Source organism: Lissotriton vulgaris, chromosome 4_1, assembly GCF_964263255.1.
Source record: "Lissotriton vulgaris chromosome 4_1, aLisVul1.2, whole genome shotgun sequence".
NCBI classification, from domain to species: domain Eukaryota; kingdom Metazoa; phylum Chordata; class Amphibia; order Caudata; family Salamandridae; genus Lissotriton; species Lissotriton vulgaris.
The window spans coordinates 1,979,283,880-1,979,355,968 of NC_141691.1; the positions used below are offsets into that span (position 1 = coordinate 1,979,283,880).

The window sequence follows — 72,089 nt, forward strand, 5'->3', positions numbered from 1 at the left end:
TCGTGCTCCTGCTCTGGGAATGCCTGATTACAACTAACTGTTTTCTTTGTTCTGCTGCGAGCGAGAGGGTTGCGCGTTGGCAGTCTTAACGCAAGATCATGGAGGTGTCCGTAGACCAGTTGCTTATTTTTCGCCTACCTTAGACCCAGTAGCCGCAGCGTTGCCCGGATGTCTCAAATCCGTTGCTGCAACAGGTGTCAGCATTGAGAGGTGTGAAGGCATTGTGATGGGACATCCACCAATTGGTACATGTTCCACACTCGGTAGAACTGTTGATGACCAGGACCAAAACGCACCACTTGACCAATAATAGGCTAACACGCTACGAGCAGGTTATACTTGCCGCAGAGAATGTGACCCTTAAGAGGTGCTCGGTTTTGAACCCTGCTACGTTATTGCCATTGCCAAATGTCTTAGATGATGATTGTGAAGACCACGATTGCCTCGAGGTGACTGAACTGTGCACCAAACCTAGACCAGACATTGTCGATGAGCCGTTGGTAGACCCAGACGAAATTTACTTTGTTGATGGCTCATGCATGAGAGACAGTGCTGGACAGTTAAGAGCGGCTTTTGCTGTGTGCACGATTCATGGGATAGTCGAAGCTGCCTACCTGGAAGGAGTACACTCCGCTCAGGTGGCTGAGATAATTGCATTGACGCGTGCCTGTTTGGCAGCCAACAAAATTCGAATCACCATACACACCGACAGCCAATATGGGTTTGGTGTGGTTCATGACTTCGGTCACTTGTGGTCTCAGAGGGGTTACATGACATCGTCAGGTTCCCCTATCAGGAATGGAGAATTTGTCAGATTACTGCTGGAGACTCTACAGGGTCCAGCAGAAATGGCTGTGGTGAAATGTGCAGCACACAGCAAGGGTGCTGATTTTGTGTCCTTGGGTAATTGGTATGCTGATGAAGTTGCACGCTATTGTGCTGAACAGGGTTACTCATTTACTGACCAAGTTATCGAAGGGACGCAGGGAGGGACTGAGCTAAACATGATACTTGAAGTGGCTGATACCTGGGATGAATTGAGAAAGATGCAGGAACAAACGTCAGAGTATGAGAAAAAGGTATGGGTGACATCTGGTTGTGTCAGAGGAGAGTTGGATTTGTGGATTTCGGCAGATGGGAGAGCCGTGTTGCCGAGTGAGCTGGTGAGCCCGATGGCACGACAGATACATGGTCCTGTGCATCTGGGAGGGGATGCAATGATGCGAGTGTTCAGGCAGACATGGTACAATCCCAAGTTTCGGGCTGCGGAAGCAGTATGTCAGAGGTGTGTTACGTGTCAACAAAGGAATGTTGGAAAAAGGACACCAGTCACACTGAGTCATATTGGAAGATCTGGTGGGCCTTTCAACAGGATGCAATTGGATTTCATTGAAATGCTGAGGTGCAATCGCCACAGATATGTCCTGGTGATTGTGTGCGTGTTTTCCAGGTGGGTTGAGGCATACCCAACTCGTAGGTGCGATACACTCACAGTAGCAAAACTATTGTTAAGGGAACTAGTGCCACGGTTCGGGGTCCTGACCTCTTTGGAATCGGACAGAGGTACGCATTTTAACAGTAAAGTTGTGAAAATGCTCTGCTCTGCATTGAACATTGACCAGAGACTGCATTGTAGCTATCGACCAGAGGCTTCTGGCATAGTAGAGCAAATAAATGGAACACTCAAGGCCCGAATGGCGAAAGTGTGCGCATCCACGTCCCTGAAATGGCCAGATGCTTTACCATTGGTGTTAATGAGCCTGCGTAGTACACCAGACAGGAGGACAGGACTCTCATCCCATGAGGTGTTGATGGGGAGGGCTATGAGATTGCCGTCCGTCCCTTCAGCAGCCTTGTTAAATATCACAGATGATCTGATTCTTGACTACTGCAAAGGACTATCTGATGTCATCCATTCTGTGTCTCTTCAGGTGCAGACTGCTGAAATCCCGGCTTTTAGAGACCTTTGTCACGACCTGTGTCCAGGTGACTGGGTCCGGGTGCGGAAGCACGTGAGAAAAAGCTGTCTGGATGTGCGCTGGCGAGGTCCATTTCAGGTTATCCTGGTGACGAACACTGCCGTGAAGTGTGGTGGACTGCCGAACTGGATCCATGCTTCTCACACCCGAAGAGTTCCAGCACCCCTTGAAGAAACAGCTCCTCTCGTTGATGAAAATCCAGCCGTGGAGGAAGATCCACTAGAGGGGACAAGTCAAGCTGTGGGGGTGTCTGAAGAAACTGGTGATTCATCCGACCGAGCTGAAGGAGATCACGACGACAGTGGCACGGAATCTGCCTCTGAATGGGGAAGTTGCTGTGAAGGTGATCTCAATCCAGAGCAAGCTGAAAGCAGTGATGACCAGGGTGTGAAAACGAGAAGCAGAGGAGTGAACAGCACAGAGGCAAGTTGGCCTGAGAGGCGAAGACGACTGAACGTGAGGTTGGCCTCTGAAACAGACCTTGCACCTGTATCTGAAGAATCAGACCAGGAAGTGGGAAATCAAGAGTCAGAGCAAAAAGGTCCGAGGAGATCAAGGAGGGTGAGAGTACCTTGTCGAAGATACGCCACTCCGGAGTGGACCTACCCTTTGACAAATGCCAGGTGTACTGAGGTCCGGGAGGGTGAGGTCGGTGACTGTGACCAGTACGATCCCAAACGTTAAGCTGGAAGTGGTGTTGTTGGTACCTGGACTGGAAATTGAAGGCATACTGACACTCACAATTCCTAATCCCCCTTACCCAAGCAAGATACGTGATTTAATCCTGAATAGACTGATCTTTCCTACATTTGGTCCTGAGATACCTGCTTATGAATCAGTAGTCCTCCGAATGGAACTCTTGGATTATGTGCTATGTGCAGTTGGAGCAAATATCATCATTGATCATTAAAGACTTTGTAAATAGCTGTTGAATATACCTAGGGCCGAGAGGAAGAAGAAGAAATTTAGGGACTTCCCTGAGTGGACGGAGAAGGGTTAGGGTTGTCTGGCGTGGAGGCAATTGGAGAACTAAAAGGAATCCTGCTTTCAGAGGTGGTTCAAGAACTTTAAAAAGCAAAGAAAAGAGACTTTGTGATGTTGCTGAAAACGGACCACACTGTTCTGAGATCATGGAGGCTGGGAACCCGACTCGTAGGGCAAAGTGTATAGGGGTAGTGATATTCTTTATACTTTTAGTAGTTCTAGTTTCTTATTTAGCACCACAAAAGCAGGAAGTGGAGGTTGAGGGAACACCTACACCTACCACTCCTAGCCAGAAAGAGGTCAACATAGGAGCTGAGAAAGCTTTGCTGGTAGAAGAAAGCCGTAGATTACATGCAGATCTGTCTAAAGGAAACTTTGGAAAGAATGCGTATACAAAGTTGTTGTATGAGTACATTGATGCGATGGATGCGAAAGATTGTTATGTGTGTATGCAATTGCCGGCTTCAGTAGACGAGGGTATTAGATACCATCACCTGCCATTGACATATGGAATTTCATGTAGTTTGCTGCTTAGCATATTTTATGGGCGGAACCATTTTGAATATTTATTTTCAAATTATGATGCTGTGCTTCCAGAGGTCCCTGCTTATAAACACTTGAACAAGTGGGATTATTATAAGTCAGAGGATAGACTTAGATACTTTTTCATTCCTCATATGCTCATCGACACAATTTGACCTGCTCATTGGCAGAGGTAGAGAAGAAGTTCATAGAACAGGTAGAGGATAGGTAAAAGCAGTTGCAGGCATCAGGGCAAGGTAAAATAGATTGGACGGATGAGGAGAAGCTGCATAAGGCAAGGGGAAGCTATGGTCCGATAGCATTGGATAGGGTACAGAAAGGGAAGTTGTGCCTTCACAGATCACAGACGTATTATGAAAATGTGTATGTGGGTCATGCAACCTGTGAACACACTTTCACATTGGAGTATTACACCAAGGATTTCCTGAAGAGTGTGGTACAAGTGATCCCTACTGTGTACTTTGTCTGTAGGAAAAATGCATACGTGAGGTTGCCGGATAAGTGGTATGGGACATGTTACCTGGCGATTATTTTTCCTAAGATATACCACACTGAGGACTTTGCTCTCTTGGAGGGTGGACACTTGACAAGGGTGAAGCGGGGAGAGAGTGCTGGTGGGATAGTGGGTGATGTGTTTGGAGCATCAATACCAATGTTGGGAGTGATCTTGAATGACGTGAAGATACGGCGGTTGACAACTGTGGTGGATGAACTGTCAATGAGTACAGCTAAGTCATTGGTGTTGATTGAGGGTGAGATGCTGTTGATAAGGACAATGGTTTTGCAGAACCGTCTTGCTCTAGACGTCCTTCTGGCAAAAGAGGGCGGAGTCTGTAAACTTTTAAAGGTTCAGGAATGTTGCACGTATATTCCAGATAATTCCAAGGATCTGAAGAAATATATACGTAACATTACTGCTATTCATTATGAACTTGAGGATTAGACGCAAGAGAATGTGTGGGAAACAGTCGGCAAAGGATTTGGAAATGTTGGAAACTGGTTTGCAAATCTAGGGAGGAGTTTCCTTGGATACATTTTGAAACCTCTCATCAACATAGTGGCATGTGTGATTGGATTGTGGGGATTGCTGAGACTGTATAAATGGTATAGGTCAAATAGGTTGGCAAGGTCGATGAGAGTACAAGAGCAGAGAATGGAGAACTTACAAGACAATCAATATCGAAGTTTAAGGGCATTCGAGATGCTCAAGCGAGGGAAACTTGCGACAAGTTCTGTGTAGCTCGGTCCCTACCCTGAGAGATGTTGGGTTGGTGCTGATGACACAGGTCATCAAAGGGGGGACTGAGAGAGCGCAAAACTGAGTTAGAAATTGTAGGGGTGCACCATATTCATGAGTAGTCAGCACATATATATATATATATATAAGGACTTTAATCATGTTTAGATGTGATGTAGGACTATGAATTAATGTGCAAGGATTTAAATAGAGTAACGCAAAGTGTTTGAAAGTGTTTGATCTACGTTAATCTAGAAATATTGTTTGCAGTGAAGTATTAATACAATTAAGGGATGGTCAATAAGTTAGTAGTGTTTTAGCTGCTTTATTAGAAATTCATTATTGTATTCATATGATAAGGTAGAAGTGCTTAAGTTGGAAAATGTATATAGAAGATGTAATTTGTTATAACGATGAGGGCTTAAGGAACGAAAATGTATTGTTCATGTTAGGATGTGATGCACAGAAAACGTGCAGAGGCCCAGTTGTGGAAAAACTGTGTATGCCGGATTGAGAATGTTTCACTTGACATTAAATCATGGAAATGTCTTTTCAGAAGGTTGCTTTTAGACAGTTAATTGCAAACAGCATGAAACTGTGATCCGATTTATGTGCGTTCTTTTGCAGGTGCAAGGTTAACTAGAGATTGTAGAAGAAGGGCCCATTGTGTATGAGTGTTAGGATGGTAGTCCCAGACATGGAGGAGTGACTGCGGAATTTAGGGAAGCAACTTCAAGAGAAGAAGGCTCTGGGACCCAAGGACGTTTTCAAAGGACAAAGAAGAAGATCTCGTAATGGAAATATTTGAAAATCAACACCTGCGGGAGGGGCGTACCTGAGGGCGTGTCGTCCATATTGTGGGGTTTTGTATTAGGGACAGCACCCCGAGGGGAAGAGAAGGGTAGATGCGCATGAGGGCGAAGGAAGCTGTTGATCAGGCAGAGAGCTTTGCTATGCGAGAAGGGTTCTTAGGCTAAGTTCTAACAAAGTGAGTGTACTTCTTTGGAAGTCACCACGGCTGACACCTTGGAGAAAAGGGGAACTTTGTTAAGTAGGGATGTCACTTAGTATAGTGAAGGGACAGATTAATCTGGATTTATTCCTTCCTTTATCGATGCCTACTAAAACCCAGGTTATAGCAATACTTGTTAGCCTGATGATTTTGGAGCTGATACTTGTATTGTTTCTTAGTCGATTGAGACTTTTCCGTAAAATTATGTTTGTATTAGTGCCTGTTTATCTTTTAAACCTTTTGCTGAGGTGTTTATACACCCAACTGTTTTTGGCTTTATAATAAATCTTACATTTTGATCTTTAGTCAGTGGTTCTTTGGGGAAAGGAATGGGGATCGTTCAAGTTGATGTTACACTGTTTGGATAGATTGCCTTCTACACTCTATGACAGGTAGAAAGGTCTAGTCGACCTGTGACGGGATTCTAGAAAATGCTATTCTGATTCTAGAGTACAAATCCCGCCTTTCCAGTTGTATGGTTGGAAAATACACTGTTTGGTTACACAACGTCTCCTCTATATTCCTATGTCTTCAATCCTATTTCTCTTTGTTTCCATCAGTTTCTTTCGTAGGTTCCCTTTCAGGTCATCACCAGTGTTGTAATTAAAGGATTCCCTCTTGGTCAGCAGGAATCAAGTAGTCGATTCACATAGAATAACAGGTTGTAGGTTTATTGTAGAAGCTATATCTTAGGTTACAAGTTACGTGGTAAATGACCCCATCAGCGGCAGTATCCTCTCTGCTCAGTCCACTCTCTCTAACTGCCAAGCAGCCTCCAGTCACTCACCAACATTGCATGCCATCACACACTGCTGAGCAGAGCAGGGAACACTGGAGGTGAGCATAGAATGCATCACAAGCATGGCAGATTATAATATTTCCCTATGTGCCAGATGACCAAAGTCCCAGACGCGTCTTTCTGTTCCCAGGCAAGGAGCCAGATGCTATTTCGATTTGTTCTGAGGTAACAAATAATACATACACTGTCCTGGTCCTCAGTAGGTAGGCAGAAGAGATGTGCATCTGTGGCCCAGCAGGAAGCCAGATGCTTTGAGGAGTGAAAATGTATGTGTCTGGAGGAGTTTTTCTTCTCTTTGAAGAAAGTTCTATTGAGTGGGACAACACTGTTCTTGACTGTTTCTTATCAAGTCTGAATTTGAAAGAGGGTTCTGATTCTACCTTTTCAGCTACATTAATACCCTTTTTCTTGCTAAACATCATGGTTGATTTTACCCTTGATCTTAATTTTATTTATTTTATTTTATTTTTTTCCCAGAAATCTGTCACCATGTGGCCTCTTGCCCAGAAATTATTTCTGCTACTTCTATAGGGAAATTCTTTACTTTAATATGAGAGACAATAGGGCAGGGGTGTTTGCTTGGCTTTTAAGTCTCAGCTATTACGTTGAATTTGTCTTAAGATGAGATGTTTGTTGCTCCATGTTCACTATTTGCACTTACCATGCCATGTTTTTACCAGCTGGCCATGGCGGTCTGTAAATTAACACTCCTGCCACAGATGGCTGATGAGACAGATTGAAACAAAGTCCATTGCTTCAGCGCCTACCAGGACATCGATTTCAAAAGTCTGGCAATTTATATCCTCTTTCAGTATCAAAGCTAACCCTCCTCCCTTGCCGGTCTGGCGATCTTTCTTATATAGCCTTATAGCCCGCCATAGCAGGCTATACCGGCTATTAAAGGCCCTCTCCAGCTTTAAAGGCCCGGGCCAAAGGCCAGGGCCTTTAACAAGGGAGAGAGACTTTAATAGCCGGTATAGCCCAGCTATGAAGTGCTATAAGGCTATTAGAACATTCTGCCACTAGAGGGTAGAATGTTCTAATAAATAAAACAAAGCCTTAAGGGAGCGTGAGGGGATTGGAATCCCCTCAGGCTCCCTGAAGCCTTTGTTCACAGCCAGAGCTGTGAACAAAGAAACATTGGAATGTTGGCGCTCCAGGCTTATACCAGCCATTATAATCCCAGAGCACTCCATTGTTTTCAATGGAGCTCCCAACATTCCAATGTTCTAATATATTTTAAAGCCCATAGGACTGGCCATGGCAGTCCTATGGACTAGAGGTTTCAGACAGCCATGTCTCTGCTAAAAATAAAAAATCAAGAATGTGTTCATTCAGAAGATCATAGATATTACCTGCATGCTTAAGCAGCAAACGAACATTGACCAAGGCTGCCTATTACTGAGCCTTGCTTTATATGATAGCCTTAATAGGGAAAAGGACCATGACCTCAACTGAAGGAGTGAGCTGAAAGTCCAAAAATAACTACTATGTTGCGGTAATAGTGTTGGTTGAACATCACATTTTATCAAAGGGACGAAACTCCAAAGGAGGCCTATGCTGTAACAAAGAAGTGAATTAGCTTTTGATGAGCAACAGACAAGCAAGGCTGGCACTGGCTACTTCGGGGACGCTGAAGGGTGCCGTTGTGTTTGCCTTTGGTGCGCCTTTGGCACGCCGGAGGTGTATCTGTGCATCATGCCCTGTTTTATTCATGTGATCAAAGACTAACTAGAGAAAGCACTCACCTAATATGGCGCCTCTAGTTGACCACAAAGCAAAAGTGCTGATTTTCATATCACGTAATTGTAGCTGCTCCCACCTCCCAGCAACTATCTAAAGTGCTGCATGCCGCCCAACATTAAGATTCAACAACAATTAAATTAAAATAGGTAAAATTCAGCTATTAAAACGATCCCCAGGATTTTGGAACAAAAGGACTTAAATGTGACATGGATACCTTATGTGGACAAAGAGTTATAGGGGCCTAAACGCAAACTTCCAAAAATAATTAAAAAAAATAACTTACACAGGGTGAGGAAAAGGCCTAGCAGCGAAAGGGTTAAAGGAGTTAGATGAAAAGGGGTCTTCTTACAAGATTGTACCTTGAAGTTATCCAGCAGTAGACTGCACTTGTTTCTTTTCCAAACATTATGGGAAATAGAATGATTGTTGCATCAGTGGCCTTTCAATACACGGTAAACGCATGTGTCTGGAGCTTTCCTTTCCAAGCTGTCCCTTCAGCAGAGGCAGACTGTGGCAGCCAATCTGAACTGTGCATCCATAATGTAGCATTACCTGCATACCGCCAGCATTGTTGAATAGGAAAACATGGGTTTTCCTTCTGCCCCGCGTACAGCTCTGATGCCACTGCAACTTCTCACCCATCCATGAAATATTCTCAACTCATAGTTTTCACTGTATGAAAATGATTCAGCGCATTTCCGCTGTGCTCCCCCCTCCGCCTCCATTTTGTGTATGTTGTTGTTGTGGTCATCTATAGCCCGCCCCGCCTCCCAGCTGAGACGCCCTCCCACTGACCAGAACAGCGCTCCACCACCGGAAAGCGCCGTGACTCGCTCCTCTCCCTTGGGCTGAGCGGTCGCTCCCCAGTGTCCTCCTGTGGCATTTGGTATCGTTACTGCTCTGCTGTTGCTAGTCTGCCTAATTATTGCTGCCGCTGTGTGCCTGGCTACCGCTCTGACAAGTCTGCATTTCTGTTTAAAAAATTGCCGCTTTTCTGTATGTAGCGCGTTTCCGCTGTGCTTGGTATCGTTACTGCACTGCTGTTGCTAGTCTGCCTAATTATTGCTGCCGCTGTGTGCCTGATTGCCGCTCTGACAAGTCTGCATTTTTGTTTTTAAAATCGCTTCTTTTCTGTATTCAGCGCGTTTCCGCTGTGCTCCCCCCTCCGCCTCCATTTTGTGTATGTTGTTGTTGTGGTCATCCATAGCCCGCCCCGCCTCCCAGCTGAGACGCCCTCGCCCCTCCCCCTCCACTATCCATTTATGACAGTTGTTCCCGCGCGCAGCGTTCACGCGCAGCGACCGCGCCCAATTCGCGCCGAAGGTGCGCCAAAGGTAAGCCCGTCTACGCCCGTCCGCGCCTGGACCGCGCCCAGTGCCAGACCCCCTGCCCCTCGCGCTGCCCAGCCCTCCCGCATTACCTACGATGCCGCCACCCTCCTAGCCCTTAACCCCGGTCGCACCCCCAACTGCGTCCAAGCCGCTCCTGGACACACCCATGGACCTTTCTCTTGCTACTCCTGCAAATACATCGGCACCGACAACTTCTCCGCTACGACCACACCACAGATTCCCGACCTCAACCACCTACAATGCATCCTTCTCAACACCCGATCGGTCCACAGGCACGCCATTGACCTATGGAATCTACTAGACACCATCTTTCCAGACGTCGCCTTCCTAACAGAAACATGGATGAACGCTTCCTCCGCCCCAGACATCACCATTGCCATCCCAGAAGACTATAAGATCACACGCAAGGACCGTACCGGCCACACAGGAGGAGGAATCGCTATCGTCCATAAAAAATCTATCCGCATCTCAACCAGCTCCGACGCCAACCTCGCCAACTCCGAACACCTTCACCTCCAGATTCACATCGACCCCAAGACCACACTCAGAGGCACCCTCCTCTACAGACCACCAGGACCCCGCGCCAAATTTAGTGAAGACATCACGGACTTCATCACTCCACACGCGCTCCCCTCCAAAGAGTACATCCTTCTGGGAGACCTCAACTTTCATCTTGAAAAGAACAACGACCGCAACACCACCACCCTCTTGGACAACCTCGCCAACCTCGGACTTAAACAACTGGTCACTTCCCCCACTCACATCGCAGGCCACACACTCGACCCCATCTTCTCCTCCAGCAAACATGTCTCCTTCAGCCATACTACGGATCTCCTCTGGACTGACCACAGCTGCGTTCACTTCACCTACAACAAGCCGAAACCCATCAACCACCTCCAACCAACTCTGCAAAGAAACTGGAACAAAATCACCATCGACCAGATCTCCTCATCGCTCCTTCTAAACACCCCTGCCCACTCTTCTAACCCAGACCAAGCCGCCGCCAACTTCACCCTATGGCTATCCAACACCGCCGACACCTTAGCACCACTAAAAAAAGTCAAAGCAAACCTGGCAGCAAGAAGGCCTCATGGTTCAACGATGATCTTAAGAAGTCCAAGAAACTCTGCCGCTCCCTTGAAAAGGCCTGGAAAAAAGACCCAACCACCAGCACCAAGGACGCCTTCAAAAACGCCACCCGCATACACCACCAACTAATCCGAAAGGCCAAGAAAACAGCATTCAAGGATCGACTAGACAACAACGCCCACAACAGCAAGGAACTTTTCAACATCGTCAAGGAATTTACCAATCCCTCAGCCAACTCCAACGACATCACCCCCTCTCAAGCCCTCTGCGACTCCCTAGCCTCATTCTTCCACAACAAAATTGCCGACATCCACAACAGCTTCGACAACCAACCCGGAGACTAACCCACCCAACCATATGATGAACATTCTCCCCCCCTGAACACCCTTAACGACTGGAATCCAATCTCCACTGAGGACACCATCCGCCTGATGAACTCCATCCACTCAGGATCCCCCACAGACCCATGTCCTCACCACATCTTCAACAAAGCAGACTCCTTCATAGCACCACACCTCCGAGACGTCATCAACTGCTCCTTCAACTCCGCCACCTTCCCGGAAAGCTGGAAACACGCCGAACTCACCGCCCTTCTGAAAAAACCCACAGCGGACCCCACCGAACTCAAAAATTACCGCCCCATATCACTCCTCCCTTTCCCGGCCAAAGTCATCGAGAAAGCCGTCAACAACCAGCTCGCCGCTTTCCTCGAAGCCAACAAATCCCTCAACTCCTCACAATCTGGCTTCCGAGCAAAACACAGCACTGAGACCGCCCTCATCGCAACAACAGACGACATTCGAACTCTACTGGACAATGGAGACACAGTCGCCCTCATCCTCCTCGACCTCTCCGCAGCCTTCGACACAGTCTGCCATAGCACCCTTCTACAACGCCTCAGAAACATCGGAATACAAGGAAAAGCACTTGAATGGATCACCTCGTTCCTCACCGGAAGAACCCAGAAAGTCCGCCTTCCACCATTCAAGTCCGAGGCCTCTGAAGTCATCTGTGGAGTACCACAAGGATCCTCACTCAGTCCCACCCTCTTCAACATATACATGAGCCCCCTCGCGGCCATCGCACGCCAACACAACCTCAACATCATCTCTTACGCGGATGACACTCAACTGATCCTTTCTCTCACCAATGACCCCAACACCGCCAAAACTAACCTACACGAAGGAATGAAAGAAGTTGCCGAATGGATGAAACACAGCCGTCTGAAACTGAATTCAGATAAAACTGAAGTCCTCATCTTAGGTACATCCCCCTCTGCATGGGACGACTCTTGGTGGCCGGAAGCCCTTGGAAAACCACCCATCCCGACAGACCAAGCACGGAACCTAGGCGTTATCCTGGATTCTTCACTTTCAATGAACAGACAAGTCAGCGCCGTATCCTCATCCTGCTTCAACATTCTTCGCATGCTCAAAAAAACATTTCGTTGGATCCCCACCGAGACCAGAAAAACAGTCACCCATGCTCTGGTCACGAGCCGACTGGACTACGGAAACACCCTCTACGCAGGAACTACCGCTAAACTCCAGAAGAAACTCCAACGAATCCAAAACGCCTCAGCCAGGATCATATTAGACATCCCGCGTAACGAACACATCTCTGGTCACCTGAGAGACCTCCACTGGCTACCCGTCAATAAGAGGATCACTTTCCGACTGCTAACCCACGCACACAAATCACTCTACGACATCGGACCAGAATGCCTCAACTCACGACGGTCCTTCTACACCCCCTCCCGCCAACTGCGTTCTTCCAACCAAGCCCTCGCCACTGTACCTCGCATCAACAAGACAACCATGGGAGGCAGATCCTTCTCATACCTGGCTGCTAAAACATGTAACTCACTCCCCACTTACCTTCGCCTTACCCAGAACCACCTAGCATTCAGAAAGGAACTTAAAACGTGGATATTTGACAAATAATCCTCTTCCCCTCCCTAAGCGCCTTGAGACCCTCTGGGTATGTAGTGCGCTATATAAATTCTCAGACTTGACTTGACATCTGCTGAATCCGGCCTTTTTGCAGAATGGAAAAGACTAGAAGAGCAGTGGTAGTCTTGTTTATCCGAATATTTCCAGGAATCTGATTCAAAGGCGGTTCAGCGGTCCCTTGTTTCTCTAAAAGCACTTCACTTTACAAACAACATGGGGTGAACAGATTGTGCTGAAATGAATGAACAACGTTCACACCCCATTAGGAGACAAGACGAAGAACAGCGCACTACACTGAAAGCAGCAGGGTTACCATTTACTCTCTGTCCATCTGGTTGGTGCTCAGAATGAGCTGCGGGAGAATGCTGCTCTGGTGCACTTCAAGATGGCGGCTCCCATCTCTCAAACCATCGCCATACTAACCTCTCGCCTCAGCTGCAGACTTAAGTGTTGTGAAAATCAGGAACGCTAGATTGGTTGGTATGTTGAGATGCAACCACCATGCCCAGAAGTGTCAACAACAATAATTATCTTGGCCCAAAATCAGAGCAACTAATGCAACCTTTCAGTCGAAGTCCCAACTCACCAAGAGATGTATGTATGTTTGAGGAGATTAGTGGCTCATTGGGTTCAATTAGGATTGCTGCAGACTTTGGTGCAATAATTTGATGTTGATAAGTTGCCGCTCCATTACCAGCACTATTAGGTAAATTTTTCTTGATCCCATGTTTTATATCTAGAGGGATAGATAGCTCAGTAAGTTGAATGTTCTCTGTTGAAACATATTGGAGTTGGCAGGTTACCTGTTCCAAATACAGAGTCAGCTATCTATTCTTCTGAGGGGTGATGCATTGAGTACCGCCATTTCGGTTTTAGTAACCTCTTTTATTTACTGTGCCTAGAAATGGCAGAAGGGTGATATGAAATAATATATAAAAACAAATGCTGTATTAGTGCGTGGCTAGGCCAGCCAAGATGGCGAGCGCACACCATCAGCGCTCTGGCAGCTTGCCCGGCAATTGTCTTCATCCTGACCGGTGGCACAACTGGGGAGCTGCTAAAGTTGACAGAAGACTCCCTGCACCTTCCTGCTGTCTCACAGGTGTGCTGAGGTCGATTTCGCTTTCGGGGGCCTATGGGCCTAATGACGACTAGCAATATGGAGGTGGCCGGCTACCATTAAAATGAGCTGTGGCTGAAAGACTAGTGACCAACGGGGAGTCAGAGGTCATGTCCGGACCCCCGTCTCCAGACACTAGAGCATGCGATTGCTGAAAAGGAGGTGGGAGCGTCAGGGCCTGTGCTGGGTGCTGCAGAGGGGCCCCTCCGCCTTGGTTCTGGGAGAGCTGCCTAGGCGCCTTCATCGAGGCACGCATGGACACACTGACTCTCGGTGGCCATAAGTGACTGCAGGGAGCACTGGGCCCGTCATTAAAATGCACCCTTCCTGGCCTAAAAGCACTGACCCAGGACAGCACCAGAACCTCTGTCGGGATCCTTCAGATTGGCGCCTTAGTTGGGGTGAGCAGAGGCCTGCGAGCCCTGTGGCGGCTGACAACATGGCAGCAGCTGGCTACTGCTAGAGGGAACTGCGGTAGGGTGACGGACTGCTGGCAGCAAGCTGATGGTCATGGCCCCTGGTCCCGACCCTGGTGTTAGGGCAAGCCACAGCAAAGCCAGCAAGAAGGTGGGGGCCCTGAGCTGCGAGGTCATCTTATGCTTATACCTGGACACCAAGGAATGCCACCTCGGCTCCACTATTGAGGCACGTGGGGACGTGGTGACCCTTGGCGGTGAGTCGTGACAGTGGGGTGCACGGATTTCATTACCTGGCTGCATCTTTTGGCCTGCACCTGCTGATCTGGGACCGCACCAGGCTCTCTATTAGGAGGGCAAATGAGAGGCGGCACCAGCAAGCTGGGGAGTCTATCGGCTGGGAGCTACTTGTGCTGCCCCATTTTGGCACCATAATCGGGCACGTGGGTGGGTCTGTGACTGATGTAACTGTGAGCTCCCTTGCAACGCTCTGAGCTTTCCCTCCAGGGTTCAACTCCGCTGTGGGATCTGCTGCACCTGGCGATTTATTGACCTCAGATGGCATGACACACTGTGCTGACACGTGGGATGACCCCTGCCACTGTGTGCAGCTCAGGAAGTGAGCTTGGCTGGGCTGGAGGTGGAGGTCAGCTCAGACGGTAGCAGCAAAGAGGTGTTATTTGGTGCTGAAGGAACAGTTCACAGACCCAGAGATGTGGCGCCTGACTTGAAGGAGGGGGTTTACATACACCAGGGGTTTAGGTTTATGAGGTACCTCCAGTGGTGCCCAGGGTCCTTGAAGTGAATTGGGAACAGGGGATCTTATTCCTAGTGGTGGGAGGGACACTCTACTGACTCTAGACGAGAGATGCAGGGAGAGGGGTACCCCCTTGGTTGACGACCTGGTACGTGAGTGTGGAGGCCGCCCAGAAGAGTGTGGGTTGAGTGACAGGGACAGTCAGACTCTTTCTTGCCAATTTCAGGAGAGTGATATGAGGTACTTGTGCGAGGCACTGGATGGTGAGGCAAAAGGTAGCTTGGTTAACATGTGTGTGGGGCTGTGGATTAAATTTGTGGAGAGCATTTTATATGTTCGTTTTCCAGAGCTATGCCAACACCAGGTGGAGTGCGAGTTCTTTTACCCCAGGGAGCTCACTCTGGAGGCAGACCTTTTAGTGGTTCCAGATTGTCTGAAGAAGTATCTGGGTGTGTGGCTCAGGTTCTTCCCAACCAAGTGAGAAATGGGAAGTTTGTGGTGCCCCGGATAGGTCCCAGAGTAATGGGAGGGGTGTATCTCCCATGTCCTGTCTCAGAGGTGAAGTAGAGGGAGGGGGCTGTGTCCCGAGGTGCCCAAAACCCAGTCTCAAGGCCTGGTTGGTTCCATGCGGGAACACCAGGACGAGGGCCTGGTCTGTACCGGGAGGCCATCCCTGAACTATTTCTACCATTTGAAAGTCATATTTTTATTACTGTATTGTGGGTTTTTGTTACTTTGGTCTTGTTTGGTTTAGATAAAGATTACTTACGTTTCTAAACTGGTGTGGTGTCCATTTGCAGTGTTTTCACTGTATAAATGTATGTGTTCGCAAATGTTTTACACACTGCCTCTGAGATAAGCCTGTCTGCCCATGGCAAACTACCAAGGGGGTGAGCAGAGAATATTTTAGAAGTGTATCCCCATTGCTCTGACTAGAAGCAAGGGTCCCTGTTTGTACAAAGGTACCTCCCTCTGCCAACTAAAGACTCCCATTTCTACTACCTGTCCATGCTGTTCTCGCTTCAGCACAAAGGGACTCCCGCAGATCCCTAGGACCAATAACAATTTGTCTAGACCCTACCTAACATTATTACTTTATTATTGTCAGTCTCCAAATTGTGGTATTAACTGAATATCTAGCACCTTTTCTCACTATGTCATGCCAAGCGATGTATTATCCCAGCATACCTCCAAGAAGCTCTCAGATTTACAGGTGGATCTCAGCCATCCAACACTCTACTCAAGTAACTCGTCTTTGTGTCTCTTAGGCACTCTTATTTTCTAGTCATCAAAAAAATCAAAGTTTCAGTCTCTGAGAAAATTCCACAATCTTCTTTATTATTCATTCACTATAGCCAACACGGTTTACCCATTCTGACTTAATCAGGCTTAGAAAACCAAATAGAATGTCACAAATAATACTTGATAATTAGATTTCATAAACTCCCAAACACCAGGTGACACACTACTTAGTATGCTTTGAGATGAGTTTTCACACTGTTGAGACATGCTGGCTCCAATGTGATAACTATGTTTTAATGAGTGTGTGAAATGGCAAAGTTATCACTCCTTCATCCAAGATGGTGCCTAAGTATAATATCACAGGGACATTGCATTATGGGAAAAATCCTTACATCCGTTTTGTAATCTCAGACAACAACATCTGTTCTAAGATGGCATCCAAGTGGAACAACACATACACATGTATCTACCTGAGGAATCAGACACCTATATTTAGAGGAGCAATGTTCTTTTAATTGCCCCTGACTTAAACCCCTGACCTAAGATGGCGCCGACGAAGAGCATCACATACACGCATCACTATGGGAGGAGTTGGACCTCATTACTGTATCTAGAGGAAAACATTTATTGAGTCTTGAAAATATGGCTCCCTTCTCGATTTGTGTAAGGATATTACTATTTGGGCTGGTTATAAATTGATGAACATCGTATGTGATTTTGTTCGTTTTTTGGTGTTGTCTTATTTGTGCTCCTCTGAACTTTATGGAAAAGAAGTTGATTTGAGATTACACTGATTTTAGATATTGTGTATATACAGGGGGTGTAGACACTGGTTTTGTTTCTGAACTGGGTTGTATTCCACAAAAGAGGTGAATGTGATGTTATGCTGGTGATAATGGTAGTCACATGCATGGTCACTAGGTGCTGCTTGCCTCACATTGTGAGGTTTATGATAATGAGCTCGATTTTGGATATAATTTTGCTTATTGTGATGCATCAGGTCTTTGCTATTATTTAACTTATTAATGTCGACCGGGATGGGTTCACCATTTTTAGAGGTGAGCGTGATGATTGGCTGAGATCAGTGGTATTCACATGCATGGTTGGCCAGTGTCGCTTGCCCCACACTATACGTGAGTTAAAAGTGTTTAATGTAATTAGCTGTTAAGATGTTAATGTCCTGTTAATGTCCCGCGTGTCAGCCCGCACGGGGCATCTCTTAAGATTCTATGTTCGAGGAGAGAATGTATGCTCTCAGATGTCGGCTGTTGCTGCCGAGAGACCTATGCATCTAGGCGAATAAAGAAGAGCTCCTCAATTTACTCTAGTATCTCTTCTTTTCACTAACATATTAGGTTTCTGGTACTAGTGTACCGAGCTATTGTTTCACGGTCCAAGTATTTAAATTGATACATCTTCAACACAATATAATTTGTATGGATTTTTGAAATGGTTTCTGTTTCCTTTCATTAGTGTGGCACCTAGTGTTTGCGAGTTTATGAAATGTAATTTTTGTTCTATATGGTTTGCTAGTCCTGATGAAGTCAGACCTGGCGAAACCCGTGTTGGCTAGAATGGATGTATAATAAACATGATTCTGGAATACCCTAACAGACTGGAACTGTGATTCTTTGGATGACTAGAAAAGAAGAGGTATTGAGGATCACTGTTAAATTATTTGGGGTTTCCCTGCTGAGGCGTAATTGGTAGCCATTCATTACCTCTAGAAGCAGCAATACTCTGTAGCTATCAGGAAGCTGCCGTTAATGGTTAAATCAATCTTTGTGTTGGCTCCTCCCTAATTCACCGGTTTCTTTGTACCATTCTCTTCAGTGATTCTCTGTGGAGAGAGAAAAAAGGTAGTTAATTGTATCAAAATATCATTCCTTCCACATTAGCTCTGTGCTTGGCAGGAAGACATTGCAATGTTATATACTGCATGTGCCTTCTTAACCCCTTAAGTGCTTCGAACGTTCGGCGGCCAACGGCACCACTACCTCAGGAGTGCTGCCGTCGCCTGTTGAACGTTCCAACTGTACCTGCGCAATGGAACGTCCAGCACTGGAGCTGGACGTTCCATAGCTGCTAAGGTGTTAAGCATCAGAATGGAAGATTTACTCTTTGCTGCAGTTCTGTTATTTTTGCTAGCATGATTAATGTTAGACAATTTATAAAATAATATGGCAACATCACACACTCTGTTAGCAGTTACTGCGATTCCAAACATTAGTTTTCAAGGCCCTAAGACTTTCACACACTCACTCTAAATGATTAGTGTGGTCATGCTTATCATGAAATTAGGCCTCATTTATATGTAACATGCACATGCCATTGGAAAAAGCCCGGGCACTCAGGCCAACTCAGAGCGGTTACCTTGTAGTACCGGAGTTGATACAGTATTGTTTTTAACCTATGGCTTAAGAACCAAAACCTTGGTAAAATTCATGGAGTTTGATTCCAGGGCACATGAAAAGCTATCACTGAGGTGTAAATGTTGGAGTGGACAGGGGAGGCAATTTAAATTAGGGAAGATTGCTTTTAAAATAGATGTGGCAAGGAGTAAAACCAAGAAGGTGCACATGGAGGGCCATAAAATCCATGGACACACCTGTAAATTTGTAATCCAAGCACAATAAAGAAATGTTACAACTGGCTCCTAGTTACAACCCACCCAGCATTGCAAGATGTTAAACACTGCACCTGGCCACTCATGGAACCGCGACAAACACACATAGAAATCAACAGAAGATGAGAATAACATCAAGACAAATTAAATAAAAAATGTTATACACTTCAAACTCCCACAGTTGACACCATACCATCAGTCACACAGGAAAGACAGTCAGAATATTTGAAAAAGAAGTATCAAAATACAGAAGTGGATAACACTATCACTGGAAACACATTATATGAAAATGAAAGCAAACTATAGAGACAATAATAATACTGCTAAGTGTCAATACAGTCAACACAAATCTAACAGAACATCCAGTCGCCCAATTTCATTGATTGACTGCACATGCAAATTAATGGGCAGGGTCATACTGGATCTTTGGAAGCTTGGGTAATTGAAAGAGGGGGTACTTTCTGGCATACAGTATGGGGACAGGAGGGGCCTGGGTACTGTTGACTAGTGATTCAACCTTTGCCTGGTCATAAGCAAGTATACATTAGCAAACAATGGCTCCCTTTATTTGGGATTCATGAATATAACATCCGCTTTTGACTGGGTAGTGAGAGGGAAGCTGTGGAAAAAAATGCTGGACATGGGCATAGACATTTCTCTAGTTCACTTTGTAGCACAGATGCACCAGGGTGTGACTGGGAGAGTCATGTATGGGGCAGATGGGGACCTCACCACCCCCATTAAAATGAATCGTCAAGTACACCAAGGGTACATGTTAACCACTTTTTTATTCTGTTTATACATTAATGACCTGGAGAACTACCTCAACCAAGGGCAGGTCGATGTTCCAAGGATAAGGACTGTAAATCTCCTGGCGTTGCTTTATGCTGAAGACTGTGAGCTGATGTCCAGAACTGGTGTGGGTCAGCGAATGCTTTTAACCAGATTTCATGATTATATGTGTGACTTGGGTCTGAAGACCAATACGGCTAAATCCCCATCCCTCTTAAAGTCCTGTTTTATTAATGATGATAGGATGCTCCATGTCCCAAATGTCTCTGACCTAGATCTCCCCTTTGACCAGAAAGGATGTTGGCTGAAACCAGGGTAAGATGTTTCAACCAAAACTTGGAGGCACTATTTGTTTGTGAGGAAACTAGGATCCAGACCAATTAATATTTATAAAGCACGCTCCTGTAATTCTTAATGGGGCAGGAGTTTGGGACGTTTGCAACTCGTAACACCTCCAGGCAGTAGAGAATTCCTTTCTTAGGCAATTATGAACAGTTCCAAGTAGTCTCCTGATCATAATTTGTCATATGGAATTAGGCCTGACTCCTCTAATCCATCGTATACAAATTGAACCAACTTTGTTACGACACTCAGTATGGGCAAAGGATGACCCGCCCCTTAATCGTGCTATAATACTGGACTGTATGAGCCTTGATCATTTGTAGAAAATACTATGGCTAAGCTACCTAAAAAAGCAGCTGGAGCTAGCAACAAGAGTGGATCAGAGATGCTATGTGAATGTGCTTTTTGCAGCCTGGAACCTTTTGCGAGGATTGTCCAATTATCGTGTGCACCAGAATCCAAGTGAGTCTCATTGATGCTGTGTGCGTGTGCTTTGTGCAGCGTGAGACCTTCGTGAGGATTGCCTTGTACCTGGAGTTAAAGAGAGTCTCAGCGACGCTGTGCTTGTTCTTTTTGCAGCCTGAGACCTTTGTGTGGAGTGCCCGGTGATCGTGCACCCCGAAGTTCAAGGAAGTCTTAGCGACGCCTTGTGCGTGTGCTTTGTGGCAGCCTGAAATCTTCAAAGCAGGAGTGGCTCAGACCGGCAGCCCTGGAGGAGCTGACCCGCCTGCCTGAGTCCGCCGTTGCCAATTCATAAAAATTGCATCGAAGGCCCAAGCCCCTGTACGGAGAGAGGAGAGTGAGTTTGCGCCTCCCCCCCAGGTACTGTGTGTCGACTCGAGGGGTGGGGTGCGGGCTCGGAGGGAGATGCTTTCAGCCTCTCTCTCATTCCAGCACCGTGAGCCTCTGCTTCTTATTGCGAAGGGAGTGGCAGTACCGGGGCCGGAGTGCGGAGATGCAATTTTTGTTATACCATACCCGTGTTGGGGGCAACTGTTGACAGAGGAAGGGGCGGAGAGACTGCCTAAGGCACCGTGATCCGTGCTGGAGTGTATTATGCATTATCTTATTTCTGCATAACGGAGTACCTGATTGTTGTATTACACATTATATCATTTCTGCATAACGGAGTACATGATTAGTGTATTATGCATTACATTATACCTGCATAATAAACTGCTTGATTAGTGTATGATGCATGGCATTATTTCTGTATAACGAACTACCTGATTGTCCTATGACGAATTGCATTATTTCTACATAACGAACTACCCGATTAGCGTATTACGCATTGCATTGGAGGGGCATTTTTTTGTTTTGCTAATAACTTGGGCGCTGTTCAACAAATCTGCACAAAACTGTCCCAAAAAGAGCTCACTCTCTTCAGGTCCTTGACAGAATGTTTGAGCTGATCCATCAAACTTGGGCCAGGAACGTTGATTCCACATTTTCATTCCCATTCCCATAGGAAACGTTGCTCCCTGGTGCTGAAAAAATAGGCAGAACCGGATTTCACTCAATTTGGCAGAACGTTAGAATTGTACTCAGAAAGCATACTTTTGTGACTTGGTGTAAGTCTGTTCAGCTGTTTTTGAGAAATTCGTGTTTAAAGAGGGGCTCAAGTTGGACATTAAGTTGTTAACTCTCAGAAACAATTTATGTATTTCTGGATGGCTAAACCCGCAGGGGTTCCACGGTACTCATAGGGTACCAAAATATTATAACATAGGGCCCCCTGATTATCTGAGGGAGCTTATTCTCCCATCTTTAATTTTGATACTGCGATCCAGGCAACAGATTAAATGCCCTGTCTTGCAGGTGCCAGCAGTGTCATTCTTTCACAGTCAAGTGAGCGGGTGGTAGATTTGTTTAGTGTGTCCCTCTGGACGACAGAGCCAGGTCTTGGAAGTTCGTTGTCCTAGTGACCTCTCAGCTTACATACTACTGCCATATGCACAATAATCAAAAAAAAGAAAACAATAACCAGAACCCGATAATAGGGATCTTGGGGCATGGGTGCAGGCAACTTATTCCATCCCAACACCATGCTACCACTGCTCCAACGCAGTGACAGAACTTTTCATTTAACAACTGATGATCAATCTTATCTAAGACAACTGTAAAGTCATATATAATCAGGGAATGTGCAACCATGCTCAGGGATTGAGAATTTCTACCCCGAGTCTTAATAGAGAGGGCTCTGTGCTTTTTCTGCGCACAAGAAGAAAGGATAGAAATAGCTAAATGCAGCTACGTCTGTGACAACCTTCTGGTGGCCAGTCAGTCATTCTTCAGTGCATGATGACTGCATCCACGTGCGTCACCTCATTCACAACACTGCTCATCCATGAGCCTCTTTGCTGCTCAGTTCCATCACCCACCTTGGAGAGATGGCTGTCATCCTTTGGGGTTGTGGATCCACTCTACTGGGAAACAAGGCATGTATTAGTTTGGGAAATGGGAGGTATGTTCAACCCCATCAGCATCGTTTGAACATGTAAACATAAGCCATTCTTGTTCTTCACTGTACCTTGTTATCAACCCTATGCTGTGCTATTTGCAGGGAATTGTTCATCACTGGGTATGCTGGAGACTTCGGCCATTATTAGGAGTGATGACGTAAACAAAGCCTCGATTAGACTCACATCTATAAATGCCCAAACTATGGTTTACTTTTTCCTTGTGATTTGGGCTATGTCTATTATTAGGCGTCCCCCTTCTATGCCTTTTTATCTCCGAATTCATATAACATAGTAATTGCAATTGTTTTTATATAACGCTAATTAAACCTGACAATGTTATTCAACAAAGGAATAAAAACAAAGGGATGTATTTTAAAAACAGGACCGCGCTCGATTACCTGTTTTATTATGTTAAACGTCTTTACCTTGGGAATGGGGCTTGTTTCATAATTTCCTTTACTACCTGGGAGGAGCTGTGACTGGAGTAGCCAACCTTCCAAATGGGGAACCAGGGTGAGACACATCTTTGGGTCAACATCCTGTGATTCTGGGCAAATTGCATTAACACCCCATAGCTAAAACTTTTTAACTTGCTTGGTTTTCTGATAAAGCGTTCTAATGCCCTCGGTCTAATCCCCTCTGTAAATTTGCCCTAAATGCCAGTTTAGCAGCGCTTGCCTTCTCTAATTCCATTTGCAACACTTGTCCACACCATGCCAAGTCTCCGGTATAAAACAAGCACTGGCGTTGCCAATAGGTCTCGCAGTAGGAAAGTTGGAGCTATTGGTTTTGTAAATGACAAAGCCCTTTATGTTTTTAAAATGAAAACAAAAATAAAAGGCATTGTTAATTGCAATTGTAATAGCTCCAACTTTCCTACTGCGAGACCTATTGCAATGCAATAGTTCTCGCATTTGCGAGAACTGGAGCTATTGGCATTGTAAATGAAAATGTGTTTAATGTATGTGTTTTTGTTTGGAGTGGACAAAGTGAGGAGGAAATACAGAGGGGCGGTTGAGAGTTGACAGGTCAGGAACAAAAACATTAATAAAAATAACAATAATTAAAAAAAAACTTTATATGGGGGGTCAGACAATAAAATTGGCCACAGGGGTTACCAGAACAACAAATAGGCTGTACTAAAACTGAAAATATAAAAACAAATTCTGCATTACAGTTTAAAGGATTAAATACAGCATTGTTGGTAAGAGGGCTAAAGACTTTACATCTGGAACACCTGGATTTAAGGTTCACAATAAAACTCTGCCTCAGGGCTATAGGGACTAGGCATTCATCATTGCGAATACACTGCACCACTGGTACCGAGACTGCCAACTCTGCACTAGGGATATCAGGTGTAAACGCAACAAAGCCTCTGCACTTGGGCACACCATAACTAATACGTCTGCTGAAAGAATACAGAGGACTAGAAATTGTGCATTGGAAATACCGTCACTAAACACTAATAAACTGCAATGTTAAGGGCGGCTTGAAAGTTTCAATCAGGAGCTAAAACTGTGGTTTGGAGCATACTGAATAAAATAAAACCTGTTATACAAGGCATAATTAGTCTACGTATATAACCAGCGCTTGAAATGAAAATTTAGAAGTGTTGTTATTCAGTTATCCCGGAACACCTGTTTGCAAGTGAAGAGTTTTAGTTCTCTCTCACTAAAAATACAGCAGCAGTGCAGTCTCTCAAACCGAAGTGGTGCGGGTACTCGGTGCCCACTCATATAAAGCAGGGTATATAACAAAACTATTGTGTATTCCAAAATTAAATCTTGCCACCATTGTGAAATCACGGCTAAAGATTCTGCTTTTTAATTACTGGAGTTAAAAACTTTCAAGATGGGCACAAGGAGCTAAAACAAATAATAACCAATGCTGATTCCAAGGCAAAAAATCTCTCCAATAGTGATTTGTGCATTGGTTATTAAATGAGAAAGGCAATGTTCTTGTTCAGCCCTAAACAGATTGCGTCTTCGCAGCATTACACAAGTCGGGTACGCAAACCCTACAAAGACTGGACATGCCCCAGGCATGACCTCTGGTGGTAGGCCGGACATGCCTTACGTACTCACACATTAACATGGCGGCTTTTACAAAAAATGCAGTCAGCGCAAAGGGAGGGAATTGGACATGGCATCAACTGCTAAATACAGCGTCCAAGCCTGTGTGGAGTGGGGTCGGCATAGATGCATTTTCAAAGCTCTTTGCACCATTCCCCCTGCCCAAGACCGTAGCTCCATGTCACAGCACTTCACTCACCTCACAATCCTACACAGCCGCTGCTAAATGTACACCCTCTCTTAGTGAATGCAGTGTTTTCATGTGGCCTTAGTCAGAGTCGCCATAAAAGCTCACTTTAATTGCCGGCCGAATTGTGCACACAGTACCTCCTCACACAGCTGCCCACGTGGGAGTCAGTGGACCCACACAACACTTTATCCGGTGGGTTACTGCTGAAGAAGGATACACAAAGTAATGAGAGTGAAAGCATAATCACTTTGCGTTCCTGAAGTAATTTAATTATAGCAGTAAAAAGAAAAAGTCTGCAACAAGTGCGCTCAAACTTCCTATCCACTACCCATACTTCCTGTTTAAATGACCCGGTGGTTTGTCACATAGTCCATCTAAAGCTCAAAAAAAAGACTGAAATTCGAAAAAAAGCTAACACTGTGCAATTCAACTCGCTGTTAACCTTCTTTCTACTGACTCATCGTGAACCCTTCATTGATAAATAAATTCACTTGTTTAACAGCGCAACATAAAGCCCAACAGATAAAACAAAAAGGAATAATGAAAATAGACAAAGTAAAAGACCCACAGCGCAACGTGAAGCCTGACAAATGATACAAACAAAAATACTTACCAAATGAAATTGCGGGGATGGCTTCGGAATGGAGGGAGATGTTCTCGAGCTCACCGAAGCGCCATCACGTCAGGGGCGACCAGTGTGTGCAAAGACACAGGCCACAAGGACAGAGAAAGCAAAAGTTTAAATATGTGCACGGGCGCCATGCTCAAACAAAGCGTGGGTCCTGCGCACATATATGTTAAGCACATGGCCATCTTAATACAAAAGTAATAATGATGAAAGTGCCCTCGCATATTAAACATATATACGCATGGCAACTAATTAAGCAGGGACCATTGCGACAATGCGGAAACATAGTTACGAGTGGGCTCCTACTCATGTGACCGAAATAGAAAGAAATAAAGGACAGAGTACAGGGAAACTGAAAGTACGGCCGGCCATGAATAATTAGGGGAGGAGAAGCCGCCACCACATCAAAGGGAGAAGCCCTTTGATGTGGTGGCGGCCGTGAAAAAAATGCAATTAGGAGGGAGGGAGGGAGGCTGATGCGCGTGCTTGTTTGGTCACGTGATTCACGTGAACTTAAAGAAAACCGCACGAACAAAAGCTTGGTTTGACGAGCATTTTGAGGACTTGAATTCTCGCTTCGCTCAATGCGCTTGCGCGCATTGATAGGTCGCGAGACCTAAAAATCCTTCTCCACTATGCTGCATTTCCTGGTCCTCCCATGAGCATGCATCCTTCTCCTCTGATTCTCCACTGTGCTGTATTTCTAGGCCCTCTGCCTCCCATGTGCATGCATCCTTCTCCAATTCTCCACTGTGCTGCATTTCTAGGCCCTCTGCCTCCCATGTGCATGCATCCTTCTCCAATTCTCCTTTTTTGCTGCATTTCGTGGCCCTCTGACATCCCATGTGCATGCATCCTTCTCCGATTCTCCACTGTGCTGCATTTCTAGGCCCGCTGCCTCCCATGTGCATGCATCCTTCTCCTCTGATTCTCCACTGTGCTGTATTTCTAGGCCCTCTGCCTCCCATGTGCTTGCATCCTTCTCCGATTCTCCACTGTGCTGCATTTCTAGGCCTTCTGCCTCCCATCTGCGTGCATCCTTCCTAAGCATGGGCGGAAAATCCGTTACGCTCGCGGATTTTGCGGATTTTCTGTAAATTCGCAATCCGCGAGATTCGCGAATTTCCCGCAAAATCCGCAAATTCGCACGCAGCGGATTTTTTTTCTTTGCGGTGTAAGTTCGCAATTGCGAACATGTACCTGCGGCGGGCAGCAACAATCTCGCACTCGCGAAATTACAAAAATTGCAATTCCGCACAAGAAATCTACTAGCAAGCAGCATAGACCTTCTGAAAATGATTATTTTTATCAGAATAACTCCTCAGGTTGACATTTGCCTGCACTTTTTTAGATTTGAGACCTTTTGATTTTCTTTGGATAACTTTTGGATTAGAAATCAACTTTCTCATATAAGCTTGGTGGGGCATTAAAGTTGCTGTAATGCTGCCCTGCAGAAAAACGAGTTTTGCAAAAGTGAAAGCAGGTTCAAAAGTTCAAACTCATCATTAGTAACCGTTCCCTGTAGTGCTTCCTGACAAGGGCCCCTCCAGAGTTCAGTTGCTAGTTGCAACAATTGTATGACCCTGCTCTGACCCTCACAGCAGGCTCATAGAATAGCTACAAGTAGGCCACAAAGGTCCTGGAAAAAAAATTGCACTGCAACAGAAAGCAAATTACAGATAAGGATGCAGGTGCCAGACTGGAATTTTAAAACAGTGACACATTAATAAATCTACCCCAAATGAACTGTCCGGCATCTACAGAGCAGGCTTAGATTATGCCAATTTTGTTGGCTACATCCAGTGCATCATAGTCAGGAGCTAGTCGCACATATGCCTTCTTCTCGCCGTCTGGCCTGATCAGGGTGTTGACTTTGGCAACATCAATATCATAAAGCTTCTTTACAGCCTGTTTGATCTGGTGCTTGTTAGCCTTCACATCCACAATGAAGACCAGGGTGTTGTTATCTTCAATCTTCTTCATGGCAGACTCCGTGGTAAGAGGGAACTTAATAATCGCATAATGGTCAAGTTTGTTCCTACGAGGAGCACTCTTCCTGGGATACTTCGGTTGCCTCCTTAACCTCAAGGTCCTCGGCCTCCTGAAAGTGGGGGCTGTCCTAATTTTCTTCTTCATGTGACTGTGTACCCCCTTAAGAACAGCCTTTTTAGCTTTCAAAGCCTTGGACTTTGCTTCAGTTTTAACAGGGACAGCTTCCTTCTTGGCCTTCGGTGCCATGTTGGGGGTGAAAAATTCATGTCAGTTGAAGCAGGCAGGTGTGCTTGCTTTTTCCCCCCATATTCTACAGTGATGATGAACCAGAGGTTGGCATAAGGCATTGATGTACCAGAGGGTGGCATGGGTAAAACAGAGGGTGGCAGGGGTGAAACAGAGGGTGCTGGGAACCTATGGTGATGAACCAGACGTAGAAACAACATAATCGTGACCGTTGCGAGCCGACATGTAAGTTCGCGATTGCGAACTGTTACAAAACCCTCGCGAACTGGCAGAAATCCTTGCGAACTGGCAGAAATCCTTGCGAACACAAAAAAAAAAAATCGCGAGAATTCATGGATTTTGCGGATTGCGAGTTCGCAAATTCGCAAAATTCACGAACGCCAGATTCGCAAAATTCGCCCATGCCTAATCCTTCCCCAATTCTCCACTGTAGCGCATTTCTAGGCCCTCTGCCTCCCATGTGCATGCATCCCTCTCCGATTCTTTACTGTGCTGCATTTCTTGGTTCTCCAGCCTCCCATATGCATGCAGCCTTCTCCGATTCTCTACTGTGCTGCATTTCTTGGTTGTCCGGACTCCCATGTGCATGCATCCTTCTCGGATTTGCCACTGTGCTGAAAACTGTGTGCCAACTCTACATAACCGATTCCAGTTTCAGTATGAGAGCGTTTGGGGATTCTACACAGAACAAATTCAAAACCTAGCAAGAGAGCCCAGAGGTTCATGTACTTTCTAAACACATCTCTGATTATCCTGCAGAACACAGGATCGAATAACATGAGATATCTCATGAGTTTTGTGTTCCGGTTGCAGAGACCTTCCCTCCAGCAGGCAGCAAGGCCCCTTTGCAGTAAGATGTCTCCGCAGGTCTATAAACCTGCTGCAAAATATCTCTCTATATCCAGCAAATCTCCCCCTCCAGCTAGATACCCTGGTAGGTTAGTGTGCCTGCTGCACATGTGCGTGTCGCCTGCAGGTTATGAGTTGCAAATCAAGAAATATAACCCAGGAGGCTTTATGTAAGTGCTCCAGAAATATAGGTGTAGAGGGCACATCTCTGTTTCAAGCATATGTAAGATAGCCATTTGGATAAGACACCTGCTGCAGAGATCTTTGAAATATCCAAGTCACAGATTACAGTGCTATTAACATAGCGTAGACTTAGAGAATGCCAACAGGCCTCGCCAAACACGACCCACGGCCAGTTCTCCTGCCTCCACTGCTGCCAGACCCTCACTGCCACCCCGGCCTCCAACACAGCCGATGCCAGCACCGGCGACACCCTAAAACGCATCCTCCCCAACGTACACTCCGTTCACAAAAACACGCCATGGAAATCTGGAACCTACTCAACTCTCTCTCGCCCGACATTGTCTTCTTCACAGGGACCCCGATATCAGCACCGCCATCCCAGATGGATACAAGATCCAGAGGAAAGACCACACCAACCACCCAGGAGGGGTCCTCGCCATCACCGCCAAGAGCACCCTCCGCCTCACCACCTCCAGCGAAACCTTCCCCTCCGCCGAACACCTGCACTTCCAAATCCAGACCACCCCCAAAGCCACACTCCGGGGAACCCTCATCCACAGACCCCCCGGCCCCTGAACACTCAATCGCCACTACCATCTCCAACTTCATCGCACCCTACGCCATCGCCTCAGCAAACTACATACTCATTGAAAACCTGAACTTCCACCTCGACAACCCCAGCAACCTCAACTCCACTATTCTTTGTGACAACCTTGGCAGCATCGAACTTAAACAACATGTCAACACACCGACCCAGAGAACAGGACACACCCTTGACCCCATTTTCGCAGCAGGAAACAGCGTCCAATTCAGCCACCCAAAGCAGCTGCAATGGACTGACCACCACTGCGTACACTTCGCCATCAACAAACCCAAGGCACCCAAACCAGCCCCACGCCCAACACGAAGGAAGTGGAGCAAGGTTACCGACAAGCAACTTAATTCCACCCTCACCCGAGACAACCACACCAGGGCACCCAACGCAAACGATGCAAACAACGCAGCCAGAGAACTCCCCACCTGGACCTCTGCGCAGACGAGCTCGCCCCACTACGTGACCCCGACAGACAACGACCCAGGAAAGCCGCCTGGTTCACCAACGCTCTCCAAGAAGCCAGGCGCACCTGCAGATGCCTGGAGAAGAACTGGAGAAACACCAAAACAACCGAAAACCACACCACCTACAAGGATGCCAAGAGGGACTACCACAACCAGATCAGAGCCACCAAGAGAAACTTCATCCACAGTAAAATCCTGGCCAACTCCAAGGAACTTTTCAGTGTCATTCAAGAATTCACCAACCCACTCAGCAAAGCCACAGACATCACCCCATCCCAAGACCTTTGCAACAAGCTTGGAACCTATTTCCACCTCAAGATCAAAAACCTTTATGACAACTTCATCGACCATCCACCAGGTACCACAGACGGCCCCCCTGCCCCCCAGAAACACCAGCCAGCCCACCATCTCCAACTGGACACCGATCATGGCTGAAGACACTGCCTCGACCATGAAAAGCATCCACTCGGGGCCCCCACTAATCCCTGCCCCCCTCACATCTACCACAGAGCTGGAGCTGCCATCGCACCTAAACTACAACACACCATCAACACCATCTTCAAAACAGGCACCTTCCCAGATGACTGGAAGCGCGCAGAAGTCAGACTTCTGCTCAAGAAGCCCACAGCTGACCCCACCGACCTCAAGAACTACTGGCTCATCTCGCTCCTCCCATCCGCAGCCAGAGTTGTAGAGAAAACAGTCAACAGAAAGCTGACACGATGCATTGAAGAGAACGGCATCCTCGACCCGTCCCAATCTGGATTCCGAAGCAACCACAGCACAGACACTGCCCTACTCGCCACCAAGGGCAACATCTGCACCTCCTGGACCAAGGCCACTCCGCAGCCTTCATCCTACTCGACCTATCAGTGGCCTTCAACACCGCCTTCCACCGCACACTAGTCACCAGACTACATGACGCAGGCATACAAGGTACAGCCCTGGACTGGGCTGGATACGATCATTCCTCACCAGAAGAAGCCAAAGGATCAGACTCCCACCCTTCCTCTCCGACCCCACGAAAATCACCTGCTGAGTCCCACAGAGTTCATCACTGAGCCCCACCATCTTCAACATATACATGGCCCCCCTTGCAGCCAACATCCAACAACACACCCTCAACATTGTATCCTACGCTGACGACACCCAGCTCATCCTCTCCCTCACCGAAGACCTCACCACTGCCAAACAACTTCCAAAGAGGAATGCAAGATGTCGCAGTCTGTATGACCAACAGCTGCCTGAAGCTCAACTCCGAAAAGACATAAGTCCTCGTCCTCGGTACCACCCCTTCTACATGGGACAGCACCTGGTGGCCGACCGCCCTCAAAAGCCCATCTACCCCCTCAGACCATGCCAAGAACCTTGGTATTGTACTCAACTTATCACTCACCATGAACCGACAAGTCAATGCTCTCACCTTCAGCAGCTTCAACACCCTCCGCAAGACCTTCAAGTGGATCCTCCCAGTGTCAAGGAAGACAGCCACCCACACACTCATCACCAGCAGACTGGACTACGGAAAAGCACTCTACGCCGGCATCAACAAGTCCTTACTCCGCAATCGCCAAACATTACGGAACACCGCCGCCAGACTCGTCCTCGGAATCCCCGACACAAACACATCAGCCAACACCCACGAAGTCTCCACTGGGTCCCCAAGGAGAAAAGAGTCACTTTCAAAATCCTCACTCACACCTACAAATGCCTACACAACAACGGACCCAAATACCTTAACGACAGAATCAACTTCTAAGTACCCAAAAGAAACCTCCGATCTTCCAACCTCGCACTGGCCGAAATCCTGCACATCCACAGAGCCAGAGCAGGTGGAAGATGCTTCTCTCACATTGCAGCCAAGACCTGGAACAAGCTACTGGCAGATATAAGACGCGCCCCCTCCCTGAACACCTTCAGGAAGACCCTCAAGACCTGGCTCTTCGGCTAAACAGATCTGAGGACCTCCCCCCCTCATCACCTTGAGACCCTCACGGGTGAGCAGAGCGCTTACAATTCCCTGATTGATAGCGTACTGTGTTCATGCAGCTGCAGCACAAAACAATATATATTTTATGTGCCACAAACACAGTTACTGGAATTATGCAACAGTAGTAACTAAACTGTGTGGCAAGGAAATGTGCATTATGTGCCATATTATGTGATTTTAAACAAATTAGGCAACTCACTTTGAGGTATTCATGATGTATCCATTTCGACATTGTACCACACAGATACAAAATGGACCTCAGTGCTTAAAAAAAACAAAGGATTCTTATGTAAAACGACTATGCACAAATAGACAAATTCACTTCACAAAGTTAATCACCAACAATTTAATAAACTGGCCATGCATGAAGCACAGACAAGCCATTTTATCTACACTGCCCTGCCTATGTTCCGGAGCAAAGCATTGTGCGTGCAACAAATGCATTGGTACAGTGAGCAGAAGGCAGTCTGCATGAGTGTGTTTACTGGAACGTAAAAAACACAAAAAGGGTGCGCTCGTTTATTAGTACAGAATAGTCCTGCTATATTCTAAAACGTGTCTACTGTTTGAGGGCGTCCATGTGGTGGTGACCCGGAAGCACCTCTTTCCCTCAAGCAGCCGCCATGGGAAGTTGTGCAGTATGCTGATGTGGACTGACTGTCTCACGAGGGGACACTCTAGAATACAAATAATTGGGCTTTTATAAAGATGAAAGACGTCTGGAATTCTTGTCACTTCTTCATCCCCCTGGAAAGAACTGCCATTTTTAGAACACATACATGTGTTTTTATATAAAAAATAACAGGGACAAAGAAGAAACCATTCTTTCAGGAAACTCCTTAAAACCTGGATTTTCAATCTTCCTGATGACTGGACAAAAGCGGCCATCTAGTCCCCCTCTTCTATCCCTCTGCGACTTTGTTCAAGGATTGACAGCGCCATGATGCTCCTTCCGGAGTGAACGCCGCGCTCTATAAATACCCCTCCAAATTCCAAATTCCGCCCTCGAATTGCATTTGCACATTCTGGGTTTAAGTTTGATACTTTAGACAAAAGCCCTTCTCTAAATACTGAGAAAAAATATGTCTTTAAAAGTCTCCATACAGAAACCAGCTGCTGAGAGTTACCCGTTAACCCTTTCAAACAGTGAGGCTCGGCACTACGACCTGTGAGCAGAATTGACAGAACTCTTAATCTATCTGAGAGAGAAAAAAACAGATTATGGAAAAAATGGCAAGTGCAGCTAATTTATATGCTTCAAATTATCATTTTTCAAGTGGCCCTGGCCAAATCACAATTAGATAGCTCAGTAAATTCATATATCTGCTGCAGAGAGTTGTCTGTGACCTACATGCCACATGATTTAATCCCATTTAATTAACTCGGTGGGTCGGGTACATACTGCACACCTGTGCATGCAACCTACGTGTCACAGGCTCTTATACCAGAAAAACAGCTCAGTGTGGTAAAGCACCAATAACAGACGTACAATCCTTCAAATAACATAAAACAAGAAAAGATCACAAGATTGAACAACACTTCCATTTTCTCACCTACTGCAGCCCCTGTATTCTCTATATAGTTTTCACCACGTTCCCATTCCGGGCTCTGCCCAGACTCCTGAGGTAAACACCACATTCATTTCCGCATTGATTTGCACTTCCCGCCAGGTCTTCCGGGTCTTCCAGGACAGTTTCTTGCCTGTTCCTCTTCTAGATTTCCTTCCCTCAATTCCACACGCTCCTCCTCTTCTTGGGTGTCTTCTGCATACACAGGCGCTCCCTATGTATGCCTCTGTCACCTCTCCCCTTCTTTCACTCACACTTTTTCTGCTTCTCTGTCTGGAGTTCAGTCACCACTTCGTGCACAAACTACCTACCCCTCCCAGTCTTCTGGTCTATCTAGTCTGTGCAGCTCTCACCCCTATCTATCCACCATGCCACATAATTCCACTCCACAAAACCACTCCACACATTTCCACAACTAACAATTCCAATCCAGCCCACATAATTCCACTCCACACCACATACATCCACCCCACTGTAAAATATATGGTTAAAAGACACTGTCACTTACGACACCAAAACATCTAACTCTCGTTTTTAAAGGATGCTAGACATTTCCTTTTCGTGGTAATAGTTGGATAGGATGTTTTTATAGGATCTGAATGTCCCCACAGTTTGCCTTTTGACTGAATCAAACTTTTGTACACATGCCTCCGGATGATTACATTTAAGCACTCTCTGTATTTGACCAATGTAATGACAAACTCCTTTCTAACTTTATATTGGTAAATTAAGCCCTGGATGCTCTACATGAGAGTTTTTGTTTAATAATTTCGAGGGCTGAGTAATATTTGTTTTACTGTCTGTAATTTTAAGGCACAAGAGAGAGCACTGGGAGGCGGAGGAAGTGACAAAGGATTCTGTCTGTGAAGAATCTTAAAAAAATGGGATTGTTCGCTCACAAGTAAAAACCACATGAATTACTGGGTTAGTTGTGCAGTGAAAATCAAAGTCGGGATTGTGCCATCTTTTATTTTAGATTGTGGAATTTCATATATTTTTAGTGTAAGGTGCACATAATGTAAAACATATTTCCTACAGCTCCAGGTTTAGTAATTCATTAATTGTACAATGTTAGCCTACCTCCCTCACTCTCTGTTCCTGCACACAAATTCCTCCCAGCATCAGCACAGTACGACCTCCTAATCAGTGCAGAACCACCTAAACATAAGCACAGCACCATCACAGCATTTACACCACCTCGGAATCAGTGCTCCACCACCAGAGCATCCCCACCTCAGCACCATCACGGCCCCCACTCAGCAGCAGCCTAGCCCCAATGCAGCGCCACTTTAGCATCACTCAGCACCAGTACAGCACCAGCACCTCAGCATGACTTAGCACCACCACAACAGCACTCAGTAACACCTCAGCATCACTAAGCACCACCCCAGTATCACCCAGCATCACCTCTGCACCAGCACACCACCACCTCAGCACCACCAAAGCATCACTCAGCACCATCTCAGAATCGCTCAGCATCACCTCTGCACCAGCACACCACCACCTCAGCACACCCTCAGTTTCTCCTCGGAATCTGGCATCTGTTGATTCTTCCCTAGCATCCGACCGCATGTTGTAATTGAGGTACAATTTCCCAAGCTCCACCCTTCTCTTGTTTATGTCCTCCCAACATAACAAACAAAAGCTACAAAAAACAAGCATTAGAACAGAAAAAAGTTGCCAGCATTGCAAGGACAAAAAAAATAAAAGGCATTTTTTATTGTTAATGTTTTTTTTTAATAGGGTTGTTCAGTTGTACATAATGTCTTCTTGGTTATATATAAGGTAACAAAAATACTTCTAAAACTTTTTTATAATAACTTTTCAACATGCTGCACAGCAGCCACACTGCTCTACAACATAGCTTAAAGACATTGGCAAAGCCAATAGCTCTGGCTAAACACTTCAAAGGGCCAAAAGACGAGACTTTTCGGCTATGCCAATGCTTGTTTCACTTCTTGGTGTAAAGAAGGGGCTGCTGTTTCTTGTTGGAAAGACTTCTATATTCGCTTTACTATAAAAAAAAATCTGTGTTTAGATATATCTGGAAGAGACTTCAAAATAAGGTAAAATAACATATCTAGAAAAGCTTGCAACCATTACAATACGATTTAAAAGAAGGTGTAAAACAGCAATCGGATTTAACTTGTGCAAGACTAAACATTTAAAGAAAATGCTACCGTGTTTTAACCTGATGGGCCTTCAATAAAAACAGAACATTGGGGCATATTATCAAGGGGGTTTATCTCCGCTTTTTTGGCTTTAAGAGCCAAGAAAGCAAAGATAAAATTATCTCCCTATTACCTAGCTGTCGCTAACACCAGTTAGCAACAGCTAGTAGGAGATAGCGACCATCTTGGGCCCCACTTTGCATGTCAGTGATATTTATCACTAATGACATGCAAAGTGGGCGTGCTAAGATGTTAGCGACTGGAAACAGTTGCTAACATCGCTATCTCCTATTAACAACTTTTGGAGATATTCGCGCTAAGCGCGAATATCTCCAAAAGCTAACACCTGCCCTGAGCAGTTCTTAGCCATGTTATCCAATGGGAGGTGGATAACATGGCTAAGAGCATTAGCTCGGTAATGCATGAATATCGCTGACTTTTCAGCGATATTCATGCATTGCGGCCGATTTTTATCGCATTTGCGATAAACCTTGGTAATACCAACGTTTATTTGCGGTAAAAATCGCCGCAGCTCGGCGATAAATATTTGTCTCTAACCAAGCAATAGCGATAATTATCGCTATTGCTTGGTAATATGCCCCATTGTTTCCTGCCAATCTTTTATATGCAGAAACTCTTCACAGAAATCCAGCACTGGCGTTTTTTACCACACAGTTAATCCAGGTCTGAGTGTGATAGGAGCAGCTATGACATCTGCAGCAGACCTGTACTCCCAGGGTTCCTATCCCTTAGGCCAGCTGTGCTTAGAAACCCCATATTTATGACTTCAAAGCGCCTTAAGGGATATTAGCCTGCTTCTGCCGCGGTGCAGCAGTGCGGAGCGCAGACAGCAGCATATAAATGTAGACCCAACTCTTTTGAAGGAATATCATACTAACCCATGTGTTTGCGTAGTTTCCATGAGTTAGGATTACCGTGCGTTCTTTTAAAATGTTACACTGCTCTTTCACTGGCACTCGGGTGACCATTAAGCACTGTGGGGCATATTATCAAGGGGATTTATCTCCGCTTTTTTGGCTTTAAAAGCCAAGAAAGCGGAGATAAAATGATCTCCCTATTACCTAGCTGCCGCTAACACCAGTTAGCGACAGCTAGTAGGAGAAACCCACAACCCTCCTGAGGCACAGCCGGGAGCGAGATTTTAGCGATCATTGAAGAAATTGTTGTTTTTTAAACTGTGTATAACTGTGATTTTAAGACATTTGCACTTTACCTGAATAGACCGCTAGAAGCCTCCCCCAACAGCGATTCCTGCGCTGGGAAGGAGAGCACATAGGAGCTTTGTCAGACGCCATCGGCCACGCCGAGCAGAGGGACACGCCCCCCTCGAGGCCACGCCCCCTTCCTGATAGTATATCTGCAGCGCTGAAACACGAGCGCGCCAGAAACCCACAACCCTCCTGAGGCACAGCCGGGAGCGAGATTTTAGCGATCATTGAAGAAATTGTTGTTTTTTAAACTGTGTATAACTGTGATTTTAAGACATTTGCACTTAACCTGAATAGACCGCTAGAAGCCTCCCCCAACAGCGATTCCTGCGCTGGGAAGGAGAGCACATAGGAGCTTTGTCAGGCGCCATCGGCCAGGCCGAGCTGAGGGACACGCCCCCCTCGAGGCCACGCCCCCTTCCTGATAGTATATCTGCAGCGCTGAAACACGAGCGCGCCAGAAACCCACAACCCTCCTGAGGCACAGCCGGGCGCGAGATTTTAGCGATCATTGAAGAAATTGTTGTTTTTTAAACTGTGTATAACTGTGATTTTAAGACATTTGCAATTTACCTGAATAGGCCGCTAGAAGCCTCACCCAACAGCGATTCCTGCGCTGGGAAGGAGAGCACATAGGAGCTTTGTCAGGCGCCATCAGCCACGCTGAGCAGAGGGACACGCCCCCCTCGAGGCCACACCCCCTTCTCGCCCTACAATAATGTGTATGCACAGGAAGCGCAGCGGACGAGCGCAGCGGGTGCGACGAATGCGCGCCGAAGGCGCGCATAAGGCAAGCTCGTCTGCGCTCGTCCGCGCCGAGTCCGGGCCAAGGGCCACATCCCCTGGACAAACTAACCGCCACAAAGGGCCACGGAAATACTCAAGCGAGGAACTAAAACGTTGGAGACCTACCACCTCATGCTCCAAGATAGAACCACATAAAGAGGGTAAGAAATGTCCGTCATGTCCACTCACGTTCGATTTTCTTCCCGCCAAAAATATGGCTAACACCGGGGTACCAAAGCACAGAAACTATAATCTGAAAGTCGGTCTGATCAATACAAGGTCACTGGTCAAACACAATATACAAACGTCCGAATTAATAAACGGACAGAAAACAGATATATTATTCGTCACTGAAACATGGGCAGACGAGGCATCAGATGCCGACTTAGCCTTAGCTATTCCAGACGGATACTCTCTCTCTAGAGTTGACAGAAAAATTAAACGAGGAGGAGGGTTAGCGATTATAGCTAAGGATTCGTTGAAGATAAAAACCTCAGATAAAGGTAATACCGCAGACTGCGAAATATTGTCATTCCAAATAAAGATCACAGATAACTACACTTTTAATGGAATACTAATATATAGACCACCCAGTGCGAAAACCGCCCTAATCGACTTACTAAGCCCCTTTCTTGAATCTAGTGTGACATGCCCCGACTATACCATCCTAGGTGATTTTAATCTGCACTTAGAGAAAAAATCAGACCCCAAGATAGCAGCATTTATTGATGCAATGGCTAACTTTGACCTGGAAAACAAAGTCAACGTCGAAACTCATAATGCCAGACATACACTAGACGGGATTTTCTCGTCGTGTCAGAACCTACACAATGTAGATACCCTCCCTATTCCATGGACAGATCATAAACTAGTAACTTTCATGCTGGAAGTTAAAAAGGAGACGGGAAGACCAGTGGAAATTATTAAGCAGGTAACATATCAGGACTGGTCAAAAATTGACAACCAGGCGTTCAATGAGAAACTCCAAACATTTTATCCCACATTGGACGATAACTGTAATACAGCCTGTAAACAATTTAATGAGTGGATAGACAAGGCAGTCAACTCGGCTGTCCCTCAAAAAAAGGTAACTGTGAAAAGAAAAACCCCATCACAACCCTGGTTCTCAGACGCGCTAAGAACACAAAAACAAATGTGTAGAAGAGCAGAGAAAAAATGGAGAACTAACTACGACGCCCACCTCAGACAAGAATATAACGTCACCTTAAACAATTATAAAAAACTAATAATTGAAGAAAAAGGTAGATACTTCACTAATAAAATTAATGAGTCAAAAACTCCAGCAAAACTCTTTTTGACACTGTCAAAAAACTCTCAAAGTTTGAAAACAATAATCAGGAAGCACTGTCATCGGAATTCTGCAATATACTTGGTGACTTGTTTGTCAGTAAAGTCTCATCAGTATACAATTCCTTCAAAAATCAGAACATTGAAACTCTGGAAAAAGATATATCACACTTAATTAACTCAGAAACCCAACAAGACCTAACATCAGCTTTTAGCTTCACACCCCCTACAGCTGAGCAGATACAGAAAGAAATCCTCACCACTAACTCAGGTAGCCCAAAAGACCCCTGCCCACCCCGAATTATGCAGGCTTGCTCCATTGAACTAAGCCTGGTTTTGGAAAAACTATTTTCCGAAATTATCACTACCAACACCTTCCCAGACGAATGGAAAATGATATCTATTAGGCCACTGCTAAAAAAACCCAATCTGGACGGCGAAAATCCCAACAACTATAGACCAATAGCCAGGATCCCTTTTGCTGCTAAAATTTTGGAGAAACTGCTAAATAAACAACTATCTCAACATCTGATGGACGGAGAATGGCTGGATCATTCTCAATTTGGTTTCAGGGCGGAACATGGAACTGAGACAGCCTTGATCACAGCAGTGGAGGAACTCAGGACAATAATGGATAACGGATCGAAGGCCACACTGATATTACTCGACCTATCAGCGGCCTTCGATACGGTTAGCCACGAAATCCTCATAGCACGGCTAAAAACAGCAAACATACATGAGTCAACCTGTGCTCTTATAGCCTCATATCTGGAAAATAGAACCTTCTCAGTTGAATCAGGAGAAGCAAAGTCTAATCTGTTCAGCCTACCATGTGGAGTTCCGCAGGGATCATCGATGAGCCCTACGCTTTTCAATTTATATGTAGCCCCACTCGCACAAATAATAAGGAGTGAGGGCTTCACCCCTATATCCTACGCCGACGACACCCAAATTGTGGTGTCAATAAATAAAGAAGTGCAAGACACAGCAGCAAAATTCCAATGCTGCATGACAAAAATCAGCCAATGGATGCAAACAAATTGCTTGAAATTAAACGGCGATAAGAGTGAAGTACTGATACTAGGTGGTGACACAAACATGTGGTCACCTCTATGGTGGCCCGCAGATATGGGAAGATGCCCAGAGCCGTCAGAAAAGGTGAAAAACCTAGGAATAATGCTAGATACCAACCTCTCATTTGACGCTCAAGCAAGCAAACTAGCTTCGTCACTCTGGTACATCCTGAAAATGATAAAAAAAATACTACCTTATATACCGCTTGATTCTCGCAAAACAGTGGTGACGGCATTGGCCTTGTCCAGATTAGATTATGGAAATGGCCTATATGTCGGAGCAAGGAAGAAAATCCTTCTTAAATTACAACGCCTGCAGAACGCAGCAGCGAGGCTGATATTGGAAATTCCAAAGTTCGAAAGAGTAAGCCATAAACTAAAAAGTTTGCACTGGCTCCCAATTGCAAGCAGGATAGAATTTAAGTCATTATGTTTGGCATACAAAGCAATATATGGGAACTGGATCAAGATTTCTAAAAACACACCTGCAACTGTATGAGCCAAATAGACTTCTGAGATCCGGACAAAGGAAACTCATAAAAGTACCCAGATACAGAAGAACAAACTGGGGAGGCAGAAGCTTCCTAGTGCAGACGGCAAAAACGTGGAACCAACTACCGCTAGAATTAAAAAACAGTCCATCCTTGAAATCCTTTAGAAAGGGAGTCAAAACATTGCTTTTCGCTAAACAGCCCTAACTACATACCTTAGGAGTCAGTGGGAATCTCAGCGCCAAGACGCCTTTTGGCATTCGCGTGCTATACAAATTGAAAAATCAAATCAAAATCATAGCGACCATCTTGGGCCCCACTTTGCATGTCAGTGATATTGATCACTAATGAGATGCAAAGTGGGCGTGCCAAGATGTTAGAGACTGAAAACAGTCGCTAACATCTCTATCTCCTATTACCAACTTTTGGAGATATTCGCTCTAAGCGGGAATATCTCCAAAAGCTAACACCTGCCCTGAGCAGTTCTTAGCCATGTTATCCAATGGGAGGTGGATAACATGGCTAAGAGCATTAGCTCGCTAATGCATGAATATCGCGGACTTTTCAGCGATATTCATGCTTTGCGGCGATTTTTACCGCATTTGCGTTAAACCTTGGTAATACCAAGGTTTATTTGCGGTAAAAATCGCCGCAGCGCTGCGGTAAATTTTTGTCTCTAACCAAGCAATAGCGATAATTATCGCTATTGCTTGGTAATATGCCCCCGTATGTCCCTAAACAAGGTTTGCGTGCAGTTCCTGTACAACATTTGTTAACAAATAACAGGAAGCAAACACACAATTACAGAAGCATTTTTTTTTGCAAAAAAGAAAGGGTTATGAACGAGTGACTGTTCATAACAATAATTTATATGTAAGAAAAACAGACACAGCCATCCTGTTCTGTCCCTGGGGCCGCTGCCAGACGAGGAAAGAGGGGTGGCTGGGAGTGCAGTTTAGGAAATGAATCTGGGGGAGGTGAACAGGTGATGCAAAGAAGATACACTGCTGCCTGCACCAACCGCCATAGTTTAATTTAAAGCACTCTGCTCAGCGTTGGCGCTACATTTGCTTTTATAATAACAAGCATTGGCATACCTATAGGTCTCGCCTTTGGGACCTTATAAGTGTTCAGCCATGCAGCACAAATCAGTGCAGGTCTAAAAATAAAACAGACGAAGATGGCTCCAGCTACAAGAAAGGGCCATTTCCAGGCTGCGGAGAGAAACCGGATTTATGTTTGTTTGGGAAAAGCTGATCACATCCCACCGTTTCTACAATGAACAGCAGCTATCAACAGGCCAGGAACAGTGCGCTGCCCTACAGCCGGACAGAACCATGGTAACCAGTTCATTATTAAATGTGTTCTCCTACCAGGCTCTGACAATTGCTTAAAGTAACTTCTGAAGCAGCCCCCACCCTGCCGAGGAGAGCAAAGACCTGCCCCGTTCTTTATTAAAGCCATCTCGGGGGTTTGAAGGGAAAAAGGAAGAAAGGCTCAGAACTGAGACATGAACAAAATAAGCGCTGGAAGAATGCGCGCCGGACACAAGGGAGTCTGGGACACAAGGGACTATGGGTCACAGAGACAGAGCAGGACAGAAGGGAGTCTTGGACAGAGAGACAGAGCCGGACAGAAGGGAGTCTTGGACACAGAGACAGAGCCGGACACAAGGGAGTCTTGGACACAGAGACAGAGCCGGACACAAGGGAGTCTCAGACACTGGGAGAGAGAACCGTAGACAAGGGAGTCTTAGACACTGGGAGAGAGAGATGGACAGAAAGGAGTCTGAGACACTGGAGGAGAGAGCCAGACAGAAGGAAGTCTGAGACACTGGGGGAGAGAGACGGACTGAAGGGAGTTTGGGACACTAGGAGAGAGAGCTGGACACAAGGGACTTTTGGCCACAGTGCAGTGTGACAATTGTTTTACACCTCACCACGTTCAAATGTCACCAGACACCCCTGTAAGGATATTAGCTTGCTTCTGCGGTGGTGCAGCAGTGTGGAGGGCAGACAGCAGCATATAAATGTTGACCCAACTAGAAGAGAGAGCTGGAAACAAGGAGTCCCAGACACTGGGAGAAAGAGCCGGACAGAAGGGAGTCTCAGACTATGGGACAGAGAGACGGACATAAGGCAGTCTTGGACACTAGGAGAGAAAGCTGGACACAAGGGAGTCTTGGACACTGGGAGAGAGAGCCGGGTCCATGGGAGTCTGGGACACTAGGAGAGAGAGCTGGACATAAGGGAGTCTCAGACACTGGGAGAGAGAGCGGGACACAGGGGGAGTTTGAGACACTGGGAAAGGAGTCGTCGTCACAGAAACTGGCGCGTCGCGGACACCCATGAGTTCTGGTCCCTGGGTGACTCTGCTGACATGAACCCAGAGAGACAGTACAATGAAAAGACGAGTCAAGCCGAGGGCAAAGTGTCTAAGCTGAGCGAACACTCTTAAAAACACCTCACATCGCATGTTCCGTTTTGCTCACATATTAAAGTAGAGACACGAAGGAATGTCAAAACCGGTTGCTAACCTATCTATCAACAGTTCCCGACATATGACCAAGATTATGACAGTGAACGAATGAACGAGCACGGCTGCTAACTCCACCTGCTTCTAACAGCTGTACTTCGGTACGTGAGCGAGAGCGCCAGAACAAAGCCCAAAGTCACACAGTGTGTCAGTGATGAAGCTGCTAACATCTGATCTGCAGGGAGAAGTGAGAGAAACCAACTACAAATCCTATAATGCATCATGTCGTTGGCCAGAAAGCCAGACATGGAACCTCACGTGCAGGGAAGTGAGACAAATCCACACACTGACACTCCAGAGGATGAACACTGCAGCCAAACACACCACACACCACAGCAGGAAGGGGCTCACCTCACGGACTTGCTGCTCTTCCGGTTTATTGGCGCCGGTTTCTCCCACTCTTCTAGGGGAACCTCAAGACATTCCATAAATATGAAAATGAGTGGTGCTCGTGCATCGGCAATGCAAATAGGACTCGCCGTTTTGTAGAAGCTGCACACAGGGGCATAGGAGACACTAAAATTCTGGGGGGGACAGGGACAACCTTGTGGATTTTCCATTGACCCTATACAAATCACCACCCGTTAAACAAATACATTTGCATCGTTTTGAAGTGAAATATGGAGAAAAGCAGGCATGTAGTCACAGTTTGCATGTATGCTTTATTGTTGTTTACATTCACATAGTAATCAGACCAAATGTTAAAAAAAATTTATATGAATCTTGCATCTTCATGCACCAAGCAAAAAAGGATGCTGACTTCGGCTGAGGGCGTCATGGTTGCAAGTGCATTATGGCTTGAAAAGTACCTGCTGCTGCATTCCTGGTCTCCAGAAATTTTCAGGCAACAATAAAAATCTGAAGATAACTTCGGTGAATAATGATCTTTATTGAGAGAGATCAGAGGTCTGAGTACTGGAGGTTTTGACTCATGGTAAGGTAGCCACAGTGGGGTAATATGCCCTCGACAAAGATCGTGTACCACGCAGATCATAAAATGCATATAATTTAAATAGGTCAGTGAGTTACTGCTTTTGTCTGAGAGATTCTTTTGCTATTTGCAGTTTATAAGTTAAAATCCTAACACTGAACAGTGAGCTATTACCCTTCATCAAAGAGCTGCATGAAAACTGCAAGGGTATAGATTAGAATGTTTTGATTTTCACCCAGCCTTTCATTATCCTAAAGTTTGAAAATGGGTTCATTAGGATGGAAATCAATTCTGATTATTAAAGAGATTCCCCAACCATGGTGTTATGTTTTAAATTCTGGGTTTCTGTTCTCTAGTGTTACAAAGCCATCTGTGCCATGGGCACTCCCCAACTTTTTGCTGACTGGTACTGGTGGTACCTGACTCTGACTGACCCTGGCCTCTGACTAACCAGGCCCAGAGCCAGTGCTATGTTGAAAGAGACACTTACAAATACAGTAAAAACACCTACATACACTAGGGTGCACTATGGGTTAGGGTACCTCCATGATTGACATGACCTCTCCTATACGGCCCTAGTACATAATAGGGCATGGGGATTGAAACTACCTTTAAGTCCCTAGTATATATTAGGGCATAGTGGTTTAAAGGCCAGCACCCCTTCCTGCTCTTGCATGTGTGCACTGCTGCAGCCTGAGGTCAGTTTAAAAGCAGACCCGTGTTGAAGGACTGCTTTTAAAATGCAAATTGTGCCCAATCTTGACGTTTGGGTTTAGGGCACTTACAAATTGATAAACTACAATGTTGGGGCATATTAGGTATCCCCAGGGGTTCCCCTAGGTGTCCTAGGGGTTGGAGGTCAGGTATCTACAAGGAGGGCCCTTATAAAATGAGTGTTATATGCCCTGGGTTTAGTGAAATTGCACATTTCACTGCCTACATTGTAGTATAGTGCTTCCCAAAATCGGCTTTTGTGCTAGGAGCACTGTGAAGTGAGGATCTGCACTATTTTTATATAATCAGAACCCCTAAAGTCTTTCCTATGTATTCTAGGGGTGGGGGTCCTGTAGGTATAAGGAGGATCCTTATACAGGCCCTGGTTTTGCAGAAATTGGGCAGTTAATTTTTCCATTGCAGATCCCCAGCCCATAGGTTAACATCGCAAGAGGTTATTAATTAATAACTGGAGAAAGGATAGCCATACAACTAGGATTAACCCGTTCAGCGCGGCGCAAATTCCTGCGCTGTGCTGAACGTTCCATTGGGGCTATGGAACCATGACGGAACGGTTCCGTCATGAGCACAGGCCAACCGACGCTCATGACGGAACCGTTCCATCATGAGCATGGAAGGGGTTAAAGGATTCAGAAGAATGTTAATGATAAATGCAACAATTTGGTATTGTTGATTTTATTCTAAAATGTACAGAGAAGAAGGTATAAGATTTTCTTGTCTGCAAGCCACGATTCAGCCCTCTAGTGCCCTTCCTTGATTTTTCAGAGGTAAATGGATTGGTCTGGCTGTTTGAAGAGGTGATAAATGACCCCTGGAGTTAGGTGGCCTGTCTGAGAGTAGAGGTTGCTGGGCATAGGAACGCCAGAACCAGGGGGAGTGGTAGTAAACAATGCTCTTGAAGAGAAGGAGACAAGCTGGAAAAATCACTTTCATTTACACCTCTCCCACAGCCGGATGGGGGGATTAAGGAGGAATTTCCAGATGTAAGGGGAGTGGACTAGGTATATGAAGCCATCCTGTAGGCTGGTTGAGTTAGTTCTGCTCCCTCCGCTGGAAAATCAGCCATGATGAATTTTGGAGAAATGATGCTCTCTTTGGGAAAATAATGCCCCACTTTAGAGGATGTGGTCATACCCTGGAGCATTGCCCTGTACCTCATTGGACAGGAGTGTCCTCCTTCTTGACCCAGAGACCTTGGAATAGGTATCTGAAAGGGACAAAGCCTCTCAGATGATGCTGCTTCAAACTTGGGAGAAGAAGGGTCCCTGCTGAGGAGTTTGATTTGAACCAACCAGGCTCTGGACTGAAGATTGTGCCTGTTGCACAATCTGGAATTACAGTCCTATGGACTACCTTGCTTCAAAAGGACTAAAGAGTGGACTCCCTGCAAGCTGAAGGTTAACAGAGCTAACCTGGCCCACCAAGAATCCCCAGCCTGGAGAACTACTAGTGAATTTGAAAGGGTTTTGTCCAAGTTGATTGTGGTAACTGAAGTCCATTTCAAGGACCATCTTGGAGATTCCAGACCCGTGGAGTACGTTTTGGAAACTTTGAGACCCTTTGGAAAACTTCAGGATGAAGTTCCAGAGGTTTGGAGAAGTTTGGAGCAACTTTGGTAAAAAGCTCAATAAGTGGACCGACTCACTCTGACCAGCCAAGCCAACAACCATCAACCATGAGTTGGCCTGCCGCCCAGGTTCTTCCAGCTGAAAAGCTCCATGGGTCCGACTTCCGGAGTTTGATCGGGCATAGGTAGAAACCCAAGCTGACGAACCCTCACCGAATCTGGCCTAGTGAAAAGCATTGAGGGACCCTGCAAGAAAAAGCTCTGCAAACATTTCTAATTTTGAACTTAGAAAAGGTGACCGGGCCAACCAGGAGAGCCAAGCCACCCACCATCAACTGTGTGCCAGCCTGCATCCCTAGCTCGTACCGCTGGAAATCACCGCAGGTTGGACTTCCATAAGTTTGACTGAGAGTTCGTTGCAAGGCAAGCTGGTGAACCCTCACCGAATCAGGGGTGGCTGAGAGCTTCGACGGACCCCTTGAAGAAAAGCTCCAGAAAAGTTTCTAAGTCAGAAGGTAAAAACTTTGACCGAGACCTACCGCAAGAAGTAGCCCCTACAAGGCTTCATCGTGGTCGGCCTGAAACTTTGACTTTGAGCAGGTCCAGCATGACCAGATGTACCAAAAGGGGATATACGTTTCTATGTGCTATATCATGCAAAAAAATTTAAAAGTCATATTCCCGTTTCCCTGCATTGGAATTTTTTCATTTTAAAGAAAAAAATATTTTTTAATTTTATAAATTGGTGTTTTTATTGTGTTGTGTCTTAATTATTTACTGAATTGGTGTTTTTAAATGCTTTACATACCTGCTAACAGCCAAGTTAGCAAGGTTGAGCAGGAGAATAATTTTCAAAGACTGGTATGGAGCTATATATTGAGGTAGTGTCCTTATTGCCGGGGACAGATATACATTTGCCCCTACTATTAACCCACTTTCCAACATCCAGACCAAGCACTCTTAAACAATACTGTCTACAAGTATGGATGACATGTGACTCCTACACCCTGTAGTTTTATTTTACATTTCCTATACACAGATTTACACACCTATGATTGACTGCCTCTGTGTAGTGTGAATGATGTAAAGTGTTGATACCCTGCACTGGTATGAGTGGCGCTATATAATTAATTGAATGCTTCTGAGAGAGTAGGTATGGAGACTTGGGCAGCACTATTAAAGGGTGGTAGTGAGGGAATCTGTGGTAGGTTGTGCAGTAGTTAGAAATGTCTTATGAGCTGGTGCGCTCTCTTCCACGATCCAGAGGGTGGTCATGAGGAGGAGGCAAAGGAGAAGGGCGATAAAGAGTGCAATAGTCTTTGAGCTGTGTATTTTGTCAGTGTTTGGGTTTCTGTAGCGGGTCTTCGGATGTCTGGTTGCTTCCATCATCTTCGTGTCGGGGGCTTCCATCATCTTCATATCGGGCGCTTCCATCACCTTCAAGGGGCTCGGTAGCGGGCAGAACCACAAACTTTGTTTGGCTTCTCTCCTGGCAGCCTTAGTAGTGTTAGGCCACCGCTCTGAGAATTGTAACTTAGTCAGTGGTCTGCTTAGCCAAAGCTCCCTCCTTTCGTCGCAGGTTATACCCTTCTCTGGATGGCACAGTGGGATCAGGGAATTCTGCCAGTTCAAGTGTCTCTTTATCAGGGTAACAGCTCAGGGATGGTCGATCTTTGTTCAGGAGCTCTTCTTGGGTGGTCACGTCTTCGGTCATTGTCAGGGTTAAGTAGATCTTCTTGCAGTGGTGCGCATGCAGCCGGTTCCGTTTTCCTTCCACAAGAAGAGCTGTACGGCTGGTGATCGAGACTTGCCAGGGGCCCGTCCACCGAGGTTCCAGACTCTTAGCACACTGGAAATTCCTGACTAATACATAGTCACCGGGTTGGATGTTGTGTCCGGGGCCCCTGGAAGCATAAGGAATGGCCTGCAGCACCTGTTGATGGATAACAGACAGTGTCTTAGTCAGTTTGTACAAATAGTCAGACATTAGGACGTCCTGGACGTCGTGAATGGATGTCGGTTTTGGTGCGGACCAAATGCTCATTGGTCGGCCGAAAACGACTTCGTAAGGGGTCAAATGGGGTTTGGTAGGGGTGGAACACATTGATAGCAATGCCAGTGGGAGGGCATCTGGCCATTTCAGTCCCGTGGTAGCCACTATCTTAGCTAGTTTGAGCTTCAGTGTGGCATTATGTCGCTCAAATAGTCCAGCAGATTGGGGGTGGAAGACTGCGTGGAATTTTTGTTTTACACCCAACCCCTTTAGGATGTGTTGGATAACCTCGGCTACGAAGTGGGGACCATTGTCGCTCCACAAAATTCGACAAAGGCCGTAGCGAGGGAAGAATTCTTTCAGTAGTACTTTTGCAGTGGCAATGGCAGTGTTGTCGCGAGTTGGATAGGCTTCCACCCACTTGCTAAATGCGCACACGACAACAAGTACATATTTCAGGCCTTGGCATCTTTCGAGTTGGATGTAGTCCATCTGTAGGACTTCAAATGGATGATTGGGGACCCCAAACCCTCCCCGGGGTACTACAGTTCCTTTCCCAGGGTTGTGCTGCAGGCATATCAGACATTGTTGGACCAGACGTTTAGCTGAGTCTGTAATCTTGTCATTGTGCCAAACTTTGGAGACAAGTTCGGCCATAGAGGCAGATCCTTTGTGTGCAAGAGAGTGTGCCATGGTCAGTATGGGGATCAGGTACGAGTTGGGTAGCAGCCATTTGTTCATGTCTTTTGTCCACCAGCAGCCTTCATCGTCTTTCAATCCCACCCGTGCCTATTCAGTCAATTTGTGTGGTGAGCTGGCCATCTGGATGTCCCTAATTGTCTCCCTAGCGTCCGTCCATTGTTCTGCTTGCGACCTGGTCACATACATGCGTGTTGTTGTCCTATATTCGGCTGTGGTTCGGGCAGTGATGTCGGCCAGTGCATTCCCCTGCCCAATGATGTCTGTCACCTTTTTGTGTGCCTGGCACTTGATTACTGCGAGTTGCTTGGGAAGGAGGACCGTTTCAGTCAGGGCGGAGACTAGATCTCCATGCAGGATGGGTGTGCCGTGTGAGGTCAGGAATCCCCTCTTCTTCCACAGGAGCCCAAAATGATGAACCACCCCGAAGGCATACTGGCTGTCGGTGTAAATGTTTGCTGTGGTTCCTGCTGCTAGGATACATGCTCGTGTGAGGGCAATCAGTTCTGCTGCCTGTGCAGATCGTTGCGTGATGCGGGCTGTCTCTACTACAGTTCGGGCTGTGGTAACTGCATAAGCAGCTGAGGTGGTGCCATCAGGGAGTTTGATGCAAGAGCCACCCACCCACAGTTCTCCGTCAGGGTCTGGGAAGGCGGTGTCTCGGAGGTCAACCCTACTCCTAGTCTGTTCGTCCGTGAGGGTCACACAGTCATGCATAGGGGACACATTGGGATCGTTCTCAGGTAGGGGCAACAGAGTGGTCGGATTCAGCGTGGTGCATCTTTTCAGTGTAATGTGGGGTGCAAAGCAGAGTCAGTTCGTACCCAGTCAGTCGTGCACTAGTCAGATGTTGCGTTTAGTCTGGTTCAGGAGGGTGTTGACCGCATGGGGTACTAACACAGTGAGGGAGTTCGAGAGTACGATCCCCTCACTTTGTCGGATAGAGATAGCAGCGGCAGCTACAGCTCGAAGGCAGGCAGGCAAAGCTCTGGCTACGGGGTCAAGAGTGGCAGAGAAGTAAGCACATGGGCATTGCTTGGGGCCGATGGACTGAGTCAGGACAAACAAAGTGCACCCCTCCCTTTCGTGAGTGTAGAGGGAGAAGGGCTTTGTGTAATCGGGGGTTCCTAGGACCGGGGCTGAGCAGAGAGCATCTCGTAGTTCTTTGAAGGAGGATTGGCATTCAGGGGTCCTGGAGAGCGGGACGGGGACATCTTTAGCCAGCAGGGAAAGCAGTGGTTCCACAATGAGGCTGAAATTTGGCAACCACTGTCGGCAGAAGAAGGTGAGGCCTAGCAGGGAGCGGACTTGTTTCTGTGTTTTAGAGACAGGAGTTTCGAGAATGGTCTGAATTCGATCGGGTGTGAGCTTTCTCCCGTCTTTGGACAAGAGGTGGCCTAGATAAGTGACCTGGGGTTGACAGAATTGCAACTTCTTCTTGGAGACCTTGTGGCCATTTTCCGCAAGGAAGTGCAGGAGTTGGATGGTGGCTGTGACTGCAAGTGGAGTGGTGTCGGCCGCCAAAAGGATATCATCAACGTACTGTATCAACACCACTCCATCCGGTAACTGGACTGCGTCCAGTTGTCTCTTGAGGGCCTGGCTATAGATGCTGGGACTTTCAGTTTAGCCTTGGGGTGCTCGAGAGAATCTATATGAGCGGGCTTTTAAGGTGAAGCCGAAGAGGTATCGGCTGTCTGGGTGGATGGGGATAGAGAAGAAAGCGTTCTTGAGATCAATGACAATGAAGGTGGTGGCAGTGGAAGGAATTAGAGTCAGAATAGTGGTGATGTCTGAGACTACGGGGTACAGAGGTACAACTACCTTGTTGACCTCTCGTAGGTCGATGATGAAGCGGTATGCTTTCTCATCTCCCTTACCCTGCTTCTTGATAATGGGTAGGATAGGGCTGTTGCAAACATTGCTAACTACTTCCTCTACCACTCCTGCATCTATCAGGGACTGGATAATCTTTACCAATGCCTTCTCATCCTCTGGCGATATCCGATATTGTGGAAGTTTTGGGAGTATTGCGTCTGGTCGAACAGTTATGTGCACTGGGTCGATCATCATGTGTCCTAGCCCTGGGACAATCCCGCGCCGCACGGCCACCAGCTGCTGCGTGTGCCTCCCCCTCCAGTGTGCCTCGCTGCCCGACTGCCGCTTTGTGACCACGCCCCCTCCTTCGAGCGGCGTGGTCCGTGCTTAGCGCTCTTCTCCCTGTGCCCCTGGTGCTGTTTGTACTGTTGCTAGTTGTTATTGTGGAATTGTAATTGTATGTAATTGTGTATGCCATAACTGTTGTTTTCCGCCGTATTGCCCGTTTTTACCCGCCCTCCGTCTTCCCTCCCCGCTCCCCGCTTCCCGCCATCACCGCTGACCCCGCCCCTTTTTTCCTTCTGTTCCCTCCCCGCTCCCGCCTCCCAGCTGCTCCGCCCACCCGCGCACTTCGCCATATATGCGACCGTGCGAACGCGCAGCGGTCACGCGCAGCGGGCGCGCCGATTGTGCGCCGAAGGCGTGCCAAAGGTAAGCCCGTCTACGCCCGTCCGCGCCTGGACCGCGCCCAGTGCCAGGACCCCTGGCCCACAAGGACCCCGACCGACCCGCCTGACGTACAACGCCGCCACCCTCATCGCACTCAACACCGGCCGAGCCCCGGGATGCTGCAGAGCCACCCCACGACGCGTCCACGGACCCTTCAGCTGCAACGCCTGCAAGTTCACCTGCATCCGGACCTGCCCGACACCAGCACCTCCCATGCCGAACACCAGCAGCAACCACCTCAAGTGCATCCTGCTCAACACCCGCTCCGTCCACAGACACGCCATCGAACTCTGGAACCTCCTCGACACCATAGCCCCTGACGTTGCCTTCATCACGGAGACCTGGATGAACGCCTCCTCAGCGCCCGACATCGCCATCGCCATCCCAGAAGGTTACAAGATCACCCGGAGGGACCGCAACGCCAACCAGGTGGGAGGAGGCATCGCCATCATCCACAAGAACACCATCCGCATCACGACCAGCACCGACAACACCCCACCCTCCGCCGAACACCTGCATTTCCAGATCCACACCGACCCGAAGACCACCCTCAGAGGCACCCTGATCTACCGACCTCCGGGACCACGCACTCAATTCAGCGAGGACATCGCCGACTTCGTCAGCCCGCACGCCCTCCCCTCCGCTGACTACATCCTCCTGGGGGACTTCAACTTCCACCTGGAGAACAACAACGACTGCAACACCAGCACCCTGCTCGACAACCTCGCCAACCTTGGACTCAAGCAGCTGGTGTCCACCCCCACCCACCTCGCCGGACACACACTCGACGCCATCTTCTCATCCAGCAAAGACATCGCCTTCAGCCACGCCACAGAACTCCACTGGACGGATCACAGATGCATCCACTTCACCTTCAGAAGAACGACGATCCACCACCACCGGCAACAGGTTGCCCGAAGAAGCTGGAACAAGATCACAGCCGACCAGCTCGCCGCTTCCCTGAGCCAGCACCCCCCGGCCAGCTCAGCGAACCCCAGCCAGGCCGCCATCAACCTCTCAAAGTGGATCAGCAAATGCGCAGACGAACTCGCCCCTCTGAGGATCCCGCCCAGCAGACCCGGCAGTAAGAGAGCCCCATGGTTCACCGACGAACTCAAGAGCTCCAAGAAGAACTGCAGAGCCCTCGAGAAAGCCTGGAGAAAGGAACCCACACCGGACAACAGGACCACCCTCAAGCTCGCCACCCGGAAACACCACCAACTGATCCGCATCGCCAAGAAAACGGCTTTCAAGAACCGACTGGACAACAACGCACACAACTGCAAGGAACTCTTCAACATCGTGAAAGAGCTCTCCAACCCCAACGCCGGAAACAACGACATCACCCCATCGCAAGACCTCTGCAACTCCCTCGCCTCCTACTTCCACAACAAGATCGCGGACATACACTACAGCTTCAGCACTCAACCGAAGCACGCCACGACCGCAGCAACGCCCGCCCACCACCACCCTCCGCGCCTGGACCCCAGTCAACACCGAAGACACCGTCCACACGATGAACTCCGTCCACTCCGGATCTCCGACTGACCCCTGCCCTCACCACGTCTTCAACAAAGCCGACGCTGTCATCGCACCCCACCTGCGGGACATCATCAACTCCTCATTCGACACCGCCACCTTCCCCGAGAGCTGGAAGCACGCTGAACTCAGCGCTCTACTCAAGAAACCTACGGCAGACCCCACCGAACTCAAGAATTACCGCCCCATCTCTCTCCTCCCGTTCCCAGCCAAAGTCATCGAGAAGACCGTCAACAAACAGCTGGCCGCCTTCCTCGAGACGAATGGATCCCTCGACCCATCGCAGTCCGGATTCCGTGCCAACCACAGCACCGAGACCGCCCTCATTGCCGCCACTGACGACATCCGAGCCCTGATGGACAACGGAGAAACAGCGGCCCTCATCCTCCTAGACCTCTCCGCGGCTTTCGACACGGTCTGCCACCGCACCCTAGTGCAGCGCCTCAGCAACGTCGGAATCCAGGAGAAGGCGCTGGAATGGATCGTCTCCTTTCTCGACGGAAGAACACAAAGAGTCCGCCTACCACCGTACAAGTCAGAGGCCACCGAAGTCATCTGCGGCGTCCCTCAAGGATCCTCACTGAGCCCGACTCTCTTCAACGTCTACATGAGCCCCCCCGCGGCCATCGCACGCCAACACAACCTCAACATAATCTCCTACGCCGACGACACCCAGCTGATCCTCTCCCTGACCAACGACCCAGCCGCCGCCAGAGCCAACCTGCATGAAGGGATGAGAGAGGTAGCCGAGTGGATGACGACGAGCCGCCTGAAACTGAACTCAGACAAGACAGAGGTCCTCATCCTGGGCTCCTCGCCCTCCGCCTGGGACGACTCCTGGTGGCCCCCCGCCCTGGGCACCGCACCCAAACCGACGGACCACGCACGCAACCTGGGTTTCATCCTGGACTCCTCCCTCTCCATGGCCAGGCAAGTCAACGCCGTCTCCTCGTCGTGCTTCAACATCCTGCGCATGCTTCTGAAGATCTTCTGGTGGATCCCCACAGAGACCAGGAAGACCATCACCCAGGCCCTCGTCACCAGCCGACTGGACTACGGCAACGCACTCTACGCCGGAACCACCGCCAAGATCCAGAAGAGACTCCAGCGCATCCAGAACGCCTCAGCCAGACTCATCCTCGACATCCCACGACACAGCCACATCTCCGGACACCTAAGAGACCTGCACTGGCTCCCGGTCAACAAGAGAATCACCTTCTGCCTCCTTACCCACCCACACAAAGCTCTCCACGACCAAGGTCCGAGCTACCTCAACAACTGAATCAACTTCTACGCTCCCAAACGCCACCCCCGCTCCGCCAGCCACGCCCTCGCCGCCGTCCCACGCATCCGCAGAGCCACTACAGGAGGAAGGTCCTTCTCCTACCTGGCCGCCAAGACCTGGAACTCCCTCCCGGCCGACCTGCGCCTGACCCAAGACCACCTCTCCTTCAGTAAGAAGCTCAAGACCTGGCTGTTCGAGCAGTAGCGGCATTCCCCCCCCCCCCAAGCGCCTCGAGACCCTACGGGTAGGTAGTGCGCTCTACAAATGTCTTTGATTGTTTGATTGATTGTACGTCCGAGTCAGTCTTGGCCCACAGATATGGAGGTAGTGTGTCAAGTAGGGACAAGTCAGCATCAGAGATGGAAAACATGCGTCGGGAGGGACAAAGTCTGAGCAGAGTCGGGTTATCATACAAATAGACTCGAACTCCGTCTTGCGAACACCTAATTGTAGCTCGGAAATGCTTCAGTAAGTCAAGTCCCATAATGGCATCAGGGGTGTTGGATGAGAGTAAAAACGTCGTGTCAGTGGTGTTTTTTTCCAAGTCAAAGGAGATCGGTGTAGACAAGGGATTAGTGGAGGGCGTTCCATCGAAACCTATCAATGGTATTTGTGAGCCAGACAAGGGTGCCCTTAGAATCAGTCATTTAGATAACGCACTACGTGTTGCGCCAGTGTCTACCAAAAATGGAGACTTCGTACCCAGGACCTTAGCGGTGACATAAGGACCTTGCTGGTCAACATAGAGCTCGACTGGATCCCTCCCTTGCCCTTGGCAGTCCTATGCGAAGTTTTGGGTGTTGTCGCAGTCAGACTGTTGGTATTGGTTCTGTCGGGGACGGTCAAATGTGTTTGGTCTGCCTGGCCTGTTGTTATTGGTGTCGTTCGTGGACCCTCGTCCCTGTCCTCTATTTCTAGGCCCACCCACTACATCTCGTGTGTCCCTATTCTAGTTTATTTCTAACAGGACCGGACACTGGGATTTCCAATGACCGAATCCCTTGCAAAATGCACACTGGTTCTCGTCAATATCTTTACGTCCGGCGTAGGGAGTGGGCGTACGGTCTTTAGGGAGTGGATTTCTAGGAGTATTCGACTGGTAATTTCCCTTTACTGCTCTCTTCCTATAGTCACCCCCTGCAACTGTGCGATCATCACCCTTTCCTTCAGGTCCTTTTTCTTTTTCTCAGTCACCCTATCATTCTCGTTTTTCTGATGCTCATAATACTGGGCCATCTGAAGGATAGCCGCGGGTTTGGAGGCCGCCCAACTACTCTCGCAAGCCTGTAGTTTCTGAGAGACCTCCTGTGACAGACCTTTAACATAGTTCTGGACAAACAGATGATGTCAGGTTGCAGTGGTCATGTCCTGGCCACTGTAATCGTAAAACACCGTCTCAAACCGGGAGAAGTATTCTGATACGTCTTCCTGGGGTTTCTGGCGGCAGGCCGTTACTATCGACCAGTCCACCTTCTTCTCTGGAATCAGGGTTTTCAATTTCTGCACGATCTTGTCTGGGAGTTCTAAAATAGATTTCAAAGGTTTCTGTCCAGGCTCTCGTTGTCTGTCTATGCCATCGTGTTGTGACCAGGTATGTCCAAACAGCTCAAGGTGGTCGACTTTCCGGATTTGCTTCCACACATCAGCTGGCAGACATAACCTGAAAAACAAATCAATTTCAGCTAGGGTCATAATCGTTGAACCTAAGGCTGTACCTAATTCAATGTAAAAGGCAGTGGGGTTCTTCCGTAAATCAGGCAGGGATTTTCGGAACGTCAGGATATCTTGTCGATCCCATGGTTGGTAGACCCAGTTATATACCACCCTCCCTCTCGCATCTTGATGGTTAACGTCATCATGCGTTCCCTGTCCTCGTGGGGGAACCCAGTAAGGAGCGGCCTCCCTTAATGGTATCATTGTATTAGTTTGTTCTATTCGAGGTTCGGTCGCTACAGGAGTCGTAGTTTTAGCTTCCAACCTCTGTTCAGTGAGGTGGTGGAAAACGTCAAGCGTACGCGTGAAGAGGTCCGTCACGTCATACTCGCCCTCATCCCCAATGTCAACTTTTCTATACTGAGTCGTTAGGCTCTCGGGACCTTTGTCTCGGTATCGGTCCTCATAAGCATTGAGGGTGTGATAACAAAATCGCACGACAAAGTGTCGTCTGTTGCTATCGGCATATGAATTGCACATATCTATTACGTACTCCTCGTTCTCTTTCCGTTCCACTAGTGTCTTTACTATCTTATCGATCCCTGCTCGCTCATCCTTGCTCAACCTGTTCATCCTAGTTATTATTATTATTAAGTTTTGTAAAGCGCTTAGTCACCCGTACGTAAGTATCCCAGCGCTAAGATCTGAACAAGCTAGAGGGTAGCAGGGGGGGAGAAGAGGAAGAGAAGATCAGGGGAACAGGTGAGTTTTCAGCCGCTTCCTGAATCGGAGATAATCTGGTTCCGTCCTAAGATCACGGGGAAGGGAATTCCAAAGGCGGGCTGTGTTGACAGAGAAGCGCCGTCCACCTGTGCGCACCTTTTTCACTCTGGGGATAGTGATGAGGTATTCATGGTCGGATCGGAGGGATCGTGAGGCTTTGTAGGGCCTGATGAATTTTTTTAGAATTGGGGGCCTTTGTCCTGTAGGAGTTTGTGTGATAGACAGAGAGCTTTAAACTTCACTCGCTCTCTCAGTGGAAGCCAATGGAGGTGTTTCAGAGCTGGTTTGGCCGAAGATCTAGCCGGGGTATTGGTGAGAATCCGGGCCGCGGTGTTCTGGATCCTTTGCAGTTTATTGAGGGTTGCCTCGGGAGCGCCCAGATAGAAGGTATTGCTGTAATCCAGCCTTGATAGAACAAGGCCTTGGATTAGCAGTTTCTGGGAGACAGGAGGGAGTAAGGGCAAAATCTTCCTGATAGATTTGAGAAGCCCGAAGCACGTCACAGCGATTTTTTTGGCTTGCGTCTTGAAAGACAGGTCTTTTTCAAGCCAAATTCCCAGGCTCTTGATCTCAGACTTGGGGGCAGGGGGTTCACCCAAGCAGGGTGGCCAGATGTTCTGAGAGAGGGAGAGCCCCTTCTGGCCAAGGAGGAGAATATCTGTTTTTGAACCATTAAGTTTCAATGACGAGCTATTCATCCATCCTTGAATTTCTGCAAGACAGTTATAGAGGTCCGAAGGTTCTTGGTTTGGGTGAGATAGAGACACCACTAATTGAGTGTCATCAGCATAGCTGATGATTTTCACTCCGTACGGGTTGACAACTTCCTCCAATGGGGACATGTAGACATTGAATAATGTCGGGCTTAGAGATGAGCCATGGGGCACACCGCATTGGAGGGGGGTTTCAGGAGAGCGGGTGTCATTCTCCCAGACCTGAAAGGAGCGGTGGGCAAGGAAGGATTTGAACCAGGTCAGAGCAGTGCCCTCAACACCGATGTTCTTGAGTCGCTGGATTAAGACCCGATGGTTGACGGTGTCGAAGGCCGCACTGAGGTCCAGGAGGATCACTGCCACTGATCCTCCTGCATCCAAAAGGGCTCTGGCCTCCTCCACTGCTGCGAGAAGGGCGATGTCAGTGCCCTGCCCAGGGCAGAATCCAGTTTGCCAGCATCTGAGCAGATTGTTGGTCTCCAGATACTGCGAAAGCTTTTTGTTAACTTGCTTTTCGGCGATTTTACTGGTTCCGGGGAGGAGAGAAATTGACCTGCAGTTGGCCAAGTCCGAGGGATCCAGAGAAGGTTTTTTAAGTAGCGTCTTGACGACAGCCACCTTCCAGCTGGGGGGAACTTTTCCCTGGAGCAGTGAGGCATTGATGAGATGAGTGAGTGGAGGAACGATGGTGGGGGCCACTTTCTTAAGGATGCGTAGGGGGACTGGGTCCCTGGGGGATCCGCTCTTGATAGTATCTAGCGTGGTTGAGACCTCTTCAGGAGTGACTGGTCCAAGAGAGATTAGACAGGGAGAGGTAGGGTTTGAGTTCATCTGGAATCTTTCTTTCGGGTCTCAGAGTTGTCTAATGCTGCTGCTTGCGCTGCGCTGAGTACGAGGGGTTCGGCCGGCGCGGAGGCCGTGAGGACCGAGGCCCTGGCTCTATTCTCATCTGTGCTTGGGGGCTGCGGGTGTTGTGCTAAGGGTTGGGAAGGGGCGTATGGAGGGGGCACGTAGATGATTGGAGGACCTAGTAATAGATCATCGTTCGCTCGCTGTTTCGAGGGTAACTCGGGGTAGAGCGTAGAGGGTGTTCTAACAGGACACTGGCTCGATGTTTCAGACTGCTTCTGTTTGGCTTCCTCTCTTTCCTTAATCTCTTCCTCTAACTTTTTGGCAGCTAGGTGAGCTGCTTTTCGTAGCTCTTTCTCTAATCTGACTTCGTTTCTCTTTTTTCGTTGTTCTGCTTCTTTGCGCCACATGCCGAGACTATCAAGCATAGTGGGCGTTGTTTTATTGTTTCGAAGGGCTGTTTCCAGCACATTTATCTTATCTTCATCGAAGGATCCTATCAGTGGCCACTGACTTTCCTGATCCTTTCTCGTATATTTGTGCCATAGCTTGCTGTAGGCTACAGCCACTAGTCCATACTTGATGAACATATCTTTATTAGGGGTGCCTTCCAGTGGAGCTGGATGGTTCATCTCTAATAAGCGGTCCGGGCTGAACCAACTACCAATCAGTGGGGAGAAGATAGGCATGACAGATTACAACGGGGGACAAAGGTCTGCACTACCTATCCTTCACTACTTGCAAAGACTAGACAGAATATTTCTATTCCACGTTATTTGCAAACAGAGAATATCTCAAAGAACCAACGTCGAACAATCAATGTTCGGATAATCAATCAATCAGTGGGGAGAAAAATAGGCACGACAGATTACAACGGGGGACAAAAGTCCGCGTTACCTACCCTTCACTATCTGAAAAGGAAGAGAGAAAATTTCTGTTCTTCCCCGTTTGCAGGCAGAGAATATCTCAAAAACAATCAATGAGCAATATTAGTATTTTCAAACAATCAAACAATCGTTTCGCAATTTGTCGTGCTACACGACCTTACCCAGACCGCATGGACAGTTTCTCATCTTCCGCTTCCAGCGCCCAATTGTCCTCTATTCTCCGTAACTGTCGCGGCACTCCTGATGGTTCCCAGTCAGGACCGTAGATCACTCGAGAGAGGTCTGTTCGGAACCGGTGAAGTTCGGATGATCGGCTGCCAGACGAGGGTCTATCGGGCAGGTGCACTTTCCGATCGTTGCAGTCGTTCACTCTGTCGTCAGGACCTCTCCCACTGGATCCACATGTCGCTGATGGTCCCCACGTTTGGGACGCCAATTGTTAAAAGGTAGGGCCGATGTCGACCGAGAACCTTTAAGTATTGCCCGGCGTTAGCCGCCTCTCATACCACTCGAAATTATCAAACAAAGAGGCAGGCACTGGAGACTGGAAGGCCGGAAACAGGAGTTTTATTCCGACGGAGCAGAACACATCAAATCAGACAACACGGTATCTTCTCGAGGTGCTCTAACCGCATCTCTGAGTCCTGGCCTCTTATACACAGGTTTTTGGTCTTTAATACAGTTGATTACATGTGGCACATTCCTGCAAATACTTTGAAGTACGGAAAGACATCTTCGGAATCCCCGCTTCAAGCCCGTTCCCACACACATTTACAGTAGAAGTCCCCACCCCGATCTCAGTAGGTGATGACTGTCGCGCAGCTGGACATTCCGCTGGTTCCCGGAATGTGTGCGGTTGATCGGATCTCATGGGGTGGGGGCTTTGATCAGTTGTAGATCCTTTGAAGAGAGAAGCTTCCTACTGTATGGGGGCAATAAACTGCATCTGCAGGGCCAGGTGGTGGCCTGGGAACGAGCAGGACAATCGGGCACAGAAGAAAGGGGGTTCATCAAAGGATGTATGATCATGAAAGGGGTGGAGGGAGGTGTTGGCTGGGTACGGGATGTGGTTCCGAGGCCGGGTCGCGCTGAAAGGGAGGTTTATGGCCCAAGCATGTGAGAGCGGGGGCTGTCAGCGTGCGGGGGGATGCTTGCGAGGTTAGAGGGAGAGAGAGATGCGCTGGCTATCAGCAGTGGGCAGAGGGGCCATGGTATTAAAATGGCTGCTACTTAGGCGCACACATGAGCCTGAAAAGGGACAAGATGGGGCCGATAATGTTGATGTCGCAAACTAGATTTTAACAATGCGTGCTGGCTCAGGCGAGACCTAAAAAGTATGTTCAAGAAAATCTACAAACGAGCATTGCTCTCACAACAGGGGACCAGGACAGTGCTCGCCCGTACAACGTGCGCTCCACATGAATACGAACTTAGAAAGGAAAGGGACAGGAGTAATGGGAGGGTCAGCACTGTTTTACCTGAAATTACGTGCCCGGCCATACTTAGTACAAGGGCCCAAGACTGTGTTCCCCAGTGTGGCATGTGCTCCACAGGAACAGGAACCAGTCTATGTTATCTTTTACCTGGTGCCATGCCTGCCCTGCTCCCATGCAGGGAAGGATGCCAGAACTCGCCAGACATGCAGTGCGCATGCATTAATAAATCTAAGTGCTCTGCATTCCACGAGAGTCCCGTGAGGCATATAATGAGCCGGGACAGAGGAAGAAAACATGGAATCTAAACATATCAGCTGTTAGATCTCATTTCACACAGAGGAGTGGCAACCGCGCGATCGGAGCCGCAAACAGTAATAATGCACTCGCATTTCAGTTTCCATACATAAGGACTGCATGCGCATCACTGCTCGCTCCTGCTCATACTTTCTACACAGAGTTCGCAGGTTAAACAAACAGCGCTAAGTTAAGCAAACTGCGCTACTCTGCAGTATCTCCTGTTATTTGAATGTGTTGCACTCAAAACATGAGCGCTGGTGTTCCAGCCAGACAAATACTTCTGAACTGAGGGTAGAGCTGTTGGAGCAAAGCGCACGTCCCTGGGGTACTCTGCAGTATCTCCTGTTGTGTGGACGCGTTGCGGGGAGATGTAAAAATTATGCTAGCACCAGAAGTGACTCAAACTTGAGTGCTGGTGTTCCGGCCAGATAAATACCCATGGGGAGAAGAGCTGTCAGAGCAAAGAGTGAGTCCCTCCACAGCAGCCGCCGCCATGCGTGCCGCTGCTCGCTCCCTCAGTAATACTCCATGGGAGTTAGTTTGTGAGATTAGGTGGGGCATACACATATCATCAGCCATTTGCAGGCTACAATTTTTGAATGACAGACAAAAGGTAATCCAAAAGCGGTGTGAGGAGTCAGAACTCACAAAGTACATACAACAGAGAACCTGACAGCGCAAGCGCTGTCTAGGCTCAATCTAAAAAAGACAGCACAGTACTCGGTGTGGGGTTTTGTATAAGGATTTGTAAAGTTTTCATGATTTCATGTTGTGCTTTATTCAAGTTCGCCCTCCAATGCCACTTTCCTTCCAACCAAAAACTTTACTGCTTCCAAGATCAGATTACCAGATGACCCGATAGCACAAAACACAATAGACCAGTCACTCGTGTTCCTTTTACAAACACTTGGAACCCGGTGCTATATTCAATTGTGGTCCTTCTTGATAATCAAGATTAAATCTGCCACAAAGCATTATGTTGTAAAATGAAAACCTAAGAATGGAGCAATCTGTCCTTGGTAGCATGAGTCATCTGGTCACCTTAATAATGAGGGGGCGCCTGTAGTGCTTAGTTAATTACAAAATATTTACGTTTGACTAGTAAACTTGTTGACTTTTATCCAGCGCATGTTTTGCTCAGATCTATAAAAGAATGAACGCCTGGCTGCCTAGGGTTCCATGTTACGAGGGTCATGCGTTCTAGTTAGGTTTTTGCATCCTGGTACTTGTACGCCTCCTTATTGTAATGTCAACAAAGTGCTGGTGATGTATTTGTTTATGTCTGCCTATTTTTGCGATTTCCCATTTTAGGTAGCCCCATCACTTTTTCCTGCTGCTCCCTCAATGCCCCCTCCCCCTGAACACCTAAAAATCATGTTTGGAGACACCACTGCCCTCTGCTATCACCTCTCCTATACTATACTTCCTGTTTTGGAAGAAATTGGCTCAGTAACCAAAGCAATGTCTTTCAAATGTATTTCCGATGGCGGCCAATGGGTTAGACAAAATCAGTCGAACATTTCATAATTAGTGAAAACTGATACATATAATGTGTTTTCAAACAGCACTTCATTAAGCACTTTGCCATTTGTAATTGTAGTTGTTATTGCATTCATATAGTGCTTACTACCCCTGACGAGGCGTCAAAATGCTTTTTTTTCGGTGAGTAGCACACTACTCCAGAATCCAAAAAGGATTAGTGGTGAATTAGTATAGGGAGATATGAAATTGATTTGAGCGTTGGACATGTGAGTTTGCTATTTGGATGGAAAAAAGGATAGTTTGTAAGTGCTAGAAATATCCACTAGCAATGACCAGTGGAATGGTACACAATTTACTCACCTCAGAAGAACGGATGGCTGAGCTAGCCCTACCGGGATGCAAACCTTTGAGAGGCATATCTCTGCAGATACCAGTGGTGAGTGTTCAAATCACTGAACCGTTCTAGATCATCAGAAGTTTCCTAGACTATCAATCACAACTAATCATGTGCAGGTTAAACATCACTCAAATAACATGAAATGGTATTACCCTGAACGCCAGTAAAAGGCATTTGTGCACCACAGAATTATCTATTGTACAAAAACAGTACCCCCTGTGTGTTAGATAGGCTTCTGCTGTCTTCTTGGATAAAATGTATTTAGGCAAAATGATGTAATTAAAAGACAAACAGCAAGCGTATGGCAGCCCTGGCTAGGTAAAACATGGTAGGTGGAGGTCGGCGGCCATCGCGGCCATCGCACGCCAACACAACCTCAACATCATCTCCTACGCAGATGACACTCAACTGATCCTATCACTCACCAAAGACCCTAACGGCGCCAAAACCAACCTACATGAAGGAATGAAAGAAGTAGCCGAGTGGATGAAGCACAGCCGTCTGAAATTGAACTCAGACAAAACAGAAGTCCTTATCTTAGGTACCTCCCCCTCCACTTGGGATGACTCTTGGTGGCCAGAGGCCCTTGGAAAAGCACCCATCCCAACGGACCACGCACAGAACCTGGGCGTCATCCTGGACTCCTCACTCTCTATGAACAGACAAGTCAATGCCGTTTCATCATCATGCTTCAACATTCTTCGCATGCTCAAAAAAACATTTCGCTGGATCCCCACCGAAACCAGAAAAACAGTCACCCATGCACTGGTTACAAGCCACCTGGACTACGGAAACACCCTATACGCCGGTATCACCGCAAAACTCCAGAAAAAACTCCAACGCATCCAGAACGCATCAGCCAGACTCATACTAGACATCCCGCGTAAAGACCACATCTCTAGTCACCTGAAAAACCTCCACTGGCTCCCCGTCAATAAGAGGATTACTTTCCGCCTCCTAACCCACGCACACAAAGCACTTTACGATCTTGGACCCGAATGCCTCAACACACGACTTTCCTTCTATACCCCCTCTCGCCAGTTACGATCTTCCAACCAAGCCCTTGCTACCGTACCTCGCATCAATAAAACCACCATGGGAGGTAGATCCTTCTCCTACCTCGCAGCTAAAACCTGGAACTCACTCCCCACTCACCTTCGTCTCACTCAGAACCACCTTGCATTCAGAAAGCAACTTAAAACTTGGATATTTGACAAGTAATCCCCCCCCTTCTTTAAGCGCCTTGAGACCCTCCGGGTATGTAGCGCGCTATACAAATCCTTTGACTTGACTTGACTTGACTTGTTATTACTTGAAGCTCAGCCTGTTCTCTGCAGCCGCCCACTACCTGGCGTGGGAATTTTTTTTTTTCAGCAGTCAAACACAATGTTATTTTCATGGGTGTTCAGTGCTATTGAAGAAACAAAAGCAAAGTATGTTCACTTTTCTAACAGATGGCTTAAATATATTTAAAAAACTGTTTCCTAAGGTATATTTATTATTATAGTATGTTGGAATCCAGTTGCTTTTTATCGCACCAGATAATGAGCGATACTAACAGGTATTTGTTAATTTGGTGCAACAAATAGCACCTATTATGAGTTTCTGCTGGTATAACATTCAGGGTTTGGTGCTTAACACACCAACATCTGCATGGTACCCTAAATACTGTACACCTTTCCTCTTTTAAATTCCAGCAGGCTTCGTCTCCTGAAACTTGTCAATGGATGAGATATTCAACATACCGGGTAATTATGGGATGCTGCAAATGCCACCAAATTCGTAATTCAGACGCCTCCACAACAGGGGTTTATGCAACTCGCATAACGAAATTTGAGGGGGCATCCCTGTAAACTGCAGGGGGGCCCCACTCCAGACTCAGCCAGAAGCTCTCAGGCCAAGATACTGTGTTAAGGGGACCCCTGGAGGCTCCGCCCCTCCCCCACCGCAGGGCCTGAGGTGGCCAATGTTACGTCACTGGTTTATTAAGGGGTCGAAAAAACCCAACCCACTCTTAATAAGGACCTATGGAGCTTAGTGGGCTCTTAGCAGGATTTGCTCAGTTTTGTCGGGTCGGCCTACGGATGTACTCTACTGAATGAATGAATGAATGAAAGCAAATTTGTAACGCGCAAACTCAGCCCAATGGGCATCAAGGCGCCTAACCAAAATAATTACATGTCCAGAGAGCTAATTACTAGTAAGCTTTCTTAAAACACCATGTTTTGAGGGCCTTTTTAAAGAGGGGCAGTGAGGATAAGGACTTAAGCTCCAAGGGGAGTGCATTCCAAAGACGAGGGGCAACTGTAGAGAAAGCTCTTCCTCCCCATCTGGTCTTTTCAGTCCGAGGGATCACCAAGAGATTCTGTTGTGATGAGCGTAAACTTCTGCTGGGGACATAGCCAGAGAGAAGTGATCCCAACCCATCAGATGTTCCAGCTTTCAGAGCCCTATGCACTAGACCAGGGATTCCCAAACTGTGCGCCGCGGCGCCCCGTGCGCCGTTATGAGGAGCCAGGGGCGCCGCGGCGCGATGAGGGAAATTGCAGCACTCGCTGTTGGAGGCCAGCTCACATTTCTTTGAAGTGCTGAAGAGGCTTCAACAGCTCCTCCCAGACCTGCAGTCTGTCAATTAGCCCCATTGTCATTCTGTCTGTGGCGATTCTCTCACACAGAATGACAAAGGGCCATACTGCAGTTACAGAAGCCTAGCGCACGCACGGCAGGATTGCATTACCTTGGGGGGACATGGAGACTTGTTATTTCGATTTTTCATTATTGAAACTGTTCTTGCTATCCCACATTCTGTCCGGTGTTCAGAAGAATTAATGATAAACAAACTAATTTCAACGTATGTGCCACTGAAACAGGAGCCATGCTTTGGGGTTCAGGGTGCGCAATTTACTTTGAAATACACAGCTAATGGTAACGACTTCCGAGTTATTTACATGCCTGCAATTATAAGACCATCATACAAAAAGTCAGTTTAACTCTGGCGATTAATGTATCTTCTTGAGAGATATCTAAACTTTGACTAATCCCAGTTTTGACTCATCATAAAGTAGAGCAGAGGGACATGTGCCTCTTGCAAATCACAGAGTGTAACATGCTGCTTAAACAATTGTTTTTATGTAGATGGTTCAGGGTTGCTTTGGAAAATAATAAAAAAGTATTAGTAAGGACAACCCCCAACCACAATGTTATGTTTTGAACCCTGAGCTTGTATTTCTCCAGGCTAAAACGCTCTTAACATATAGTTAGGAATTGAGCACTTATGTGGCTGCAGTTTTTTCCTCACAATTATTGATTTGCCACATAACCCATTATCTGTTGCATAATCTGCAGATTTTAGCAGAAAAAATTCGTTTCTAGCAGAAAGGATCAAACGTTTCTGAAAAAGTGGCAAAATGTATTCACGCTCCATGTGAATGGTAGTGTATGTGTGTGTGCTCTCTTGTGCTTTGCTATGATGACTTGAATGTGCTCTGCTGCATTTGCTACTTGGATGTGTGTGTACTCAGCATCTGCAGAAATAATTTGTGCTTTGCTGCAATTGCAGCTACAGCTTGTCTCTGGTCTGCTGTATTTGCATCATTGGTGCATGCAGGCATGCTCTTATATGTGCTGTATTGGCATGTTTGTGCTCCGTTTAAATTTGCTACATTCATTAATATCCTCCTCTTTGTGGTTCAATATGCTTGAATAGCCTTTTGCGGTCGCAAACAGCATGATTCTGCAAATCAGACCGTTTGCAATTGAAAAAGACTTTGTACATATGGCCCCAAGTTCCTTTCTTGTTTACAGCACGGGGAACTCGATACTCACTACATACTTGTGGGGTGGGTGGGTGCAGGGTCAGAGGCCTGGTGGAGAGCGTTGGGTGGGTGAGTGCAGGGTCAGGGGCCTGGTGGAGAACGCTGGGTGGGTGCAAGGCAGAGGGGAGAAGGGTGCAAGGCAGAGAGGAGAAGGGTGCATGGTAGAGAGGCGAAGGGTGCAAGGCAGAGGGGAGAAGGGTGTAAGGCGGAGGGGAGGAGGGTGCAAGGTGGAGGGGAGGAGGGTGCAAGGGGGAGGGGAGAAGGGTGCAAGGCGGAGGGGAGGAGGGTGCAAGGCGGAGGGGAGGAGGGTGCAAGGCAGAAATGAGAAGGGTGCAAAGCAGAGGGGAGAAGGGTGCAAGGCAGAGGGGTGAATGGTGCAAGGCAGAGGGGAGAAGGGTGCAAGGAGGATGGTGATGAAGTTAAAAATGTGCCCCCCCCCCCTCTGGAAACATTTCTGCGGACGCCCATGATCAGAGCCCACCCCACGTAAACCTCTTGTAACGCCACAGAGCTCCTTGAGCTTTTCTCTAGTCTGGTTACTTTTAGTGGGAGTGCTTTATACTACTCTATGAAGGTGTTGTATGCATTGAGATGTACTTTATAAGATCTTTGTGATTGCAAATAACGTTTTATGATAGTGATGGCTACTCTCTGAATCCTTCATCACGTCTAGGCTTGATTTTTCATGTAGACCAGTGGTTCCCAAAGAGTGCGCCGCGGCACCACGTTGCACGGGTAAAAAAATGGTGGGGAGCCATGGCCAACTGCCAATTAGGTCAAGGGAGCCACGGGTCAAAAAAGTTTGGGAACCACTGCACTAGACAGATGATTTAGAAAGAGATACGGTGCTCTATAGGAAGCCAGTGGAGGCTCTTTCTGGCTAGAGTTGCAGAGGAGGAGCAGGGGATGTCTAGTACAAATCTTGCTGCCGCATTCTGTACCATTTGGAGACGCTGGATCAGTCCCTTATTGATCTCTGCATACAGTGAGTTGCGATAGTCTAATCTTGAACCGACCAATGCAACCACTGTCTGTTTCCTAGCTTGCGGGGAAAGGTAATGCACTATTTTTCGGAGAATTTTGATAACTCCCCAACAGGTGGCCAACATTCTATTGACCTGAAGGGTCATTGCCAGTGAGGTATCAAAGAAGACCCCGAGGTTTCTAGCTATATGTGAGGGGACCGGGCAGGTTCCCAAGGATGGCGGCCACCATTCATTTGACCACACATCCTGGTCCCTTCCAAAGATCAGCACCTCGGTCTTATCGCCATTCAGCCTCAAGGAGTTGAGTATCATCCAGTCAGCGACTGATTGCATACAACTCCTGAAGCTGAACGCCGAGGTGCTAACCGATTGAGCCAGCGACACCATGATCTGAGTGTCATCTCCATACGACACCACTTCCATTCCCTGCGCTTTTACTAATCTCGCTAGGGGGGCCATATAAATGTTAAATAGGGTCGGGCTTAAAGCCGACCCCTGTGGCACCCCACATTGCAGAGATTTAGCAGGGGAGAGGTATTCTCCCAGTTTGACCCTCTGTTCTCTAAGGTCTAAAAAAGAGGACAGAAGGCTCAGAGCTGGCCCCTCCACTCCTATCTCCCTCAAACGAGATGTTAAAATCGAGGGAGATAAGGTGTCGAATGCTGCGGTCAGATCGAGTAAGACTAGCAGCGTTGTCTGTCCCTGGTCCACTTTCATTCTGATGTTGTTTGTCACAATAGTAAGTGCAGACTCTGTGCTGTGGAATTTCCTGAACCCATGCTGGGTCTGATCTAAAAACCCAGAGGAGTCCAGGAAGGCATACAAGTGCGAGTTCAGGTGGGCCTCAAGCATTTTGGCGGGGGCAGGAAGTAAGGAGATGGGTCTGAAATATTTTAAGACTGTGGGGTCAAGGGAGGGCTTTTTAAGCAGTGGCCTGACAATCGCTTTCTTCCAGACTGAAGGAAAAACACCCTGCGACAGGGCACTATTCATTACCTCTAATAAAGGAGGAAGTAATGTGTCCCTACACTCCTGCATCACTTTGAGAGGACAGGGGTCCAAAGGAGACGAAGATTTGGTCCTGTTCAACAGTGAGTTAAGGTTATGGAGTGTGATCGGTGGGAAGTTAGAGAGAGTCTTGGTAGGATCTTTAGACCAGGCTTCTAAATTTGTGAGAGCCTGGATCGTGTGGATCCCAAGTGATTCTTTCTGCATTTCCAGATTAACGGAGATCTCATCGATTTTGGCATAGAAAAAGGTTGAGATCTTGTCACAGAGCTTCTGCGATCCTATCACTGGGTCTGGAACTTGTAGTGAACAGAGGGAATCCACTACCTTAAACAACTCCTTCGATGAAGTGAGAGAAGTTGTAAGGTCAGAGAAGAATTCTTGTTTTGTCTTAATGACCGCGGCCTTATATTCACCTAACAGTCGTTTATGAGTCTCTCTGTCCATAGTGTCCCATGTTTTCCTCCATTTTCTCTCCTGCCTCCTGCACCCCTGTCTCATCAGCCTAAGTGTCTCAGTGAACCAGGGGGCGGAGGGCCTGCGCCTCACTGAATATCGGCGTATCGCTGGTGCTAGAGCATCAATTGCTCCAGCGATGGAGTTGGTAAGTTTTTGTGCTGCCTTCTCTGGGTCTAAGGGCAGGGAGACAGAGCTAAAGAGAGGGGCCAGGGAATCATTAGTGATGTTTTTATAATTCCTTTTGCCCTCTCCCTTAGCCTGTCCCTTCTTAGATGGGTCTGAGTGAGGAAGGGTCAATTCTATAGGTACTGCCAGGTGGTCTGACCAGACCAGCGGTTCAGGAGTACCCGTCTTAACCCTGGGATCGTTGGAGAAAACTCCATCCAGCGTGTGGCCTGCCCGGTGAGTTGAACCTTTTACCAGTTGAAAAAAGCCACAAGCTTCAAGGGGATCGACCAAGGACAGGGTGTCTTTAGAGGTGAGGTCATCTGCACTGACCTACTACAGCCCGCCAAGTTTGGAGCTCTCCACCTGTCTGTCAGAGATCTCTGTAACTTCAGAGAAGCCCCGCGCCATCTTCAGTGCACCCTCAAAGCAAAGATTTTTGTTCCATAAAGCAAACTACCAAAAAAAGGAGTTTGTTTAAAAAAAATATAATAATGAATCTCCCAGGCATGTTGTGAGCTTCCTCCCAGCATATGCAGGCCATTTATTTGTTTTCCTTTTCAGACTTCCAGGCTCTCACTGTGGGTTCTAAAGAGCTACGTCAGACCACCTGCCCCAAATAGGGTGTGAATTCTGAGGTACTTGGACAGTGACAGTTGGGCAGTAGGTCAAAGGTTTCCACCAGCGGATCCAGCAGCTGACAGAAGATGGTTTGGCCGCCTAAAATGGATCGTGTGAACCTGGATTTTGGAGAGCAGGGTGCTCGCCACACCCTGTGAGTCCTGTCCATCAAACATCGCTCTAATAAGCGCCTAGGATTGTTGCTGAAACAGCCAGCATCCATAAATGTGAATTGAAGCAATGAGGTTATGCCTGCGTTTTGCAAGAAAGAAAAGGGATGTTCCCGTTTTGTGATTAAAAAAGAAAAAGATAAAGACTAGAAATGAAACTAACCTATGGGTACACAGCTTGCATTGAAGCTTACTAGTCTAGACTGGAAAAAGAAAGATGGGGGACCCGACTGTGTGTAAGTCTGAGAGAATTGTGGTTCAGAGTTTGCCGGAGCTACTTCCGTGTTATGCAGAAGCACAGACCTTGCAGTCCAGCGGACCTTTTTCTCAATTGTTCAATGGATGGGAGGTTAGAGACGAGCCAGGTTCGGAAGAGAAAATAATGTTAAAGTTCCTTTTATTTCAATTGTTCGAGCCATGGAAGGAGGCGAAGCTACACAAGAGCCAGCATCAAAAGAGCAAATAAGGTTAATGTTTTTTCCTCTATAGCAGCATGTTCTTCCAGCGGTGGCTTTGTTCATGTGGGCTTTATCTACATTGCAACTGCAAATGGAAATTTTTCTTCTGCAAAGGCATAAATGAAACCCATTAGCATACAAAAGGCAGTATTTCTACTACATGAAAGCAGTTGCGGCTCATGCCCCGGCAGAGTGGCAGGGCAGGGGGGGGAGAAGAGGGACACAGACAACAAACAAAGGAGACACAAAAGCAACGTACCTGCATCCGCTCTTCTACACCGCCCCCACTAGTAAAGGCTCCCAGAATACCCTGCGGCCAATCCTGGTGCTGCATTCATGCTGGGATTGACCTTAGAGCCATGGATTTGCACTCCCAGGTAGACTGGGACCCTGGGCCTGTTCTCTCCAACCCAGCATCGCTGCTGGAGTTGGAGAGAGCTTCAGTGCGCATGATGATGTGGCCAGCCTGAGACACCGGCCAGCCAAAGTTTCATGCGCACTGACAACAGTGCCCTGCCCACCACTACCCCTCCATGATAGCCCTCCCCCAGCCCCCAGCCCCCAGGCCTCGGCTATTGTAAAACAAAAACAAAAAAACGATAATAAACACTTTTATTATATTTTATTTTTAAAGTTTTGAGTTTGATGGGGGGTGGGGGGGATGACGCTCCTCCGCCCATAGACGACGAGCCACCGCTTCATGAAGGGCCTCTAGAATTATGCTTAAAGGAGGGTCAAAATATGTGGCAGGGTTGAATACAGTGGCGTAACACATGCCCCCACATCCCCTGCAGTGCGGGGGGCCCAAGCTTCAGGGGGCCCACTCAGCACTCCCGATTTTGTCCTGAGGGGGCCCCTCACCGTACCCTGCAGGGGGTCCACTCAAGCTTCGTTACGCCAGTTGAATTAATTATTCCGCATGAAAAGCTTATTACGTAACATAATGCAGCACATTTTGTGATAGTTGTTCTTCATTACTTTGTCACTTTTACACTTCTTAATACTGTGTGGGTATAGGTTTCACCTCGTTAGCACTGGTTTAACACCCATTTATAGCAAGAGCAAACAGAAAGGTGACTAACCATTCTTTGCAAAGGGCCTCCATCTGCACGCCAAAATGCCTCACTGCTTTTTTAGTATCTTTGGATCCATTTGAGCTAGAATGGTTTTTGTTATGTAAAAACCTGCAGATTATGTATATTGTGGCAAATGAGGCAAATAATTAATTATGCGTTGAACGCAGTGGCTGCAAATGCCATAATTCCAATAGCCTGACTATTTGTGTAGTTTTAACACAGGCTGGCAACTGCAGTGATATTAGTAGTATAAACATTGCAGTAATGTTAGACCTGTCAGCCTTTGGGTGGTCTTTCCCCAAATATTAAGCCTTCTCTATTTCTATTTTTCTGAATTTGTTTTTGTTGGCCTTAGTACTCAATGCACTTTACTGCTGCTAATCGGTGCTAAAGTGCTTTGCTTGGGCCTACTCCCCTAAACATGGTAACCCTGGCTTAAACCCAATTGGCACATTTCATTTACTTAGAAGACTCTAGTAAAGTGGTACAACATGTACTCAGGGCCTGTACATGAATCGCCACTAGTTACCCTGCAGCACCTACTTAAATAGCCCTTTAAAACTTGTCTCAGGCCTACCATTGCAGCCTATGTATAGTTTTAAGCTGCCATCTCGACTTGGCAAAATAATCTTTTGCTAGCCCAAAACCTTTCTTTTTAGGTCTCGCCTATGCAGCTCGCATGCTCTACAAACGCAAAAAGACATTTTCTTATAGCTAT

General features: G+C 47.3%; 1 pseudogene across 1 annotated transcript; it reads right to left on the minus strand.

Annotated features, from left to right (window-relative positions):
• Positions 1 to 27,083: 27,083 nt before the first annotated feature.
• LOC147724767 (large ribosomal subunit protein uL23 pseudogene) lies at positions 27,084 to 27,587 on the minus strand (annotated as a pseudogene). The gene has a single exon (XR_015309933.1). The product of XR_015309933.1 is annotated as a large ribosomal subunit protein uL23 pseudogene (transcript).
• Positions 27,588 to 72,089: the final 44,502 nt, after the last annotated feature.